At 44.4% G+C, this 64,726-nt stretch overlaps 3 protein-coding genes across 4 annotated transcripts; 1 reads left to right on the plus strand and 2 right to left on the minus strand.

The window, feature by feature from the left end:
• The first annotated feature begins 4,673 nt into the window (after positions 1 to 4,673).
• On the plus strand, positions 4,674 to 13,919 carry slc38a2 (solute carrier family 38 member 2). Its single transcript, XM_084039415.1, has 16 exons — positions 4,674 to 5,024; positions 6,198 to 6,323; positions 6,416 to 6,497; positions 6,585 to 6,700; positions 8,007 to 8,080; positions 8,161 to 8,253; positions 8,337 to 8,412; positions 9,303 to 9,385; positions 9,517 to 9,575; positions 9,911 to 10,078; positions 10,171 to 10,250; positions 10,338 to 10,438; positions 11,389 to 11,513; positions 11,600 to 11,744; positions 11,836 to 11,933; positions 12,138 to 13,919. The coding sequence occupies exons 2-16, from the start codon at positions 6,199 to 6,201 to the stop codon at positions 12,255 to 12,257; spliced, it is 1,545 nt and encodes a 514-aa protein (XP_083895541.1). The 5' UTR covers positions 4,674 to 5,024; position 6,198; the 3' UTR covers positions 12,258 to 13,919.
• Positions 13,920 to 15,181: 1,262 nt separating this feature from the next.
• On the minus strand, positions 15,182 to 26,172 carry scaf11 (SR-related CTD-associated factor 11). Of its 2 annotated transcripts, none has more exons than XM_084038351.1 (15): positions 25,998 to 26,172; positions 23,490 to 23,535; positions 23,187 to 23,332; positions 22,706 to 22,789; positions 22,350 to 22,429; positions 22,135 to 22,214; positions 22,015 to 22,052; positions 21,855 to 21,925; positions 21,050 to 21,175; positions 20,858 to 20,943; positions 18,273 to 20,693; positions 17,566 to 17,888; positions 17,326 to 17,490; positions 17,109 to 17,219; positions 15,182 to 16,880 (listed from the first exon to the last, which is right to left on the minus strand). In XM_084038351.1, exons 2-15 carry the CDS (start codon positions 23,506 to 23,508, stop codon positions 16,785 to 16,787), a joined length of 3,846 nt encoding a protein of 1,281 aa, XP_083894477.1. In that variant the 5' UTR covers positions 23,509 to 23,535; positions 25,998 to 26,172; the 3' UTR covers positions 15,182 to 16,784. The 2 variants fall into 2 exon arrangements, with proteins under 2 accessions (XP_083894477.1, XP_083894476.1); XM_084038350.1 differs by having other exon boundaries at positions 15,184 to 16,880; positions 17,109 to 17,228.
• Positions 26,173 to 28,193: 2,021 nt separating this feature from the next.
• On the minus strand, positions 28,194 to 59,076 carry arid2 (AT-rich interactive domain 2). Its single transcript, XM_084038577.1, has 21 exons — positions 58,576 to 59,076; positions 58,357 to 58,450; positions 57,190 to 57,287; positions 47,302 to 47,435; positions 42,913 to 43,131; positions 42,552 to 42,619; positions 41,956 to 42,025; positions 41,497 to 41,747; positions 39,810 to 39,906; positions 39,523 to 39,732; positions 39,153 to 39,317; positions 37,611 to 37,689; positions 37,360 to 37,494; positions 36,511 to 36,719; positions 33,780 to 36,151; positions 31,420 to 31,568; positions 31,195 to 31,333; positions 30,626 to 30,705; positions 30,374 to 30,497; positions 30,016 to 30,107; positions 28,194 to 29,878 (listed from the first exon to the last, which is right to left on the minus strand). Exons 1-21 carry the CDS (start codon positions 58,665 to 58,667, stop codon positions 29,767 to 29,769), a joined length of 4,989 nt encoding a protein of 1,662 aa, XP_083894703.1. The 5' UTR covers positions 58,668 to 59,076; the 3' UTR covers positions 28,194 to 29,766.
• Between the last annotated feature and the right edge of the window lie 5,650 nt (positions 59,077 to 64,726).

Below are 64,726 nucleotides of genomic sequence, written 5' to 3' on the forward strand. Positions count from 1 at the left end.
GGCTGATCATACTATAAACCTATATTTTTTAAGTGAATAATGAAGTAAATATGTTGTGGGGCAAGAGTTAGATAAGAAGGATGAAGCTTGAGACAGAAAACAATTATATAACTAAGCCAGACGTAGAAAAGAGGGAAAAAATATGTGCTCACATTCATGACAAGGCGCTAGATGACAAGATTGATACTCCTGTCATGTCTGTATGCTAAAAACGGAGCTATAGATCTGGCAGACTCTTAGCTGAGCACACATAGAAGCAGGGTGAAGGGCAGAAATACTCTACGGCAAAGGTGTCGCATTATAAACTCCAATTTACACTTCCTGTCTGCTAAGTGAGGGTGGTTCCCTCAGCCTTATGTTCCCTCAACCCTGTGTTCCCTCATTAACATTTCTCAGAACTTCATTTGCACACACAAATAAAGATAAAGTTCAGAATCTAGCTAGCTAGCTGTTTCCTGGTTGCAGTCTGCAAGGCTAAGCTAATTGTCTCCAATCCAACCAAAGTGGTTTCAATCTTCTCAGTTTATTCTCGCCAAGGAAGCAAATGAGCCTTCCTTAAAAAACAAAACAAAAGTCACAAGTAGCTCATTGTGCATTCAGAGTTGAGTAAATAAATCAATCTCGATCCACCTCTGACAGTTAGTTTCCCTTTCAAGCTCGACCTTTCAAGCATGAGGAACTACCGGCTCTCTTACAGCTCACCTGTCTCTTCACCATCACTCTTTTTGGTGCTTTGTTTTTGTTTCCTGGACTTTTTCACCTTTTTTCTTATTTGCCACAAAGTTAAAAACGTGCTGTAAACCAGCTCCTTTCACCTGATGCATCAGTCCTTGTTGACCTTTCTGACCACATCAGATTGAATGCTGTGTTACCTCTACCTGTCTACGGGGGTAACAGGGCACCTGGTGGTCAGACCAAGTCCCCTCACCGCACCCGCTTGGACCCCTGCTCCAGTTCCCTGATCCGTCTTAGATCTGCCGGGTCGAGCTAAAGCCCCAAACAAAGGCTCGCACACAGAGAGAGCCCCACGCCAACGTACTCGTGTGTGACCGCGGGCAGCAGAAAGCACAATGTGTGTGTGTGTGTGTGTGATGGAGATTATGAGGAAAAGCGAGTGAGAGAATCAACAGAAGTGTCCTTTCACTCGTGAATGTTTTGCCGTTTGAATTATTCATTTCTTCACGCTAAGTGTGTGTGCGTGTTTGTGTGTGTGTGTGTGATCTTGTACAGCTGTCTTTGTGAGGACTAGGAGAAATGGGCCTTCAGAGTGAGGACATTTTTTTGCGGTTCTCATTTTGAGACACTTTGTTGTTTGTTTGCATATGTGTGTGCATGTGTGTGTGTGTGTGTGTGTGTGTGTGTGTGTGTGTGTGTGTGTGGTGTGTGTGCATGTGTGTGTGTGCATGTATGTGTGTTTGTGTGTGTGTGTGTGTGTGTGTTGTGCTCGTCATCTCCTCTTCCCTTACCAGGTTACAGGTCATGTGAGTCAATAATACGTTCTGCGTTCGGAGAGTTTGTGAATGCAACGAGCTGCAGATGAGTTTTTATGAATAGCATTTACTTTTTTGGTCATGCTGAAACATTATTTCTTTTGACTGCATCTCATTGGTTGGTCTGAACACTAAACTAAAAGGCTTTTTATCTTATATTATATATATTTAAGTGACTGAAATCTTCTCTAATTAGAACAAACGTGTGCATCTCTGAAGAACAAAGAATCTCAATGATAATACTACATTAAAAAAATACACTTTATATTCTCCAACAATAATACAAACCAGCTTTTACTGAGTAACGATAGTAATGGTAATAAGATTACTATAAGTAAAGTAGAAGTAGCAGTATGATCATTAGAAGTATTCCATTAATAGAAGAACTACATGTAATTGTATTAAGACAGTGAGAGGAGTATAAGTAGCAGTATAATAGTAGTACAGGTAAGAAGAGTATAAGTAGCAGTATAATAGTAGTACAGGTGAGAAGAGTATAAGTAGCAGTATAATAGTAGTACAGGTAAGAAGAGTATAAGTAGTAGTATAATAGTAGTACAGGTAAGAAGAGTATAAGTAGTAGTATAATAGTAGTACAGGTAAGAAGAGTATAAGTAGTAGTATAATAGTAGTACAGGTAAGAAGAGTATAAGTAGCAGTATAATAGTAGTACAGGTGAGAGGAGTATAAGTAGTAGTATAATAGTAGTACAGGTAAGAAGAGTATAAGTAGTAGTATAATAGTAGTACAGGTAAGAAGAGTATAAGTAGCAGTATAATAGTAGTACAGGTAAGAAGAGTATAAGTAGTAGTATAATAGTAGTACAGGTAAGAAGAGTATAAGTAGTAGTATAATAGTAGTACAGGTGAGAAGAGTACAAGTAGTAGTATAATAGTTGTACAGGTGAGAAGAGTATAAGTAGTAGTATAATAGTAGTACAGGTAAGAAGAGTATAAGTAGTAGTATAATAGTAGTACAGGTGAGAGGAGTATAAGTAGCAGTATAATAGTAGTACAGGTAAGAAGAGTATAAGTAGTAGTATAATAGTAGTACAGGTAAGAAGAGTATAAGTAGTAGTATAATAGTAGTACAGGTGAGAAGAGTATAAGTAGTAGTATAATAATAGTACAGGTGAGAAGAGTATAAGTAGTAGTATAATAGTAGTACAGGTAAGAAGAGTATAAGTAGTAGTATAATAATAGTACAGGTAAGAAGAGTATAAGTAGTAGTATAATAGTAGTACAGGTGAGAAGAGTATAAGTAGTAGTATAATAGTAGTACATGTAAGAAGAGTATAAGTAGTAGTATAATAGTAGTACAGGTGAGAAGAGTATAAGTAGTAGTATAATAGTAGTACAGGTAAGAAGAGTACAAGTAGTAGTATAATAGTAGTACAGGTAAGAAGAGTATAAGTAGTAGTATAATAGTAGTACAGGTAAGAAGAGTATAAGTAGCAGTATAATAGTAGTACAGGTAAGAAGAGTATAAGTAGCAGTATAATAGTAGTACAGGTAAGAAGAGTATAAGTAGTAGTATAATAGTAGTACAGGTAAGAAGATATAAGTAGTAGTATAATAGTAGTACAGGTAAGAAGAGTATAAGTAGTAGTATAATAGTAGTACAGGCAAGAAGAGTATAAGTAGTAGTATAATAGTAGTACAGGTAAGAAGAGTATAAGTAGTAGTATAATAGTAGTACAGGTAAGAAGAGTATAAGTAGTAGTATAATAGTAGTACAGGTAAGAAGAGTATAAGTAGTAGTATAATAGTAGTACAGGTAAGAAGAGTATAAGTAGTAGTATAATAGTAGTACAGGTGAGAAGAGTATAAGTAGTAGTATAATAGTAGTACAGGTAAGAAGAGTACAAGTAGTAGTATAATAGTAGTACAGGTAAGAAGAGTATAAGTAGTAGTATAATAGTAGTACAGGTAAGAAGAGTATAAGTAGCAGTATAATAGTAGTACAGGTAAGAAGAGTATAAGTAGCAGTATAATAGTAGTACAGGTAAGAAGAGTATAAGTAGTAGTATAATAGTAGTACAGGTAAGAAGATATAAGTAGTAGTATAATAGTAGTACAGGTAAGAAGAGTATAAGTAGTAGTATAATAGTAGTACAGGCAAGAAGAGTATAAGTAGTAGTATAATAGTAGTACAGGTAAGAAGAGTATAAGTAGTAGTATAATAGTAGTACAGGTAAGAAGAGTATAAGTAGTAGTATAATAGTAGTACAGGTAAGAAGAGTATAAGTAGTAGTATAATAGTAGTACAGGTGAGAAGAGTATAAGTAGTAGTATAATAGTAGTACAGGTGAGAAGAGTACAAGTAGTAGTATAATAGTAGTACAGGTAAGAAGAGTATAAGTAGCAGTATAATAGTAGTACAGGTAAGAAGAGTATAAGTAGTACTAGGAGCTGCGTCAGAAGAAAGTGTGACTCATAACATTTATGAGGGGTCAAAGGTCACACTGATGGTTGACAGACTGTACAGTTGTTAGTCATCCTGGGCATTAATAGTAAACTGGACACCACACACACACACACACACACACACACACACACACACACACCTGAGCGTGGAGGAGATCCAGCGGAGGAGGAGGATCAGGTCACATGACTGCGTCCTGGGTTAATCTCCTCGGAACAGGGAGGTCTGCTTTGAAGCTGCCTTCAGGCCCGACAGCAGCGCTGATCCTCCACTGACCTGTGATCAGCAGAACGTCCAGGTTTTCAATAAAAAAACAGCTGAACCACGGCAACCGTCCAAACCACTCCCACTAGTTTTTAAGAATGACATAAGCTGCCCGGAAGTAAACACAGGGGCCGAGGAATGGATGGCCTATATATATATAATAACCTTGAATCATCATAATGTGACCCTTTGATGTCCAGTAATGATCATTTGAAGCACTCAAATGTAATTATGTCGTGTTTTTATGGTGGATGTGGAAATGTGCTGGAGGATTCCTGCGGTTCCTCCGGGGAGAGTCTCTGGGTCATTGCTCTGTTTGTATACAAACGCACGTCACTGGTGCGCGTAAAAAGTCTCCGCCTCCTCCATCGGAAAGGCCCCTCCTCCTCCTCCTCCTCCCCCCCCCCCCCCCACCCCCCCCCTCCTCCCCTCAGGTCCGGGCTGATGCAATGCTCATCTTTAAAAAGGGTGAGTCCCCACCCCTCCTCCAGCAGAACAGCCTTTTCTCTCCGAGCGCAACGCATCTCTGGGAATGTTGGTGTCATAATTGTTATTAGACGTTAAAACCGACATTTTTACGCGTCGCTTCTTCGAAGAGCGTCTTTTTTTGTATTATTATCTACTTGAAGTGTTTCGTGTTTTTTAATCCGCATCCTGTCTGTCATAGGCCTCTTATCATTTTGTTTTTAATTTATTCACACTCAACCTAAATACACTCAAAGGACCAGGCGGCTTTCTTTTCTTTCTCTTGTTTTTTTCTGGTGAAGAAATCGTCCGGACATTTGTTGTTGCTTTTGTTTTTCTACTGGAAGGATTTTACAGGCATCCGGCCACATCTTCATCAAGGTAAGCAGCATCATCATTTACCGACAGTCTGTCTGGCAGAACATGACGGAATGGAGATGGCACGGCTATGACAGAAACGCTTAGGTCACCCAGGTGTGACACTACGGTGTAAATACTCAATATACTGTTTGTATTTTGAATCCCATTCAATTGAACGTGGATCCGTTGCCAGCCCTATTTGGCTAATGGGTCATTTCATGTAATATTCTATTAATATTCCTATTATAAAACACCAGCAATGTTGTTTTCTGAGAGGCGTAAGATCCAAATGAATAAATAAATATATATATATATAAATATATAAAGCAGTGTGACATTGATGCTGCAGTGCTGGACTCGTGTCTGGAGGGGGCACAAGGGGAGGGGAGGGGGGGGGGGGGTGTCACTGCCCCACAGGTGATCAAACACAACCGGCAAAAGAAAATAATATAAAGCAGCTTCTGTGTGAAACATGCCAAAGCAATAACCATAAAAAAAACCTCTGGAGTCGCGAGCCTCTGCGCAAAATGGAGCGCCATGCCCATAAAGAGACAACACGTGCCATTGTTTCCATCAGGAACCAGCCGTGGATATAATGTCATTAAATGGACCTGACGTTGCGCCCTTTGCGCTCCGCGTGGACCCACGTGTGCGCAGAACTCCACCGAGACGCATATTAACACTGTAGGATAATAACATCGTGATTTAGAATATATCCCACACATGCTTTGATTCATTTTCATTCAAATGTTTCACACAGATCTGTGAGCGGGAACAAAAACACGCTTTCATTCCACTTTTCCGTTCATTCTTTCAGAGGAAAATGTGCGCAAAAGGTACTGCGTCTTTTTCCTTTCTTTCTTTTTTTTTTGTCATTCCGCGTCTACATCGGGCCGCGGCGATGTCGGGTGGACTCGGGATGCCGGTCTGGTATTTTTCCACTGCCGGTGCCCCCCTCCCCCTCCCCCTCGTCCCCCGCTCCCTCCTCCTCCCTCCAAAGAAAAGTCACGTGATTCATGAGGAGGGCTGCGGCGCGCGCCTGCTCACTATAATATTGATTATTCCAAAAAAAAAGGGAGGGGGGCGTGAATGCGCACAGCTAGAAATAATAATTATATATATAATAATATAAATGGAAATGATATAATGACATAAACATGAATATTCTAAATAAAATGCTCTTTTTCTGCTCAGCATGAAACAGCCCAGTTCCAGAACGGAGATGAGCCGGTTCAACATCTCTCCGGAGGAGGACAGCAGCAGCACCAACAGCAACGACTACACCTACCAGGACTGTCCCAAGAAGGTCCCGCTTGGCGGGTGAGACCGGCTTCTAAACTGAACATACAACCCTATCAGCAAAGTGTCATTATTTGTATTCTGAACTCATCTTTTTGTTCTCCCTTTAAAAGCCAATACTCTGACATCGAGGCCGAGAGCCAAAACTTCCTCCCTGAACACAACCTGGGCAAGAAGAAGTATGAGACGGAATATGTAAGAGCGTCCTCCGGTTCCTCCGGTTCCTCCAACCATCTCCTTTGTTGCTATTTAAGTTTCCTAACTGTGAACCTGTCATTGCAGCACCAGGGCAACGCCTCCTTCGGCATGTCCGTCTTCAACTTGGGCAACGCCATCATGGGCAGCGGCATCCTGGGTCTGTCCTACGCCATGGCCAACACCGGCATCGCCCTCTTCGTGTAAGTGGACACCCTAAACACCTTCCTTCACTGATGTAGATCTAAAAAAGAAAAAAGACAAAATTACTGCAAAGAACCTTCGAGGAATCAGAGAAAGGCAGGTTTCGATTTGTGTAATCTGGATCCAGCTGAGAGCAGGTGTGGTTAGATCTCGCCAAGGTTCAGGATGTACTGAACCGTGTGTGTGTGTGTGTGTGTGTGTGTGTGTGTTCGACCCTGAGCAGCAGATTGTTACACCGGGGGTCGAAAGTTTACAAATGCGTAGCTCTCATGTTTGCTGTAGATAAAAACTTTGGAGTTAATTTTGTGGTGGAGAAAAAAAAGGGAAGGTTCGAGTGCAGTTCGAGAGCTCCCCCTGCTGGTCGTCCAGAGCAATTTGAGATCCCGGCGTCGACGCTAGGTTTGCAGGAAGAATCTGTCTGCATGAGGAAAAACTGCTTTTTTCCTCAAATCACACATGAGAAGTACCTTCTAACGAGGTTTCTTAACGAGCCCCGATCAGCTTTCTGAGAGACACAAACCAGCCAATGAAAGACCAGCAGAGTCATAGCAGGTTTACCAGATTACCACCAAAGCTCAGTTTACAAACAGTGACAGGAGAAGCAGCTTAGCCGAAGCTAATCCCACTGCATTCTGGGCCGGGAGTTACATAAGCGGAGAGAGAGAGAGCTAACGACCAATCATGGCCTTGCGTCCGCGGGAAGTCGGGGGATTACCAAAGAACCCCTGGTTTGTCACCAGGAGGATGTCTGTTTGCATTTCGAAACGCCACCCGCTTCTCTTCTCAGCAGCGTTTACAGTTAAAGTGAAGTAACTCTGCAGAACAAACTCACGCCTCCACATTAAAGGTCGTCCAAAGCACATATTTGTAGAGTGGCGGCAGTTTTTGAAAAGAGCGATAGAGCACATGGAGCGTTGTGATGTCAGAGGCAGGCAGACAGACAGACAGGCAGGCGGACAGACAGGTGAGCCGGCCGGGCAGGTCCTTACACGGCCCGCAGATTAATTTTCACCTGGACTATTAATAAACACGTATGGCTGACTCGGCAGCTTCCCAAGGGTGTCAGGGCGACCCCGCACAGGGAAACCTGGCGCCCTCTGTTACCGTGGCGATGCTGCCGGTGACTCACACGACCTCTCCGATTGCTGACGCTTCATCTCAGGAGGAGATAGTTTGAAATAGTTCTTGAAATGAATAGAAGCAACATTCCATTCGTCATTGATTCGGCCTTTAAATCCACATCCTGAAGATCAGCACGTCTTTGTCAACATCCATTAACGATCCCTCCCTCCTTCCCGTTTGCAGGATTCTCCTCGTGGCCGTCGCCATCTTCTCCCTGTATTCTGTCCACTTGCTGCTGAAGACGGCCAACGAAGGAGGTGAGTGTCTCCAAACTTACTCCGGGTGTTTTCTCCATTCGCCACGTCTTCCCTCCTGACTTTGTGTTTCCTCCTAAAAGGTGCTCTGGTGTACGAGCAGCTGGGCTACAAAGCCTTCGGGATGCCGGGGAAACTCGCCGCCTCCATCTCCATCACCATGCAGAACATCGGAGGTGAGAATCATCCAACAAGCAAAATACACAGCGTCGCTATTCTTAGCAGGAAATGTACTGACTAAAGGTTTTTGTCCTCGCAGCCATGTCGAGCTACCTCTACATCGTCAAGTACGAGCTGCCAATCGTCATCCAAGCCTTTGTGGGGAAAAGCAACGGGTGAGTTTCCAGATAGTCCCTGCAGGTCTTCTTAAGGTGACGTGGGCTTTAAGAGGTGCCCTGTGGAGCTCCTCTGGGACACAAACAAAAGGTTTAGAAGACTCATAAAGAAATAGTGTCAAAAAGTCTCAATAACTTAAGGCTGGATAAGGTTTGTTTGAAAGTAAAAATCTTATATTGGTAACAAATTAAGTTTCACGACACTCAAATGGAGGTTTTGAAAACCATCATTTGATCAGATAGATTACATAACGATTCCAGCCGAATAGATTTTGGTCGTGAATCAGAGCTTTTTTTTGGCTGTGAACCAAAATGTCAACACAGACGACCCAACGTTTACAGAGTCAGGACTACAAATAATTGGTAATTTCTTTTCTTAAATGGAGGTGTAAAAGAGAGCGGGATCGCCCGGCCCAGGCCCTCGAGGTGAAGTGGTGCATCGAGCAAAATGGCTGCCGGTTGTTTTTGAAGTGCTGAGTGTCGTTTAAATAAAAAAAGAAAGGGGGGGGGGGGGGGGTGGAGAGGCCCTTCAAAGAGCCCTTTTTAAAGGAGATGCGTTCGGTGCCGCATGGAGACGGAGCGCGGCGATGAGCTCACCGCGACCTCGCTGCTGCGAGTCTGAAAAATTGATGCAGTCGGCTCCTCAGTGCTGCTTTGTTAAAAAGTCTATTTCTGTGATGCGATGCAGTTTTGATGCGAGGCGGCGGTGGCCGGCGGCGGTCCGTGTCAGCTGACAGGGGGAGGGGGGGGTTTGATCAGCGGAGATGTGAAGGAGAATCCAGAGATTAGTTTGCTTCAGCTCAGAGGAGTTGATTTAAATGTTGAGATGAATTGATGACGCGTTTCGACTACATGTGATGACATCATCACTCTCCCCTGTCTGGTTTCAGAGAGTGGTACGCTAACGGAGACTACCTGGTGCTGATGGTGACGGTGGCCATCATCCTGCCGCTCTCTCTGCTCAGGAACTTGGGTAAGCAGCAGTGTGTGTGTGTGTGTGTGTGTGTGTGTGTCATGACTCACACACATGTGCAAGTCTTAAAATGTGTAAAAGTGTTAAATTAGAAACAGTAGCTCATGCCCCCCCCCCCTTCCTCCCCCCAGGTTACCTTGGTTACACCAGTGGTCTGTCCCTGCTCTGCATGGTGTTCTTTCTGATTGTGGTGAGTAACACACACACACACACACACACACACACACACACACACACACACACACACACACACACACACACACACACACACACACACACACACACACACACACACGTTGCCAGATGAGTCTTAGTCAGTTTTTTCCAGTAAAGCGTTCCAGACAGTAGAAGGAGGATTTACTCATTTAGAGAAACAGCTGGAGTCGTAAAACAAAACAACACAATAAAAATAAAAACCGAAATGACGCTGCAACATTGTTGCCTTTTTACTCGGATTGATTCGCCTTTTCAAAGACAAAATATCTGCTAATTTCCACATTAAAATCTCTGTTTTTTGCCCTGCAGGTGATCATTAAGAAGTTCCAGCTCCCGTGTCCGCTCCCCGAGAACCTCGACGCGCTGAACGAAACGCTGAGCAAAGTCCTGAACGCCACCTTGTCGCAGCTCAACAACACGGCCGTGGACTACAGCGAGGACGTCTGCACGCCGAAATACTTCGTCTTCAACTCTCAGGTATGAAGCAGAGACGCCAATCATCTGGAATCTGCACTCAAAGATAAAAGATTCTCATGGAATATTAACATCTGCGTGGTTTCGTTCCCCAGACCGTCTACGCCGTTCCCATCCTGACCTTCGCCTTCGTGTGCCACCCGGCCATCCTGCCCATGTACGAGGAGCTCAAAGAGTGAGTACTTATCCTCGTCTTATCGCCACGTTTTTATTTTACGTTCACCACTTTTATCTCACCTTGACCTCTCCCGCCCTCAAACAGCCGCTCCCGCCAAAAGATGCAGGGCGTCGCCAACGTGTCCTTCCTGGCCATGTTCATCATGTACCTGCTGGCCGCCCTCTTTGGATATCTCACCTTCAACAGTGAGTATTTCATCTGTAAATACGAATATGTGTGATTAACATCCTTCATTTTGAGGAGGATGGGTTCACGGTTTACTAGCGGCCCTTGTCCTCGGGGATCGATCCCCCGGGGGTTACGGCACAAAGCGTACAGGTCCAACTTCAATAGCGGGCGTCGCTGCTGGAACAGAATACACAGGACTCAAGGCCTCTTATGTAAGACGGAAAACAAACAGCTGGTGCAGCCAAATGTTTCTGTGTGTTGTGGCAGAACATTCAGTTACACAAGAGAGACTTCCAAACCGGTGTGAGGTAGTAAAACCTGAATGTGGGCGCGGGTGCACAGCGGAGGTGGAGAAATCACCGTGACGTCTGTTCGTCGGGTTTACTCCAGGCCACGGAATCAAACTGTAACACGAGAACGCACGACAACAAAAAAGATGATGAGGCTCGAAAAGTCATTAATATGTTTCACATATGACTGAACTCAGGTTTTCACATATTTATTAGACAACATATTTTCTTTTTAATTACTTTTACGCTCTTTTTATGATAATTTATGTCTTTAAATCAATCAAAATATAAGCTTTGACAGCCAAGCTAGCATGTCTTGAAGCTTTGGGACAGCTGTGTGCGCTAAAGCCTTTGCATTCAAAGCAGGTTTGATTCACTATTTCCAATTTTATCAATTGACCGAACATTAAATCCGCCAGAATCTGGAGAGTCATGTGCTTTTAGCTTAACGCTAATGTTAGCGAGTAAGTCTGCTAAAAAACTTAAAAAGTACAGCTGAAACAAAGCAAAAAGGTTAAAAAATATATCATTTATCACAAGTCCGATAAATGCTTTGGATTCTGAGCAGTTTTTTTATGTCTTCATAATAACGTTATCAAATTCAGTATTTCCGACTTTGGCAACTGACCGAACGCGTGTTTTGCTGAATGTCTAAACGGTCTCCGTTGTCGTTGTAGTCCACGTGGAGCCCGAGTTGCTGCACACCTACTCGAAGATCTACAAGTCCGACGTGCTGCTGCTGATTGTCCGCCTCGCCGTGCTGACCGCCGTCACCCTCACCGTCCCCGTCGTGCTCTTCCCTGTAAGTATGAATGCTAACCTCGCTACTGCTAGGAGTAACGATATTAGCGGCTCACGTAGCGTAACCTCTCGGTTTTTATCATCTAGATCCGCACCTCCGTCAACCAGCTCCTCTGCGCCTCCAAGGACTTCAGCTGGATCCGCCACACCATCATCACCATGGTCCTGCTGGCCAGCACCAACGCCCTCGTCATCTTCGTCCCCACCATCAGGGACATCTTCGGCTTCATCGGTGGGTGAAAGTGTACGATTTAAAAACAAAACGAATAATAATCATCTCAAATACAAGATGTGACTAAAACGTCTTCCTCCTGATCACGCAGGCGCCTCCGCCGCTGCCATGCTCATCTTCATCCTGCCGTCGGCGTTCTACATCAAACTGGTGAAGAAGGAGTCCATGAAGTCCGTGCAGAAGATTGGGGTAAGGAGATACTTCTCACGTCTACGCCACCGCTAGCCATTCGTTAGCTTAGCTTAGCATGAAGGCTGAAAAGTTAGTGAACAAAACTGTCTTATGCTAAACTAAGCAAACCGTTTTATATCGGAAACAAGAAAGCGATAGAAATTACGTATATTCCAGGTTGTATTCATGTTAGCTAACATCCGAACTCTTGCTCCCCTCCAGGCCACCGCCTTCCTCCTGTGCGGCTTCGTGGTCATGATCGGCAGCATGAGCCTCATCATCCTGGACTGGATCCACAACGCCACGGCTAGCCCGGACGCACACGCCGACGGCGGACACTAAAGCTCCCATCTCAATGAAACCACGCAACCCAACAAAAAGATCGTAAAAACCTAATGTAAAAGAAGAAAAAAAACTACTTAATGCTCGGCTTTGACTTCCTGAGCGCTGAAACCCTGAACCCCCCCCTCCCCATGCCATTCCAAGAGAATGTATCGAACTCTGTACAGTATACCCTTATAGGCCACAAGATGGCGTTTTACTTGTTGATTCTCGTTTTATTGTAACGTTTTTTTCATTATTGTTGTTTTTTTAGTTATGGTACAAACCGAAAAACAAACATTTTGAAGGTGCCTCAAAAAGCAGAGATGAAGTCGTAAAGTAAAGAAAAAATGCAGCTCACGCTCCCGATACAGCGTTTTACGCGTGAGTACGACGGCGGCGGCTGTGACCTCAGAGTTCGGCAACAAGGACGATTAAGTTCCTTCATTTGTTGTTTGTTTTTTGTTTTTTTTACACTTTGCCAAAAACTGTATTTGTTCAGCATCTTTGTATATTGAAAAGCACTTAACTTGTTCAGCACACAAACAAATGTCGGGCCTCCTTAACGCCGCCTTCTCAGTATTCGTGACCTTAACTCACGGTGTCAGCTTTCCTTGTAAAAAAACACAAAAACTCATAAGTCGACAGAACCTGCCTTTTCTTCAAAAACGCCGACACTGGGACGAGGACTCGTTAAAAATAATAATTACTGTATTTACTCTTTATAACCTGCTGAAGATCTTGTTGGAAAAGCGCGTTTGGCGACGACACTACTGCTTTGAGGTGACTCCGCCTCCGGTTCCACCTCACCCATACAGGGGGGGGGGGGGACCGTATTATTACTGTTCTTTATGGGAGAATACTTTGAATCTGACCACAACGCCGTGGTTGTAATATACCTGTTAAACTTGCAACAACAAAACAACAACAAAACCCCGAAAAAAACAATCGACGATATTTTGAGTGTTTTTTTTTTTTTGCGCAGCTTTTCGAATTGTTCGAATTGAATTGTTTCACAACGAAAGAACTCGACTTTCGACGCGGACTCTTTTTTTTTAAAAAACCCGTCGTAAATCTGTCGGTTTGCACTGTGCTTCCAAAAACACTTAACTCACCAAAACTGTTATTGTCCAACATCTATTTATGGAAGACCGTGAAATCAATGTAATTTAATCTATTTTACTATATTTATATAATATTGTATGTATATATATATGTACATATATATATATCTCTATTGAATTCAACTGTATATAGACGCTTTGTTTTTGTTTTTTTGTTTTTTTTTCATTTTTACAACAATGCATTGGAGCTGTAAATCAAACACTAAAAAATTTGGTGAATTTCAATTCGATATTGAATCGGCTCCGACACACTGGAGACTCATCTCTGTAAAGACTGACTGAATTTTCCTACTTGATTGTTCTTGAAAAACTGTGTTACACGTGGAAGCAGTCTCTTTTTCTTTTTTTTTTTAAAGCCCCCCTCGAACACGAAACCCCCGGATCAGCAAAAATTGTTCTTCATGCACATCTTTGGTTGGAGAATATAAACGTCAGCCGTCTCTTGACATCAGGAGCGAAGAGGGCTTTGCCCGCCAGTGTTAGACTCTTGTTTCAATGAAACACTATGTATATCCTGTAAATAATGTCCAATTAAAAACAGATAGGGAAGATAAATCTACCGACGTGTCGGCTTCTTCTTTGTGTCGCCTTTCTTTACGGTTTGTGATTGTGATTTAAGACCTGGGAAGACTGATCCAGGTCCTGGTGGTGGACTAGTGGGGGAGTTCAGGTCAGGTGACCCATCCAACAGCTATTCACACCCATATGTTCACTTGAAACCTCTGGACCCACTGACCCCCCATCAAAGTGCTCAAGTTTCAGGGCCTACGAGGTTAAATACCTGAACCCCCCACTAGTCAGACCTGAAGAAGCCTCTCAGATGAGACTAGAAACATCTTCAAAAACCTAAACCAGGTGCAGTTCCTTACAATGAAGCTTTTAAAGGTCTGGTCAGAATGCTATCAACCACTAGGGGGCGTTTTGTGCACATTTTGAAGGTTAACACTCACTTTCCACCTGATCACACCATGAATCCTATTTAAAATTCATCCATAAACCTTTACATTTGTGTTAAAACATGTCTTTGGTGTTATTTTTTTTTATTTTGGACTCGCAGAATTTATGAATATTGTTTAAGAGGATGTTAAGGAGTTAAAAATCTGATCTGGAAGTCACTTTGAGCCAGAATCTCCAGCATGCATTTAACAGGGAATGAAATATCTCATCAGACGGTTTCTGAATTATGGTCCACCTCAGCAAGGCCACTAGGGGGCGCTGATAATTAACTATTTTTGAGGTGAAAAAGCTTTTTAAATGGAAAAAAATAACAAAAATCTGTCCTTTATCTTCACATGATGCTTTCATGTATTTCATCATTTTAGACTTTAAATAGATTTGTGCACTCTGTATTAAACAATTAGTTAAATACACTAAAGACAAACTATTATATATATATATATATATATATATATATAATTTTTTTCTCCATTACATTTTCTTATAATTAATAAAGTGCCTTCCACTGACAGAGAATCGTCATAAATGTGGGTTTGTGATTCATTTCCAAGTGCAGAATAAAAGAGAATCTCATCAGACGAGCACAAATTAAACTGTTAAATTAAAAATGAAGCATTTTCTCCTGGGATCACGTTTCTCTGGACGGCGCTGCCCCCTAGTGGCCAACAGTGGACCAACACGTCCGGAGTCTTTTTCTCTTTTTTATCTCACACAAATTAAATATTTATATTAAAGATTAAAGGTGATTTGAATGAGTGTACTTTAACATTAGTCATGCCAGGAAGATACACACTTTTAATCTCACGTACAACTTCTTACATTCAAGCCTGTAATTGTTTTTTGTTTTGTTTATTACAGTATTCCTGTAATCCATGTCAATTTTGCTCATTTAAAATTTAATGCCATTCATTTAATGTCATTAATTCAACCAAAGTCGAAAGATTTCAGGAAGAGAATTTAGTTTTTTTTACCTGTAGATGACTCAGCACTCAGACAGAAACACACAGGTGATTGTGATTGGCTGATTAATTATCAATCAGCTTCTGCTTCCGTCTCTGATTGGGCCATCGCTCTCAAGTTTTTATTTAACATTCAAATTTTGCTTCCAAAAGATGATTTATTTCACCATCAAGATTCAGCTTTCTGCCAGTTATTAATTCAGTTTCTCTTTTTAAGGAAAGCATCCCGGCTTGAAGACGTCTATATTTTTAGCATATGTCAGCATTCGCCCCCATTTTCTGCAGGAATTGCATTTTTTTAATGCTTCTCCTACTGCGACACGTCAAACCGTCTCCAGTTCAGAAACTTATTTATTCATAAACCCGGTGACGTCACTCCCAGGACGCTCTTCATCCAGTCAACCTGAGGGCTAATTAGCCAGATTAGTTGTTAACACCTCTGTCAACAGTCAGTCTGGGCACGAAGAAGCTTTAAAAACTGGAAGGGTTGCCACGGCAACTGGTGTCAGATTGTTGTGGCTGACCCGAAGCGACAATAACAGGTTTGTGTTATATATATATATATTGTTATACAGCCTACTGTTGATGTAATTCATGCAGGCGTTTTCACTCTAAGTCCGGTATCTCTCTCTCTGGGAGCCCATTGTGCTCACAAACATCACAACGCCACTCATTGTTTCACCAGAATCAACGTCACGTCTTTAAAGATCTAAAAGCGGAGCGTTTCCTTCCTCCGTGTGACGCCTCTAACAAACACACAGCAGATCAGGAAGCAGCTATTTTATTTCACTACTCTCTGGATACTTTGCACAGATCGTGTTCATCCATTGACATTTCATACAGGCCGCCTCCCCCTTTCCTCCCCTCCCTCCTCCTCCTCCTTACAATACAAACTCACTGCTGATTGGCCGTCCCCACGTTAGCGTCTCCTCAACCAATCAGGGCCCTGATTACAATCACACTCATCAGATTCCAGCCCTTAATTGAACCACTGAGATTAATAAAGGCAATGCACTGTTCTTTAAACTAGGCTTTCATCTGAAATATTATATAATATTTTTTTTTTTTTAAAAAGAACATTGACAATATTTAATTAATAAGCTATGCGATCAGGATGGCGTTCAGGAGGAATTCTTCGTACCAGCCGGCACCCTGGAAGAGGCTCGCTGCATGAGCTTATGTCATTCGCTGAGCGTTCAGTATCCACCCCCCCACCCTCTACCCTGCGCTCCTTACAGTAGTTCCCCCAAGTCACATGATCTATGCAAAATAAAGGGCTCTTGCATTACAATTTCTGATTGGGTCTTTTTTTTTTCTAACAAAATATGAAAATCTATAGAAAAAATCTTCATTCAATAAAAGGTAGAGATATCAAAAAAAAAAAAAAAAAATGTGGCTCTCCGTTGTATTTCAGTTTGGAGGCTAAATTCCAGCTAGGAGGAAATTGCACTTGAGCAGCTGAACGGGTCTGTGAGGGCGCCGCCGCGCCCGCAGCAGGGCGGCTTCTCTTATTTCTTGCGGGCGTGCTTGTATTTGTCCACGTAGGCCTTCACCAGGTTGGCCACCTTGCTGGAGTTCACCTCGCCACTCTTGCTGTGACACACCTGAGGGGAGCAAACGGTCATATTTACAGCAAATATTACCTTCGAGGCTTTATTTGGAGTGATATTCTGAGTCTTTTTAAACTTTATAATAGATAAAACACAAGGACTAAATTCAACGCTGTACTGCAGTAAAAGAACAACAATGTGTCTATTTTCAGGTGAAAGATGAAAGCCTGACAGGCATAGCAACTGTAACCAAGGGGGGCGGGGCTAACACAGAATTGTTACCTTCTCTACAGCTTTGCGGACAATCTCCTTGTACTCCTCCTTGGTGATTTCCTTCTTTTGGTAATAGGGTTTGATGGCTGTCTTCACTTCGTTGACGGCTTTCTCCTGGATCTGTTGTTTCTGAAGCAGAGGGGAGGAGAGAGGTTGACAGGAAACGCCGTCAGCCGTCACAAAGCACTTCCTGGAAAGGTTGATCTGTGACGGAGCGGTGCGTTACCTTTTCTTTTTTGGAGCTGTCCGCCTTGTGATGCTGGCCGTGCTGAGTCGTAGAGGATGGCAGCACGTGGCTGAGTACCGACAGGCCGTGGGTCGCCATGGTAACACCAGCTTTGGTTGAAGTGGGAAGATGGCCAGGTTTCCCATAACCCCCCATTGTATTCATCTAAGGTAAAACCAGAGAATTGTTATTTCTACTCCTTCACATCTTATTTATGTATATTAACGGATATCAGCACACCTGTGTCGTGTAGCCATCAGGCTGAGCCGCCGCCGTCTGGCTGCCTTGATGCATGGGTGGAGGCGGCGGGGGAGGTGGTGGCAGGCCCTGGGCTCCGACGGCGGGCATCTGAAGCAGTGGCACGCTGGAGTGGAGGTGCACGGGGACCTGAGGGGGCATGGCGTATGGCGCCGCCGGCTGCAGGCTGACCGGGAGGGCTCCTCGCGGGCCCTGCATGGGGTAGTGATGCTGCAGGACGTTCAGCTGAGGAGGGGCCGCGTTCATCACGGGCACGGGGGCGTTACCCGGGACCGCCTGGGCAGCAGGCTCGCCCTTAGGGGCATCTGAAGAAGAAGAGAAACTACATTAGGGGTTTGATTTAAAGTGCTGCATATTTATTAATGTAGAGATATTAAATTGATACATGACTCACACGATTAACGGTCAGACAAGTTGCCTTTTTCGCATTAATACATAATATGGGAGTAACACAACCGTGATCATTTAGAAGGAATAAATTAACAACTTCCTCTTTCCTCTCAGACGTCCAGAGGGTAAATTAACATATAAGCATCAAAGAGAACGTTAATGCCAAACACCACGACTACTGCTCCTATTTTAGAGGGACATTTAGCTGATTAATGACTTGCTGTTTGCTCCTCATTTCCTCTCACAGTGGTGATAAATACCTGAACAGCCTGCTTTTAGTTACCGAGGAGGGTTTTTACCTGCTGCTGCTGCCGTTGGCTCCTCCTCCTGCCGGTTCCAGCCTCCCGGTCCTCCTCGCTCCCTCTTAGAGTAATAATCCTGAACGTCTGCGGGTAGCGTCCTCCTGACGGCCCAGCTGGATGCCGATGACCAGCCCGACCGGTCCCGCATCGAGTCTCCCGAGTCAGACTCGTTCCTCCGGCCGCCGCCGCGGTTCTCGTTGAATCGGCTGTACGCGTCATTCCCTGAATTGTTTCCTGTACCTGAGAAGTTGTTTCTGGGCCAACGGCTGTCGCCCCGTCCTGCCCCCCGGCCCCGGTCGAACCCTCCACGCCCCCCACGGCCCCGTGACTCCCCTCTGGTCCCGCCACTGTTGCGGTCTTCCCAGCGTGAGCCGCCACCGAAGCCAGAGTCCCGGGTCTTGGCGTCCCCTTCGCGACTCTTTTCCGTCACCCAGTCGGGATTCTCCGACCAGGTCTGGCGTTCAGGGGAACTTTCTGCAGGCACACCGTTTTCAAAGCGCCCAGCGCCTCCTTGATGCCTCCGTCCCTCGGTCCCGGTCCCGGTCCCGGCCCCAGACCCAGATCCCTGCCCGGACCTCCAGCCGCCCCTACGCTCCTTTCTCTGGGGAGACTGCTCTCTGGAGGCTGGCCGTTCGGGGCTAGGCCCTCGTCTGTAGGACCTTGTCCTGGATCTGGATCTGGATCTTGATCTTGATCTAGACCGAGACCTGGACTTGGACCTAGAGCGACTCCTGGATCTCCTCCTCCTCCTCTCACGACTGCGTTCTCTCCGGGAATAGTCTCTGTCGCCGTCCCGGTCCCGGTCCTTTTCTCTGCTGCGAGCTCGGGACGAGCGGTTCGACGGCGGGCTGCCGTCTCGTTCTCGAGACCGCGAGCGCCGGGATTTCTCCTGCTTGGCTTCCCTCTTCGGTGACCAGGTCTCGGTCAGGGAGTGGAAGCGAGAGCGCCGCTGCCTGCCGTTCTTCCTCTCCTGACTCCTTTCTCTCTCCTGCTGCCCCTTGTCGCTCTCGACCTTGAAGACTTCGCTCGTGGAACCGGGCGGTTCTGCAGAAGCCGAGGCGGTGCTCTCCTTCGGTAGATCTAAGCTGGGACTGTTGCCATGGTCACTCGTGGGCGAGCTGCAGTCCATGGGGACGACTTCAGTGTCGTCTTTGGATGGACTGTCCTCATCCTTGGTGGCATCCCCGGCGCTGCCGACTACAGGATGCTCGAGTTCAGATGCAGACGTTTTTACATCCTCAGAAGCTTTTGATCTGGGGACGGCCGAATTTTCCTCCGACTCTCCGGCAGAGGGGGAAGCCGGCTGAGGGGAATTCTCACCGGAGTCAACAATCGCTTCCCTTGAAAAGGTTTCGTTGTTGGCTTCCTCGGTCCATGCACAGATGTCCTGCACGTCGCAGCGCGGAGACATCAGGTTGTCCAGCAGAGCAGAGTCAGACGGAGACGGGGAAGCTCTTTTTTCAGAGTCAAAGGGTGAAGGTGAAGCCCCCTTCTCAGAGTCAGACCGTGAAGGCGATGGTGATGGGGAAGCCCCTTTCTCAGAGTTATAGGGTGAAGGTGAAGCCCCCTTCTCAGAGTTATAGGGTGAAGGTGAAGCCCCCTTCTCAGAGTTATAGGGTGAAGGTGAAGCCTCTTTGTCAGAGTCAAAGGGTGAAGGTGAAGCCCCTTTCTCAGAGTCCTTTTCTACAGAGGAAACAGGGCTTGCTGGCTCTTCTTCCTCCTCGTCCCTCTTGGTCTGGTCTCCCAGAGAACATGAACCGGGGCTGTTAGGAGCCGAGTCCGAGGAGGGACAAGACGGGGCATCGTCTCCCTCCTCTCGTTTGGGTTCACGTTGGTTGGATTTTTCCTGAGTCTCATCGCTGTCCTGTCCCGCATCGTTACACAACGGTTCAACACCGCCGGGCTCATCAGCAGAGTTGAAACCGTCCTGGTCTTCGTTGAGGCTCCCTTCAGCATCCGACTGCTGCTGCTTTGAGTTGTTCAAATCCTGTTCCTGGTCAGTTTTGTCTTCTTCCTCCTCCTCCTTCTCCATGTTGTCACATCCGTCGCCCTCCTCCTCCTCCTCGCTCGCCGCCGGGCTGTCGACGACTTGGGGAGATTTTTTTTTTCTCGCCGTGGCTTTCCGTTTCCCGCCGGCCTTTCGGTTCGTTACCCGTTTGCCCTTCCTCTTGGCCGGCGCCTGAGGAGTCCTGCCCGGCTTGGCGGCCTGGCCGGTGGACGAGTCGGAGTCCGAGCTGGACTGCGGCGGCGATGATGGGTCGGAGGCGGGAGCCTCCTCCTGGGATTTGCTGTTGCGTCCGGATCGTCTGGATGGTACGGACTTGGCCTCTTTGGTGGGAGCTTTGGAGGTCGAAGCTCGACCGCCTCTCTTCTCTCCTCCTTTGGGACACGTGATGGCGCAGACGACGCCCTGAAACACTGTGGGAGAGAAAACCACATAAGCAAGGCCCCACAGTACACATACAATCAACCCTCAAACCTTTTAAATTAGGAAAAATACATTAAGAAATCTATCAAATTATCTTTTGTGAGTTAAATGGTTTGCTACTGCCATTTATACTACATAAAAAAAAGAGACTCACCAAAATGACCGGGGCCCAACACTGAACTGGAGGTGAAGGGAGATGGAAACGGACTATGGCTCCAACCAGTGGGATGGAAATCCTGCCTGTAAAATCCAAAATATATAAATATATATATATTAAAAAAAAAACACATTAACAACTTGGCTCAAAGTTCTGTTTTTAATGAGCTGGTCGTTGGGATTCGTCTACCTGGAGGCGCCGTTAGCGGGGATGGGAGCGGCGGGGGAAAGCCACGGACAGTCCTGCACCTGGGGTTTGCAGTGTTTGAAGGCGGTGTCGTACGGTATGTCCTCCGCCAGCCACACCGGCTCTGCACTGGAAGGAGATGAGAGATTTTAAATGAAGAGCTTCCAGATGTTAGTTTGGATACTTTGAAGCTGAAGTTTGTGCGTTATCGTGCAACTTAAGTGAATCCAAACTAACCCTCTAACACAAATGGAGGATCCCGTTTGATGGGAGGTAAAATCATTGTTTTTGTCAATGTAGTCTGGTGGCTTTAAGGAGATATTAGAGAATATGTGGGGGTATTGATTTTTAATCAGTGGACCATTTTTTAAAGATGACTGATAGGAGCGTTGCTGCTGCTCCTGTCCACAGCTGGCTTTGCTCTCTTGCAGGTAATATACTGAATATGGATATGAAACCATCCCATAACCCCCGAAACTCTAGCTACAAAATATATCCTAAATAGGATGCTGCTGATTTACTTTGGTTACTTAAATCGTGTCAATATTTGACACTGAAGGGAAAACTACACACTTGCTGGGAGGCCCAGGAGGAAAAATGAGACCAGTAGTCCAGCAGGGGGCTTTCTTAAAATACACTGCCCCCCTGACCCGTTGCCCTCTCTGTAAACGGGGCTACTGTAATCCTCTTTGGTGAGGTGAAAGGCTGGAAACTACCAAGCCGAGCAACTAGTGAGCATCTAATTTCCTTTTTTTTTCGTCACAATTAATTGTGATCCAGCGAGTCACCAGAGGGAAGAGTGACTTACATGTCCTGAGTCGATGTCGTTAATGAGATACAGGGAGACGGTGACAAAGTGCAGCACTCTGTTCCTCTCACCTGGAGGAACAAAACACATTCAACACGGATGAGACTCAATGCTGAGGAACGTTACACCAAAAACGCTTAAAAAGAAGTGAACACGGCACCTTTTTCCTGCTCAGTGAGGAGGGGTCGTCGTCGTTACCTGGAAGAAAGACAGTCACGTTGTTCACACAATGCGAGGAGGTCAAACACGAATATCTGGAGGCTGACGGGTGTTTACATACATTTCCTCACAAGACCTTTTGTTTTGGCGTCTGCCGTCCTCTCCACCTTTTGCCATCTCAATCTTCTCGCATGTTTACTTCTGAAAAGAAAACAACACCGTAAAGTTGATTGCCCCCAATCAATGATTCAGTAGATCTCAAGTATTTCCTCTAATCTCTGTAAAGACCTTTGAGTCAACTTTACGATCCCACAAATAAATAAAGCAGACACTCACTTGAGACAGACTTTTTGTTCGGGGTTTCTACAGTTGCAACTCTCAGCTTCAGGTGCAGTTGCTCGTTTCCTCACGGGAACCTTTTAAACAGCAAATGACACAAACAGATTTAAGTTTGGTGCCAAAAAACAGTTCCTGACAAAGAGGTCAGTCATGGTGACGCTGCTTAATTTAAATAAACGTTTGATATGCTGTTCCAGGATATCTGATTAAGTCACTCAGTTTTATTTTTGTATCCATCTGAGAGAACGACGCCATCCGCGATGGATTAACGAGTGGACTAGAGGCAACAGGACCCCGCCGGGAAACTGATCTCAGACCACATGAAGGGAAAATACGGGACAAAGCAGACTGACCTCCACACAGCTGAGATTCCCGTCCCATCTGTAAACACTGGTGAAAGGTCTTCTGTCCACCGGGCAGGAAGGAGACATCTGCAACTTTAAAAAGGAAATAAATGGCTTTAAAAAAACTGGCCTGAATGCTCCACTGGCTTTTTCCACTCAGGTATAAATTATAATCTGCAGGAAACACACTTAATTCTAACTTGAGCATTTAAAAAATATATCTTCAAATTTAATTTAATTATCTGGCACAGACAGGGCCAATAATCAGTAATAGGCTTAAAAAGTCATAAAACAACTAAGTAAGAAGAAATAATTAACAAAAGTGGTTGAATTTATTGCTTAAAAAATAGTTTATAAATTGTTTATAAGCTACATAGATGCGTTCCAACTATGCTGTGAATCCAGACGGACCCACCACTGCTTCACAACTTTATTATCATGATACATTCTGGGAAAAGGAAAAGGTAAATGTAGCAGCGGGGAGCATCACCTCTGCCCACGTGAGGAGACATCTGAGGCAGAAGACGTGGCAGCAGCTGTCGGGCATGGCGAGCTCGCCTCCGGCCAGGACGCCCAGGCAGATAGGACACCGCTCTGCCTCCTCGCCGTCCGTCCCATCCGGCGGGCCCTGGCCGCCTACACACACACACACACACACACATCCAGGTTTATAAATATTTAATGACTCAGATCTGATGAAAAATAAAGCTGCACTCAGATATGCATGGATACACTGCGACTGATGGGTGTTCATTCAACATGGTGTACATCATTGTGTTGTGTGACGTCTCACCACTTCCAGCTCCCGTCATGTCCGCCCTGAGCTCTCCTGATCACCACTACCACACAGACACGGAGAGAAGAAGGAAGTTGGCACCGTTAATGCATTTACGTACACCACGTCACACGACTACAATATCCTGAATAACGGCGAGACACAGGAGAAATTACTGCTGGATTGGCGTGTTTATATTTCCAATGCATTGGAATTGACAGAACATGTGTGGTGTGATATTTCAGATGAGCTGAGGTTGTAATGCAACAGTCTACCTGTTACACTACAGAGAAAACTAAATAGGAAAAGAAACATTTTTCCAATACTTCGCAAAAGCTGCAGCCACTGCAAGCCAGACGTGGATGAGGCAGCAGAAAACAGATGAATGGTATTGATAAATTGTCTCAGCTTTTAATCCTCCAGAGCAGAATTAACTTTCAGACGAATAGAGGCCAAATCACTCAAGCTCAGTTTTCATGAATAACCGGTCGAGCTTGAGACTGTAAAAATGTGTGCAGACAGAAATGTTCACCAGACTGACGACATGGGGATGATATGAAAATGTCATGTCATGATTATCCCGGCAGAAATAGTCAAAATATTCGCCAGATAATCATCAAAATATGCTTAAAACTCTTAAAAATGACACTTAAACACACTGGCATCACTTATAATAACGATATTGCTTCATAATTAAAAACAATCTTAAATTAGGCTAAATTTAGGCTCTATTTTTCACATCTCTCCCGTAACACTCTTCATAGTAGAGGTCAACCAACGGTGGATTTTAAAAGGCCTAGACCATAAAGATGGAAGAAATAGCACACTCGTCATTATAATACCGCTTGTCAGCTTGCTGGAAAACCACGATAGCGACAGCTTGTAAAACATCCTGCCTGACTCGTCGGCCAAACTTGTTAATCAATCAATCAATCGAAATAAGGATATGTATGAGAATAGCAGTAAGAAGTTGATCCCTGATGATCCGATGTGTGCTTACATCAGCAAGTACCAACCAATAACATCCATCAGTCAGTCAATCAATAAGGCTGCAGAGAGCTAGAGGAGGCCGTGAGCTCATCTTTTGAACGATCAAATACGTCAGCATACGGAAGTCAGATACTTCAAGAGAAATCAACTCAGTTTCAGTATCACATATCCAGCGGAGCTGATCTCTACTGCTAATGATAGTAGTTAGTGGTAAAACCATTAGTCCATCGACTGAAAATTAATAAAACATTTTAATCCTGCTGAGACAATCTGATCAAAACACATCACTGTTATTTTTACATAAACACATGAAACGTATTTAATAAAGAATATGAAGACCTTAATATCAATTAAGACCAAGAGCTGAACATTACAGCTGAAAGATAAACTTCCTAGTAAATATATTATGACGACAGTTTGTGAAATTAAACACGTTCACCGCTTGAGATTTTTATAAATCAAACTATTAACTGTTTACAAAGAAATCATCCATCAACAAATTCTACAATGGGTACAACAAAAATCATCTTTACTTGTCTGGATTATGAAATGTCTTTAAATTAGTTTTTCTATTATATGTTCTGACTCATTCTTTGTTCAGCAACAACGACAGACAAGTGGCCTTCAATCAATCAATATCTCAATCAATCAATCAATCAATCAATCAGCTACTGACGATTTGTGATCAAGTCATTTGTTGTTTTTAACTAACTTAATTGTTATATTTATATAAATTTGGAGCCATGGTAACCCCCCCTCCAAAGACCCAGCAGACCATAAGACTGTAGCTGTCCAGCAGTTGAGCAGGAAGTCTTGAGATTTAAACCTGGACGTTAGATCTGATCCGGAACCAGTCTCGGCCTTCACAACCACTTTCATTATGACGATCTTAAAACTTGTCTACAGTGACTCGGATCAGATCCTAAATTAAAAAAAACCCTCCTCACGTTTAATTCCTTACACACCTAAAATAAATCACGTCAACGCTTATTATGAACTGTCATCTAACTGCCGGCTAACTTAAGCCTCCACCGACAGTTAGCCTGCGATTAAGTGTTCGCGTTAAATTAGCTGATTCATGTGATTACATATCGATTCACCAGATGATTAATTGTGTGTATGAAAAAAAACCTGCTGCTGTGTTTTTGTTGTTGTTGTTGGCCTGGACCCCCGGAGACGCATACAAAAAATAGCAGCAACTTGTTCAACCAGTGCCAACACGACGATGACAACATGATTGTTGTTTGGTTAGCCGCACAGCTAACGCTAGCTTATAACACCGCTACCTAAGAGGAGGGCTAGCCTGGCTAGTTGTTAGCACGGACGGAAGCAAACACGGGCTAAATAGTTACACATATTTACACGACGGCTGCACTGAAGGTCACAAGTTAGCTAGCTAGCTAGCCAGTTAGCTCAGCTGGCTAGCAGCGAGCGAGCGTAGCTGAAAGCTATCTGAACAACAGCACCTGCTTACGTCGCTTCTAGCCCGCTAGCTTGTTAGCTCGTAGTAAGCTAGCGGCAAGTGTCGTTACTCACCTTTTAGCGCCGCAGCGGTTTGTTGCGCACCTAGTGAGTTGTTTAGGCGTCCAAAACTGCGGCTATGAAATGCCGACGAATCGCACTATCCGGGTGTTGTTTTTGGCTAATAACGGAGCGTAGCTTTCAGAAAGTCTCAGCCACATGTCTCGCGGTCTGGCTGAGAGTCGGTGCAGCTGGCGCCCCCTACCGGAACCACAGAGCATTACACACTTCGTTTAAGTTTAGTATTTGCCCAATAAGTTTTTAATGAATTAATAAAACAATATTGTGTTGTATATAAATACATTAAATTTCATTAATTAATAAAACTATATTATTTTAAATAAATATATATAAATATATTTTCTTATTAGAATGGCATTACAATGTTTTAATTAATTAATAAAACTATATTATTTTAAATAAATATATACATATCTTTTCATATAAGAATTGCATTAAATATTTTTAATTCTTTAATAAAACAATATAATTTTAAATATATATATATTCTTGCACATTGGAATTGTATGATTGATTGTATGTATTTTTATGAATGAATAAAACCTTTTAAATATATATATGCATATTAAAATTGCATTACATTTCCATTAATTAATAATACAATATTATTTTAAATATATATATATTTGCATATTAGAACATTTATTTATTTATTAATTGATTCATTTAAAAAAACATTTTCTTTTTACAATAATACCAGATATAATTTGGCACACATGACAAATCAAGTCTTCATTCTTTCATTTTTATGATTATTTAAATAAACATGTTCTGAGCACATTAGTCCAAAATCCCAGCCCCCATCAAAGACACCATGAGAGATCCACATCTAGGTCTGTCCAGTCCAAGACACCACTAAGATGTTTTCACTTCTTTTCATTTTACCTGAGGAAGAACACCTTCATCGGTTTAAATGCAGTTTTCATGGAAGAATTATTTTACTTGAGTGGGAAATGAACAGGTATGAATAATGAATTGAATGATGGCTGAATTCCATTTAGCTGCTTTGATTTCAGGGTCCTGGTACTGTGGATGCTGGCTCGCCATCACTCTCACTGGAGCACTTGAACGTAACAGAGACAGCGATTGTGTTATTATGAACGCCTGTGCTTTTCCTACAACAAATTAAAAAAAGAAAGAAGTGAGTCGATCTGATTTGATCGTTCTGTGCCGAGTAGAAGTTGCAGAATGATGGATGGATGTCATAATATTGGGTTATAATTGGTTGGTTCCAGCTGATGGAAGCGTGCATCATATTCTGTTTTCCAGGAAGAAAAAGATTGGATTTTTGTATGAAATAATATATGAAGAAATAGGTGCATAATAGGAAAGACTGTAGTCTTTTGATGAATCCAGAAAGTTCTCTGTAATGTCAGATTAAACACAAAATATGTTTAGGGAGCCGGGGGAAGCGGAGCGCTCAGTAAAGTCATTAAGAATTCAATTACGGTGGAAGGAACGAGCCAAAAGGAACGTGTCCAGCGGTGTCTGCAGAACAAAAGCTTCGCCAGCAAACGGAGCTTGTTAGGTTATAATCAGACACGAGGGCGGTTTGAAGTCCCGACTACCAACCGTGAAAACTGAGAGCTGAATATTAAAAACACTGGCATCCGTTCAGACGGCTCTTTCGGCAGCAGCGGGGAGCCCGGATCCAACAGGAAGAGGCTCCCCTGTCGTTTTGAATTTATTTAAAAACGTCTCTATGAAAGTGGTTATTGCTCCAATAATTAAATGATTGCAGGTGAGTTTGGTCAGGTCTGTATTCGAACGTCCAACAGGGACAAAGGCTGAATATTTCAACTGTGTATTCAACACATTTATCAAGTGTTTATCCAGAAATTTAAGCTCAAATATTAAAACCATTTATCTGTTAGGGGCATCTTCATACAAATGGTCAGTTCACCCATTCAAAACTATTTAAATTTGAGCCATTTCAACCATTTATCGTGACTTTTAGTGAAGTATTTTAATGCCAGTAGTTTTAGCAAACAGTAAACTGTTCAGATTCTCCTCTCACTTCCTCATTTTAATGCAATCACAGTTATTGAGCTACTCAACAACCTGCTGGAAGTTTGAATCACTGCTCTGCATCAGCTGCATGTGCTTTGATGGACAGGAAACGTGGGAGAAATGTGTTGTTTTTTGGGGGGGAAACACATAAAATAAAGAAACAAGCGTGAAAACCAAAAGCAAAATGTTCAGTGTTTTATTTAAAAACTATAAACAGTCACCAAAGTAAATAAAGCCAATCTCTAACAGACTGTTAGGTCTATGTATAGTCACACATCCTACTGACACCGCAGAAATGAGGATGGTTGGGTTCGCCCTGGTCAGATGCTAATACGACAGGCAGTCATAAATGTTACACAACACACGGTAGAGAGGACAGTCTGAGGACGTGAGCCGGAATGTGGCATGGTATTAAGAATGAAAAAATAGTACAATAAAACTCCACACTATATTAAGATAGAAAAAAGTAGTGAAGAAAATATCATACCTGCACGTAAAGCAAAGAACACAGGAGAAAACCTGTATAAAAACTCCATGTATTTAAACCAATTTACAAATACAAAAAAATTTGGGTACGCGCACTGTTGCACGTACCATGACAAAACGCTTACAGTGGATATATGTTACTTGTGTGTGTGTCTGTGTGTGTGTGTGTATGTGTGTGCGAGTTGAGGGAAGGACGTGTGAGGGGAAGAGGAAGGGAGGAGAATACCTTCAATATTTTTTTTCTTCTACAAAATGACATGAGATATATTATTCCATACTCTTTCAGCCAGCAAAATGAGTTCTACAAGGTATTATAATACAAAAAATGTCACAGTTCCACAAAAAACTGTTTTTACCCCCTCCCTAAGCTTTACAGCATCAGTACCTTTGCAGAATTATTTACAGGTTTTTAAGTACATTCATCCACTGCTGAGTATAGAATCACATTAGATACAAGTGACCAGGGATCATAGAAAAGCAAAAAAAAAAAAACAAACAAAAAAAACCAACGTACTACTTTAAATTCTACCAAAGTAATGCTTCTATTACTCCACAGAGCAAGTTCTCCAGTGGCTGCATCGGCATGAAAGAGGATCTTCTTTATATATATTCACAACATATTTACAAGATTCTTTTTCATTAATTGTAATGGTATTCATTTCAATAATAAATAAGTGAAAATATATTGACTCAAGTAAGAAAACCAAGCTACCAAGTTTCTAAAGAAAAAAAAAATGTATCTGCGCCAGTTGCCAGCTGAGTCCTCCTCCACCCGACCCTGTGGGACACCGACCACAGCCCCGCCCCCCCGTTGCCCAATCCGTACTCTCCTTCAGTCGACCGCCACTCACTCCAACGCACACATCAGTTCACGGGACGAAGAGGAATATTAAAATAACAAAAAAACTTAAAACAAAATGTGCTCATGTTTGGGGTATCGTAGTCGGTGGAGTCCCTCGGGGGAAGCAGTCTGAAAGAGCTCCCCCTGGTGGGCAGCTGGTGAAAGACCCCGTGGCAGTTTTTCTTTTCTTTTTTGTGTGTGTGTGTCTGTGTGTGTGTAGATGGGGAGGGCGGGGTTTGAACACAGGTCAGCGAGGAAGGAGGTGAGGGATAAGAGGGGGGGTCGGAGGGCACCAGGCGCGGCAGAAGGAGGGTCTTCATTCCGGTTCCCGCCCTTCGCTTCCCCCCCTGCAGACCCGCTACGGCTCACCGGTGGCTTCCTCCTCTCGTCACAGGAGGGGGGGTTGTAGAGGTTGTCCTTTTGGCGTTAAGCCTGGAGCGATCGCGTCAGTTCGTAAAGGCATTTGGCGAGCGTGGTGGAAACCTCCATGTTACTTAGCGCGAGCACAGAGAGGTGCGTCTCATGCCTCTTTACCAACCTGAGAGACGAGAAACACAACGTAAGACAAGTCTTATCCAAAACACCAGGAAGTGATCAAAATGACTGGTACACGTATTGGATTGCATTATTATTAAATTTGTCCATACTCTTTCTGGCATCAAAAGCCAAACTTACATGCGACCACAGTCCGAGTGCTTGGCGATGTTCTTTAACGTTAAGGCAGCAGTTAGTCGTATGTGTTTGGTCACTGGTCCCTCCTTCTCGTCCTGGGAGAGGAAACAACAAATACACTCCACTTTTAGAGAGCAAGTTCAGAGGGAGTGACAGTTGAAGACAAAGTCTTCTTGCGCACTTTTGTCCCCCCCAAAAAATGATGCATCACTTCCAAACAAGGATGGTTTACGGCAGCAAATGCTATAATTGTGGATTTAAAAAGCTTCCGAGCAGCTGACGTCCACCCATGAGCTTTTCATACGACAAGTCATGTGTGTGTGTGTGGGAGTTTTAAAGCGGCCGGCCTGGCTCTACTCACAGTGAAGTCCCTGAAGACCAGGTTTCGAGAGCCTCGTCGAAGGGCCATGAGAGCTGCGCTCGGGTGATTCACGATAGCTTTCGGTGCTCGCGGTGTCGGAGTACTGCCTGCCGCCGGCGCAGTCCTGAGTGACACAACGAGCACACACAACACATTAATGCTATTTCCTATATTTATAGGAGTTCAAGCACAATGAAGAATAACGTGTCAGTCATCAATCACACATGAAGATTAAGAGAAAGGCGTATTTACTGGGAAGAAGACGGAGTTTGCGCCTGCTGCTCCTCTAGTTTGAGTCCAGCCAGCAAAGCATCTCGAGAACAGTGCTTATCCTAGAAAAGACACAGTGGATACTGTTCAGATCAATCGTGTTCAATTATCGTTGGAATGTAACTGTAGAGAGCAATCACGAAACACTGAGCAAAAGGATAAATCCCCTGTAAAATATGTCACCATATACCGGCCAAAACAATGGCCATTAACAAAATATTATCCCGAGAATTTTAAACTCTTCAAAATATTAGTAAAAAATGGCAGGAAAACATACTGGAATAACTTTACATTTTGCTGAGAAACAAATTTTATTATTTCAACATCCTTTTTAGTGAAAAACAATCTAAAATACAGTAATCAAAAGTCATGAGGTCTCGCTCTGAACATCTTTTTATGACACGATACTTCCTGTATTTTTTAAAATCATGTTGTATTTAAACTTGTGTACCATGATCGTAAACTACACAGCTTTTTCAACTCAGTTGTGACGATATTCACGAGGATGTAAATGTTCCCGAGCTGCTCAGAGAAAGTGGGCGGAGCCTTACCTGTAGATGTGTGATGAAGGAGAGTCTCTGCCGGGGAAACGCTTCACACCCCTCCCATTGACAGTGGCCTGCATACACATCCTTCCCACCGTGTTGCGTTGCCGCGTGGTAAAACACCCGAGACGGCGTTTCGAACCACCTGGACGAGAGAGGAGAACAGATCATCAGCGGCGGCTCTACGGCGGCTCGGCTGAGGACGTGACCGGTCCGTTTCCGAACGCGTACCGTTTACAGGACTGCCACAGACACTTGAAGTTCTGCCCTGCTTTCCTGCTCTGCTCCGGCGGCGCCGCGGGGGTTTGCTGTGCTGCGAGGCGAGGGCTGTGGTTCCCTCCTGGAGCAGGCTGGGATAGCGGGGGCGGGGTAACTGTAGGCTGCGGGGAGAGTTAGAAAGAAATATGAATTGATAGAAAACATTAAAAAAGGAGGCATGTTCAATTAACCCAAAGAAAAACTGTTGGCTGAGAAGTAACCGAAGCCTGTCTATCGGCATGAGTTGCTCTCTCAGAAGCTTTGCTCTAGGAGGTGAGTATCGGTGAGAGCCACATGGTCTTAACTGGCTTCACCTTCTTTACCTCCAAACATCAGGCGTTGTTGCTGTAAAGCCCAGCACACAAAAACAACAATGGAAGGAGAACCGAGAGTTTCTTTTACGAGACTCTTCAAGCTTTTAACTCGTTTTCGCAAGACAAATTATTAATTTAAAACAAATTTTACAGACCATCTTCAGTGTAAACAGAGCTGCCAGCCAAACGGTCATCTACTTAATTATGTCCAGCCGGAAACTTAATTATATTCATTTTGGATTCTGATAAAAGGATCAAGTATCAACAAGTTCTCATGCCTGTCTGTTTACATCATCCCTGCACACACACAACACACACACTCTCTATATGAATGTGTGCAGTCAGCTGAGATGTGATCCTCTTCTTTGTTTGACAAATATTAACAATTTCATGACAAAACACATTAAGAATTGCATTGATTGCACAGGCAGGATGATGACATCCTCATTAAATGAGCTACTTGAGAAACCGCTGGTGCAGCAGCTCCAGTATTGTATAGGAGAAGCACTAAAAGTCTACTGGAAACGTGAATATTCCCTCGACGACACAGACAGTTCATGTCAAAAGCCAAACGTACAGAAAGATGATTCATTCATTGATAAACCTTGCAGCGAAGGTGTCAACACCAAAATAAATCAGTCAGGATGTGTGGTTTTAAATATGCATAACTACTAAGAGGTTAAAATCCATAGGAAGCCCAGTTCTGCTTTAATTATTCAGTACGTTAACAATCGTAGACAAACCCATTAAAATATGCATGAATACAGATCAGTGCGTGTGATGGAATGGAGCCATTAGAATGTGCCAGAAGCTGCCAAATTTGGGCTTTTACTGGCCAAACTCATTCTCCTCCGGACCCCCGTGTCTGGCTGCTCCACATCCTCGTGGAAAGCCAACAGTCGACACACTTCTGTTATTTGAGTCAGTCTGATGACTTCCACACAGCCGGCATCATCACATTACTTTCTACTGTGGCGTACCAGAGCATACTTAAATCAAAGAAGTGGCCATATATGGTATCGCAAATCATTATTCTAGTCGACCTGCAGTAAACACACAAACGTGGCAGCGTCTCAATCAGCCCTAAATCACACACACCACCTTCCATCTCCTACACGGACTGTCGTTTGAGTGCTAACCAGATATCAGAGCTGCAGAAATGAGAAACGCGTTGTACCAGCAGGTACACGACAACACACAGCATGGCTAGGAAAGCATGGAGCGCCGTGGGGAATACATGTTACCCATTTTACTGTGGAATCCCGCTAAAACCTGAAGAATTGGCACAACACCAAACAAAAATAAATGTCCGTATAATCTTCTCTCAGTGCTCAACTGCCAAAGGAGAACTAATGGCCGTTCCAGGCTTCCCTCGCTGTATTCTCAACAGTCTCTCTGCAGGTTTTACTTCTCTGTCTTCCACAGCCAAAGACATTAGCAACTCATTAAGACGGAGGGGAGGCACTGAATGGAGGAACCAAGCAGCAGTTTCTGCTCTCATAGTACGGGGAAAAAAATACTTCTTGAATTAAGTTACAACGTGCCCTACATAAAACTGGGTGCCAAATAATTGTCAACTGAGACCACAGAGCAAGAGCACCAAATACATCTCCCAGCTGTTAGATTTGGTGTAAAATGTTTGAGTGGATTAAAACATGCATTTTTTTCCAACACATTACGGCTGCGTTGTGTGTGTGTGTACATATCTTTGGCTTGGCTGGCTATCTGGAAACATTCAACTCCAGAAGAGGCATAATACAAACTGGATCCCCCAAACCAGGGTACAATAAGCTGCTCAAATATGCAGGTGACTAGTAGCTTTGAATCACTCAACAGACACAACAAACCGTGGTAATCTATTGAGCCGACGTGAACATTTTGATATTCACAGTGGAGAAAAAAACATCTACATAGTACCCACAGTAATCCTCACTAAAGTGCATCCGTCACAGACATAAAAGGCACGTTTTGTGACAGACCTACCATGGAGTAACACCACCATAAATGCAGCTTACTCACCGTGGAGCCAGCTGCCAGTGTGGGCGAGCAGTTCCTCTGCTGAGTGGCGTTCTCTATTGCTACTTTGGCTACTGTGCTTGGGTCCGTTCCTGCTGGCACCGCCACCATGGTGGCGCTGCTGCCGGCGTTGTTGGGGTCACTGATGGTGATGATCCGCACTCCCACCTTGTTGGGGATCCCCGAGGAGACCGCCGCCGCGCCGCGGTCCTCGCTCTCGGCTGGTCTCTTGAGGCCTCGAGCCTCGGACGCCACTCCGTTTGCGGGAGAGGCAGCGAGACTCTGGGAGGTAACAGTAACGGTGGGGGGGAAGGTGGAGTTGGGGAGCAGTTGCTGTCTTAGCACAGGCACACTGTGGCTCGGCCCCAAAGGTCCATTGGTTAATTCCGAGGGAGGCCTGTTGCCCGCCGCCTGGGGTCCGTTAGCCAGGCGATCAGCCTGCTGGGCTTTGGCAGAATCCTGCTGGGGGGGAGGAGGACTAGGAAGAGGGGGGTCTGACCCGTGACTCTTCTCAGAAGGGCCCACCTCCCCGTTCCCCAAGTACTGTTTGGAAGCAATGTGATTTGGAATGTTTTTGTTTAAGTTGCCACCACTGTCAACCCGATCAAAGTCACACACCCCGTTGACCAGAGTCTTTTTGGGGTCGGGGTTTCCCTCCAGGGGGGTGTTCAGGCTGGGGGAGAGGGCCTGCTTCCCATTAGCAGGGTGACCCTCTGTAGCAGGGCCGTTGAGCGCCCCCTGGCTGTTCCCTGAGTGGTATGGAGGTAGATTAGACTCCATGCACTTCCGACCGTTTAGCAGCTTGGCACCTGCCGCAACATCGCCATTACTGGTTTTGCCGTTGGAGTCTCCTTCAGTCAACGATGAGTTCTCCATCACCTCTATCTTTCGCTCGTGGATGTGCAGCCCCGTGGCGTCCTTGGCCTCCTCCTCCTTTTGACAAATGATCTTGTCTCCTCTGAGGGGAGCTGGCAGTGGTGGTGGTGGTGGAGCTGCTGGGGCATGGTGGGGCACTGCTGCAGTAGCGAATGGAGGAGGGGGAACTCCCGGGGTCACAGCACTCTGGCTGACAGCGGTGACAGCAGCGGCCGAGGTGGTGAAGCCAGTGTTGGGGACCACGGTGAATGTGACTTGTCCAGCTGTCGTGGGGCCCTGGATGATGGTAGCTGCACCCGGGCTGCTTGTGGAAATGAGCTGACCTGGCAAGAGCTGGACCGTCTGGAGGGCTGGGGCTCCTGCAGCAGGGAGCTGACCAGGAACCAGCTGGACATTGAGCTGCTGAGGCTGAGGAGAGGGATTCTGGGTGCTGTAGCTGGTCTGGTAGATGACCTGTGGACTGGGGCCTATCGTGCTGTTTGGAGGGGGCACCTGTGGGGCGGGAAGGATGAGCTTTCCCCCCGGGGTAGAAGGCCCTCGCTTTGGAAGCAGTAGCTGTTTGATCAAGCTGGACTCGGTGGAGGTAGGCTGAGAGGGAGGATTTGGGGATATAATTTGGAGCTGTGGCTGCTGTTGATGCCGTTTCATGGACAGTGTGTGGCTGACAGTTTGATTGGGCTGGAGCTGGGTGTTCGAGTGGGAAGCAGGAGGCGGGCAGGGACTGGAAGCAGCTCCGGGCTGCCCTGCTATCTGGATAGTCTGGGCACCGGGAATGGCGGAGGGGTTGGCAAGAACGATCTGGTGTATGGCAGGGGCGTAGGCTGGGCTCTGCTGGGGGTTGGGACTGACTATGACGACGCTCTGCTGCTGAGGCTGCTGGTTGGCCATCGTGACTGCTGGTCCACCTGACTGGTTTGGCGCTGGTTTGGGGGCGATGTTCTGAAATGTGACACGTGACCCCTGCAAATTAGTCACCATCGCGTTGCCCCCCACCTGGATGGAAGAAGAGGGTGTCGACACCACAGCAACACACTGCTCCACCTGGGGAGCGCCACCTTGAGGCCCAGACAGGGGAGGGGTTTGAGGAAGGCCCGGGTGCTGGGTGATTGGAGGGCACACGCCTTGTACCCTGGCGGTGAGGATGTGGCCCTGTGGTACCTGCTGAAATAGCGTTACAGGCGTCCCGGTGGGGAGCATGGGGGAGTGTTGCTGAGCTGCAGAGTTCTGGGGGCTGTGGTTCAGGGTGGGCGCCGCCGACGTCGGAATCTGGACCGCTAGACCGGGTCGGATCTGTTGCTGCTGCACCGCTGCCAGAGGATTTGGTGGTAACTGCGGAGACACCTGCGGGTGCCCCGGGTGACGGGGAACAGTCGGGTGGCTCGCGTGAGGAGGGTCCTGTGAAGCCAAGGCCATGGATGGGGCGCCACCAGTGGTGCTGAGGCTGGGGCCCAATACCCGGACAAACTGAGGTCCAAGACCGGGAGGCCCGAGAGGTAAGCCTGGTCACACATAACACACAAACACAGAACTAAGTAAGTACGAAGAATTACACGAAGAAAGAGAAATATTTCCATTTTATCGTCTGCTGTGTTTCGTTTCCTGTAAAACAGCTTAGTAGCTTTCCTCTCAATTTCCTAAAGTAAGCTGCTCCAAGTAACTTCTTCTCCTGAAAACATTTCCCAGCATGCCTTTGTAGTTAGTTCGGCTGTCTCCACAGGACTCAGCTCTCTCTACAAGACTGCCAGGATCATTCTGCACCCTCTTTTCTCTGTTCTATTCAGAATCTCAGCTGACTGCATTTGACTTTCTAACTTATCTGAATGAAAGTATGTAAACGTCATAATTGTACTAGTTCTACCTTGAGGTGGGGCCTGAGGATCTCCAGCTTCGTGTCGTGCTGCTGGAGGCGTTGGAGCTGCTGCCGGATTCTGCTGCTGAGGCTGCTGGTAGTACAGCTGGATGGGCAGGGGGATCGACCTGCGCCTCAGCCCGACCAGGAGGATCTGGACCTGACTGCCGGCCTTGGGCTCCTCTTGCCGCCGCATTGTGTGGTTGGGGAAAACAGTCCTGTGGAGGGCAAGTAGAGACACGAGTTCACTACATAAAAGGGAGGAGGATCTTTATCACTGTAGCGCTGCAGGGATGACACATGTTTGTGGGTCAACCTGGAAGTTAGCACAGCACTGCGTCCCTCCAGAAGCTAACGGGATTCTGGGTTATTGCAGAAAATAAGCTTTGTGGCAAACAAATAATTGTGATACTTCAACCATTTGTTCAGCAAAATAATCACAAATGAACACTTCTTCTTTTATGATTTAGGCGAGTAACAAACTACACCAGAGTCACATGACTTCACCACCGAGCGCCAGACTGGTGTGTGTCATGAGTGAGGTTTTTTACAGACGTATTTTATGTTGTAGAATAAAAGCTTTAATCTCTTTAAATTGTGTGAATCTCAGCCCTAACTTCAGGCATCCAACTAAAAAGTAATTCTAAAAACCCATCGACTTCCAGACGAGGGAAGTAGTGTAAAAGTGCCAACTCATTTCTCAGTTTTAGGACCAATAATTCCTGCAGCACTGTGCTACAACTCAAAAACAGCCATGTGTTATTATTAGGTAAAGAGAAGTAACTACTCCGATCTCAGTCGGGGTCAAAGACATCCGTGATCTGGGCTCTAAAAGGCGAGGGAGGAAGCAAGACTGACCGCAGACACTTGAGGAAGCCGGTGGAGTTCAAGATGTTGCTCCGTCCCATTTTACTACACGTGGCCAGGTACTCGGAGTACATTTCTGATCGGGACACAGAACCCTCAGCGTTCGTCTCAAAGTGTGCGTTTAGCCTGTTGGGAGAAACAAACAGAGTGGTTACTACACTGGCAAACAGACGTGGGGGCGGATGGAGTTTTCTTCAGCTAAAAATATCCTAAATTCACAGCTACGGGTGAATTCGTCTTACCACTGCAGTGTAAATTTTTCCCCATCTAGTTCAACGATACCAGGTGGTGGTTGGGTGGATTGAGCCGCGACCCTCGTTACTGGAAAGACAAAAAAAACAGTCACGATTTAAAAATCATTGATTTAAGGCTGAAAGCAAGAGAATATGGTGAATGTGTCCACTGATTCAGTCAACTGCAAGTTTGTAGTTGTCCCCTGGGTGTCCACTAGATGTCAGCAGACTAATAACTCTGCAGCCCACTGATGGCACAGGAATGACACCTCCAAGGTTAGGTGGGTTTAGCTCCTACACCTGTTCATTCACTCATTCATGTTCATCTCACTTTAAAGAAATCTAGTTAACCGCCTTAAAAAAAAGGTCAGCAAATATCACTATTGATCTTCAGTCATGTTGATTTGTTTTAGTTACTTAATGGCTAATAAACCTGTTCTTTTAAGTGCAGAAAGAAGAGTGAAAAATGCTGCTTTTACAGCTTTTGATTCCTTTGTCCGTCTATTCACAGAGATCCAAAACTAAATAGGTGTTGATAATTCTCCAGGTGGTTTTCAGCTCCTACACGTGCTTAAATATTCAATGTTAATATAATCATCTTTACTTTGTACGTGAAACGATGTATTTTTAACAGTTAGAAAATGGTTTCATCACAGTGAAATTCAAATATGGGATAATTACCGGACAAGAATTAAGAAAAGGTTTCACTCTTAGAAAAAAAGGTCCAAGCGACTTATTCAAAGTGCCAAAGAAAAATATATTAATGACCAGCTGGTATGCAGCACATTGTCCAGTGGCTCAGGAGCAACAGGTCAGACAGCAGTTTAATAGTTTATGTTTAGGAATTCACTGCATTTGTTGAAAGTGATCTGAGTTGACTGACCAGCAGACTTTAATGTGATTTTGTAGTTTATGAAGTATTTTTAGTTCAGACATTTAAAACCTGTGACATAAGAGTTTATGGCAGTGGGATCCCTCTGTTGCCTTCACACTCTGTAAACCAGCAGCAGCCTCACATGAATGTGTTGTTGCCTTGTGGTGATGTGTAATATTTACATGGACTTTTCAATTTTGTTTGACCCCTCCTACAATCCTGGCATCTGGGCCAAGTGAGGATAAACAACGTTTTTTTTAAAGTAACATATGAAATTGAAAATCATTAACTAGGGTTAGCATTTCGATGCTACGCTAGTTAATGAAAGTATACTGTACAACTTTTTTATGAATGGAACAGTGAATAAGGACTTAGGAAGATCGTAGGGTGATGGTGGTGGTTCACTTTTACACTCATCTGTAGCTTTAGCTCTCTTTTTCACTTCTGAATCAGTTTGACATCCTGGATACATCTTTCAAATGCGTATCGACTACCCTTCTGTCTGCCTCTTTATGAAATAGCATTTCCCATGAATAATATATTTATTCAGGGAGTGCAGTTTGTGACAGTGTGGACTCCTCGGTAGCTCTGGCAGCTTGATGAAGTCCTGAAGAAAATAATACTTCAATGAATGAAACGGATCCTAATGGTTTGATGATGCCCGCTCAGACACTCACCGGGCGCCGCTGCTCCCTGCACCGCTGCAGGAACCTGCTCTACCAGCTGTGGTCGGACCTCGGCTGGCTGGTCAGCGCTGGCCTGATGCTCGATCAACCGCACCGCTGTCAGAGCGTCAGGTCCAAACGTGTGGAGGTCAACCGATACTAACCGCACTAACAGGTCTGACCGGGGAGGAGAGAGAAGAAGAAAAAAAACACACGAGGATCAGGACTCGGTCAAAACAGGATGTCACATCTCCTCCGTTTCAAATCAAAGGAATCTTTCATTCTAGTCGTGAGAAACCAGATCCTCGGAGATTTCATGGGTAGAAGGAAAGAATTTAGCCACGTAAGCTGGTGTAACGTTTAAAAACAATAGGATCCATACCTATGCTGTGGTCGACGGAGGCGATTTTGCTGCAGGGAATCTCTCCGAGCTGGGCCAGCAGGTACAGCACCTCCAAAGAGGCCATGAGGAGCATGAGGTCAGGCAGGGTGAGGAGCATTATTACCTCCCTGTACGAGTCCTGGTCCACATACTCACAGATAAGCACGCCATTGTCATCTGCCTTGCTGAGGTTGCCCAGGATTTCCATGGCTAAGAGAAACACACAGTTAGCTTCATCCAGTCTATCGACACGAGGAAGTCGCCGTCACGGCCACCAGAAAACTCACCCCTCATTTTGAGAAACCTGTCCCTGGACATCAAACATTTGGTGATGGTGTGAAAGATCAGATGAGTCGTCCGAAAGTCAACAGGATCCAGCTGGAGCTATAAAAAGATCACACAAGATTTATTTAACTGCCATCCAGCCAGTCAGCTGGCAACAACTTCCAACATTTATGACACATATTAGAACCTCCGACGCCTAAGGTTATTCAGCAGAGACAATGTACTGCTAAAAGGCTGGTTTCTACCCAGAGTTCCTGGGCGGAGCCTGAACCACACTTAACCAAACAAAAGCATGTTGTGTTACTAAATTTAAAATCTGGTCAAAAGCCAAACCACATTAATTCCCTCATCATACTGTTGATTTGTGTTCTTGGTTACGACTTACAAGCGACAAAAACAGGGTGCACTTGTAGTTTTTTTATATTATTATATTACAAGGCTTTGCAGTATAATATCTGAAGAATGTGTTAACAGACATAAACCCAACCATCCAATTAATGGTGTCGACGGCTTAACTGATCGTATCGGGGACCCTATGGACACCGTTTCTAAAAATAGATGTGAGCTCATCTACATGCATCGTACGCCCACAAATATGATATTTAAAATTCAAGCGAGCCCATGTGATGAACTAAATCACTGTGACTAAGCTGGCGGCCATTATTTCATTCTCAACGTTGGCCATTTCTACATCTAAGACTTTTGTTCTCTGCGGCACCAGAAGGTTCGTCTGTAGCTACGAAATCAACTAATTATGTCAAACTTATTGTGAAGAAGAACACGAACACGAACACGAACACGAACACGAACACGAACACACACGAACACACACACACACACACACACACACACACACACACACACACACACACACACACACACACACACACACACACACACACACACACACACACACACACACACACACACACACACACACACACACACACACACACACACACACACACACACACACACACACACACACACACACACACACACACACACACACACACACACACACACACACACACACACACACACACACACACACTCCTCAGAAAGTCACAGCCGATTGTGTTTTCAAACACATTGATGTCTTATATTCCGTCTAATATATCAAATTACTTATTAATGGTAACTTTGTAATGTAATAAGCTACTATTTAAGGAGATGTTTGATCGTTAGTTCATCAGTGTTTGGAAGAGAATAAGACGACCTCGTCAGTCAACTAACAGCTGTGTTTGTTCAGAAAATCAGTGTCAAAGCATCTGATCTGCACAAGTTTAAATCCAACGTTTACACTTTTGTTCGTTTGGTTTAGAAAAGCCTGAAAGAAGAAAAGATTCTCCCATGACTTCAAATATCGAGCACCACTTTCACTGAACACCACTTCAACACGTGGAGAAATTCAAAGTGGTGTTTAGTTACTGTTACAATGCTACGACTGGACAATCGCTGCATGGAGGAGGTCAAACCTGGTCAGACCACTGAATAGTGTAATACACAGTTTACAAGGTTCTCTTCTTTTGAAATGTAGGAACTGAACATCATCAAGGAGCAGAAAGGACGGCTAGGAGGAGAGTTTGTGGTGTCACAGTAACGTTTTTGAGGAAAGAAATACTTTTCCAAGTCACCCAGGTCATATTTGGCATGAAGTTCTGACTTTAGAGCCTCAAACAGACCAACCTCGGCAGCCACGTTGCCCAACGTGTCCAGTCCAAGCTGTCGGAGTGAGATGAGGTTACAGTGGGCACAGAGCAAAAGGAAGCGCAGGCACGTTCGGTTGGCCGCCAGCAGCTTGACATTGGCCTCCTCGAAGGAGAGGTTCCGCAGGATGACGGCGATCTGCAGCACCCGCTGGGCCTCCATGTCGCTGATACCCGGTTTCCGCGGCGGGTGGAAGAGGCTCTGCCAGCGCTCCTCACACGACGTACCGTCTGCAAAGAGGACAGCAGCCATCTTTCACTTATTGTTTGAAAACCTTCCGAAACTGGAATGTGAAACACTAAGCATGGGAGGAGTTTGAAAAACACAACTGCACACTTCACACTTGTAGGTATGACGCAAGAAGAACTGAAAAGGGAAGTCGGCGTAAACAAATCACAAGTGGTGCGTATCACAGCGTTTTAACACCAAGTGGTTTACCTTGTGCTGGACTGTTCTTGTCCCAGATCAGCTCCCTGACTTCAACGTCCTCCACCACCTCTTTCCAGAACTGCAGGAGGACAAGCAGCTGTTAGCGTAGAACGAGTTGCCAAAATTCACCAAGAGTAAGTTAATTAGTCAATTAATTATCTACACACAAACACACAGACGAAACCCTTTTGAATGAAGTGCCACTGAGAACGATAGTGACTCTTCTTAAGGACATGAGAAACACACACACGACTGGGAATAAATTAATAATAATAACTTGCATTATTTCTGAGTTATGTCTGTACTTTCATGCATGCCGCTTTAAATTGAGTGAGATCCCAGCGAGTTGACCTCCATCTTGATGTAAAGATCTCTCGGAGAAAAAACATCTCTGAGGTTCCTCTGTTCAGACTAACCACTAGATTTCCTGACAATCTTCACGCTTAAAAGAGTGAAACAGATGCTCTGTGGCCCCTTAGTGAAAGCACCATTTAATATCTATATTTATAAATCACCAAACCGAGAGACATTATTAGCAAGTCGAGTCGCAGAGGATGCAAAAAGGTCACAGAAATAGAGACTTTTTATTCTACTTATCTACTCACCCTGACAAAGTCCCGGGAGGTTTTCTCCTTCCATTCCGTCCCGAACACCCCGGAGAAGCTGCCTAGCGCTATGGAAGGAACAGAGGGAGGGTTAGAGTCTCAGCTCCATATTATTGCTGCTCCCTTGTTCTTCAATTCCCCCTTAAAAAATGACGATAACACGGGACCTTTGATCCGAGAACAAAGCGGTGAAAAAGGATGCAAATTGGTGTAAGTATAAACTCAAAACTAGCATTTTCAACAAATATTCTCCAGACTAATTAAATTATATGTATATTACAAAGCTTCTTTGTTGTCTGGAGCTCTAGTGTGTGGATCTTAATAACATCTGAACTAAAAAGAGCACAATCTGACTACGTACAGTCATCGAAGACGCCGGCGTGGGCCAGCAGCAACGTGACCAGTTTGGGGTCCTTGTCCAGCTGCATGGCGTGCTTGCTCTCGTTGGAGAGCAGAGTGCAAACGTTAACAGCAAAGTCCACTTCGTTGGGGAGGCCCGAGAGGAGAGACAGCACCAGTTTGTTGTAGTCGCACGGCGGGAGGAAGTCTGAAGAGAGTCCATAGCTTTGGCGGAGATAGTCTGGGAGAGAAGAGACAAAACGTATCTCTGGGTTACTAATCTGGCATTTAAATGTCAGTGAGCTGAGAGAAACGTCAGGTTCCTACATTATAACAATCACACCATCCGTTCCAGCAGCACAGGAGCTAATTAACTACTAATATAGCATTTTTTAAACTACATATGACATAAAACATGGTATATCATTCTCCAACATGCAGCTCTCTCACTGTTGCAGTCAATAAATGAAGTACTGTTGTATTTAAAGTAGAGCCGAAGCGACATGTCAAGAGTATCTATCTTAGGTGCTGAAACGTATTTCAAAGTGAAAGATGACAGACAGGTGGGACGTAACGTTGGGAGGAGTTTGATTTGATGGTTGAGAAGAAGATAAGCTCACGACCTTCTCCAGCTCTGAGCCGCTCAAAAGTTGCAGATTGATGGACGGATGGATGGATGTCATGATATTACTAGCTGATGTAAGTAGGTGCAATAGTTCGTCTTCCAGGAAGAAAAAGACATTGCAGTGAATCTTTGCAGCATATACGTTGTTGAATAGGTGCAGATTCTGACGGGGATGTGGTCTAATTTTTTATTTCAGCTTGCTCGATGTTAAGCCTCAGATATCGTTGCATGTTCTCCCTGGAAAACAAGCATCCACTTTGTTATCTTCTCCTCTGCAAAGCAGCTCAAGGTCCATATGCCACCAAGAGGACTGTAGGATGAAACTGGAGCATGCAGCATGCTTGCTATTTTTGCTTATTGCGGGTGGGAGTTTACCCTAACTGACGTGGGTGAATGACAACATTCCACACATTGACCTCTGGGGGTCAGGCAAACCCCTAAAGTATGAGTTGGCCTTAACAGTACTGCCCACCAAAGCAACGGTAAACAAAGACGGCATTAATGCATACAGTGTAATGTTAATGATGCGAGATATAAACCTCCGCCACGGCGTTTGACCTTAAGACGCTCGTCTCTGGAGGAGATGGAGAAGAAACGGAGCAGGCAACGCTCTCTCACAGTGGAGGGATTTTAAATGAATCATTGCACCATGTAAATACAGCAAAGCAGCTGCAGAATAAAAGCCTTCCACTGCCCTTGTTTGTTCTCTCCCTGTAGTACTTCTGCTTCCAGTCTACGCACCTTCAGCCGCTTTAACTGCGATTTATTTTTCCTTTAGCGGAGTTAAAGCAAACCAAATGGGGCATTAAGTTGCTCGGTGAAAGCCATCTTCAGTTCAAATTAGTTTGATGAGCCGCGTCTTGTGTGACTGAAGAACGTTGAATGTTCTCCAACTTTTAATTGTGTTCGTCTTTGACTCAGTCAACCTCCGTGATGGGCTTTTCTAATTAAAACACTTCTAATCCTAAAACAGCGAGAGATCTCTGAATCTCTGTGAACGTTTTACCAGCAGCTGAATGACAGATGATCCACTCTGTGAACGTGAAAACATTCTCTTCCCTTCCGATCCGTCGATTTTCTGCCACCAATCATTTATGTGCAAAGGTGTCATTTTTCCATACAGTGGATATTTCAATTTGGTGCAGGATCTTTGGAGACCGCCGCCTCTGGAAACCAATCATAAAGCAGCGAGGAGTCCTGCTGAGTGAATTTGATTTCCATGCTGAAAAGGTTTGTGCAGGGAAATGTGATTCAGCCGTTTGCCATTATAGCAGCGGCGGCGTTCAAAACCTTCTTGCGCCGCAACACCCCCAGCAAGTCGGCACTGAGTGGATTGAACAACGGCGCAGGCCGATCACGGAGGTGCTAGTAGACGACACGGAAGACCGAAGCTTCACGGACCGACTGTCAGACAGCGAACCATCAGCGAGCCGCCAAGCACACGCAGCACAATCCCAGCCCGCCTGTCCAACCACGTTACAGTGACAGTCAGACTCACAGCCTGCAGGTACAGACGGAGGTAACCGAGACCGTCCAATAAAGTCAGCCAGGCGGATATATATATATATATATCAGCCAATATTATCTTACTGCAGGTTAGGGGCCGTCACGATTTTCATTCTGAATGGAAAATCAATCGGAATGAGCGTTCGATTTTTTTTTACTCATGGATCGTCTTTTAGAAGATTACTTAATTGACTGTTCAAATCGTTATTGTTATTACATACTGAATACATTATTTAAATATGACCCTACGGCCATAGCTTGGTACATTCCAAAAAGATGTATAATAATACCGTGTAGCCTTTTATACAGTAGTCATTTAAAAATGCAAGTTGACAGTTATGGTCAGGGTATAAAACCTAATGATCTGTTGGTCTTCAAAGTCAACTCATGGATCAATTAACATTTGATAGGAAACAGTCCAATTAGAGCAACACAACAATTAGTGAATTCATCAATACGTTGACAAACGGTAAATTAATCAACAACTATTCTGATAATTGATTCAAAGTTGGTCCATTTCTCCACTTCCAGCTTCTCAATGTGAGGATTTGATTGCTTTTTTAAAAATGTAATTTAAAAGTAACCTGAATATCTGGGCATAAGCATGTTTATTAAATAAAACAAGCAAGTTCACGAGGCCATTTAAGACTTCATAGACAAAATGAATACTATGTATGCAGACTAATAATATTCATTACAGCTGCTTTCATTTTTGCATTACTCAGTTGTCCTGAAGTAATGATTCTGTGTGCGGTCACCTGGGCTTCCTGCCGGCAAATCATTAGTGAAGCATCACCACTCGCAGCCTGAAACCTCCAACAACACGCCTTCGTAAAGAGTTGCAAAGTCAACCGCGGGGGGTTGGGAGGAGGAGGGAGGGGGTTTCCTTTGTGCTCTTTAATATCCGACACAGTTCACCACCGTGGGTCGTGTGTCTTCTCTCATCCCCGGACAGGAAGGAGGAAAGAAGCTGCGACTAAAAGGCTGGAGGCTCTAATCTACGCCGAGGTGGAGGGGAAAGCCAACAGGTGCTTCCTCCTTCCCTTCATCAATAACTGCTGTAAGGACAGTCAATTCCCCATCAGAGAGCGGCTCAGCTGTCATAACGCTGCAGCGCCGAGGCTAACGGACAGCTCCCACTCACCGCACGTGCATCGGACTCATTAAAAGCTTGGACCTTGGAAAGTTGCACAAAAACATAACGTGGGTACTCAGAGGAGCTTCTTTTTTTTATCATGAAAGGTGCTGCGTGTTTGGGTTTAAACAAAAAGAAAGTAGATAAATATTGGTAGTCAATACTTCGGTGTGCGTAGGCAACTTCCGAGGGAGGCACGCTTAGCACAACCTTGATTCAAAACACAGCAGCGCTTAGCGAGGTGAGAACTGAATTAAATGAGTCACTGTGTAATAAATGTGAAGTACGGGAGTACAAAAGGCTTAAAGCTCAGCCACGGTCCTCAGTTGGGTTTGGAAAAGTAAAAAAAAACAAAACAGAACGAACAATACAGATATTTCTTCCAGCTTTGATGAGGCGATTGGGATGTTTGTCATGAATAAAGATCACCATGGATATTCTGTGCCAAGAACACCGGGAACTAACAGCTACGGACTTTTAGCTTCATCAGATTAGAAAGAAACCGTCCAACAAAAACGTTAAACATAGACGCAAGACCTCACATAAAATCTCATAAAATTGCACAATTGTGAGAGTTATTTATACATGTTTGAACTGTATGAATTATAGGATCATTTGGCTTTAACTGTTCAAAGAACAGTCTGACATTCAACAACAAATCAATCAAATTTGATTATAAAAACTGTTTTCTCTATTGGCATCTGTGTTTCCCTGATTAACACACTACAGGGGATTTTCAAATAAAAGGGAACAATTTGTCCCCGCCAAACTCTGCATCATACAACGCCACAGCCACCCGAACCCTCATGCAATCAACATAATTTACTTCCTCATCATGTTCTTCAGAAATACATTCGACCCACAAGAAAATGCTGGAAAAACAAAACAGCTTTTGTTGTGGCACATTCCTGTGCATATGCTTGACCCCCATCAAATCACGGCTCTGATGAAGGGAGGCTTCGCTGTGTGTTGGAGTCGACGGAGGAAAACGGGACGAGCTTCAGAGAGGAAAACAAGAAAGGAACGCAAACGGAAACTGAATCCATGCACCCGATACAGACGTGACCCAGACGGACACAAAGGGGGGAGGAGGAGGAGGAGACAAAGAAGACGAAGAGGAGTCTGCAGCGTCCGAGTCTCCCTACCTGATACAACGTGTTGCTGGTAGTTGTAAGAGCTGGGAATTGCACCGATTGGAAGAGAGACTTTGGGATTCCCCGGCTGCACTTCTTCGTCATCCTCGCCGAAGTGGTGGACTTTTTCATACTTCTCCAAGTATCTGCAGAGGAAAGAAAACATAAATTATTGCCGTGAATTTATGCCTTTACTGTTCCAAGACTTTTGAATCAGGCAGAAACATTCTCTATGAGCACCGCGGCTTTGAAGTTGTTCCTGCGATACGGAGAACAAACTCCCAAGAAGCCGATGACAGTCAGTCGTTAGTACGTTTCAGAAATCTAAGTGACAAATGCTTTCATCGACTAAGAATTAGAGAAGCCAGAGCCAAACCAGCTGGTTGGCAGCTGATCGGCTCTCGACTGGTGATCAGTCTCACACGTTTGCCTTTGAGGCCTCATCCGTCGCCTAGCAACCAGCTGCGGTTGACAGGAAAGCATAGCAGAAATAACTAACATCGTATGATTAAAATAGAGCCGGAGGTCTTATTTTGTTCTTCTAATATAGTCAATATGCATTAGTATGCCAAACTACATTTCATTTTAAAATCATTTCTTGAGAATAAAACAGGCAAATAGGTTTAATTGTGTTTGTGCAAGATTAAACTAGTTGGACTTAAATTTTAAAAACAACAATAAATAGTGCAGCCTTTATTAAGGCAACATACTGAGGGCAATCAACATGTATTTTAACAGACTTCCTCACTCCAATTTATGAGCTACAGCAAAGATATCATAGAAAACATGACATGTTCAGTGCAGGTTTGGTCGTTGATGCCAGACAGAGAAGAAGTGTTGCAGCTTTCAGATATTTACAAAAAGGGAGAAGAGAATCACCGTTTCTATAGAAAGTTCTACACAAAAGACCCAGACGCACTATCAAGGAGAAGATTTGCTGAAATAGCAAAACCCATTCTTCATGCAAATGAAAACACCACAATGGCCGTTCATTCATGTGAATTTATAGAGCAGGCTGATGTACTAGGACACTCGATGTGACCCCGGCAAGTCAACAATCCTCCCTTTGCTGCTTATGATTCAATAAAAGAACATGTATGGATTCTTTGGAACAACAAGTCACTGTTTAAACCAAACGGGCTTATCAGCTGCAGGAATTTAACTGATTCCACTGTAACCCAGCAGTGGTGTGGAAATGTTTCAGTTAGAAAGATTTATCCGACTACTTATATTAATTGTTGCAAAAGCATCCGTGTGCAGCAGAAAAAATGAGCTTGTGGTAAATCTAGAAGCACCGAGAATCGTAACGGCCAGTAATAACTCACACCTCTATAACTCATACAACAAGTGTGTCTGTAGCATGAGCGGTATAAACAACCCGGTGAGACACATGCAGACAGCAAGACCTCGACAGAATTGGAGGGAAGAGACTTCACAGCAGCTCCAATACAGTCCGCCCGCTCTGAGATTTACAACCCGGCAACAACTCGGACGGAGATTTTCAAAAGAAGTTCTGTGCAGAGTGCACTTTTAAGTCAAGATAAAACATGAATCTCCTTGGAAACTATGTGCACACAAGAGTTTCCTGCTCCGCACATTCAGCGCAAATTACACAGTTCAAAAGGTTCATTGTAAAAAAAATAAAAATGCTATTTGATATCTTCCGCGGCGAGCTTTCGTTTCGCTTTACTAGTTTTAGGAGATTTTAAGCTTGATGGAGCCCATAGAAAAATCCCTTATTCCCAGCCCGTGGTGCTTTCAAAGGCTCAAAGGTGTTTCAAAGGCTCAAAGGTGTTAAGTGACGCGTGATCCGAGCGTAGCACAACGCGAGATACGGAGGTCTTCGTATGATGCAGGGCCGACGAGTGACGCTGCAGCGTGGAGCGACATGAGTCAGCAGACAGACAATCATTACTATACTACTTATTCTTTCCAACAACAACACATCTCAGAGGAGGAACTGACCACAAACTTTAAAAGCAAAGCAGGAAATCTCAGATCAAAACAACTCTTTCAGTTCGGCTCGTCGGGGAGGTTATAGTGTTAGTTTAACCTACTTTGAATACAAATATGTAAATAGTGTTATTTGAATAACACAACTTGTCATGCGAACGCTGCAACAGCCGGTGGTAGAAGCTAAGAACAGCTGTGAGCCGACATCGAGCAAACCGACTCATCTTTAGTCTGAAATCATTCTAACGTTCTTGAGAAGTTTGCACTTAATTTGGGAGAAAAGAGATTCTCCTCGAGCATGCAGCTAGCGCTCCAGGCTTCCCTGGATTTGATAAACACCCCATAATAAATCGGAGAAATCTGCCAGACAAACAAAAAACACACACACACACGCACACACGCACGCCTCGCAGTGAAATACCTCAGCAGTGATAGTGTGGTGAACGCTGCCTGTGTGGCCGTGAGTCAGAGCGAGCGCCCGTTACTGAATGATGCCTGGCTTGTTCATCGTGGCCAAGGTAATCCCCCGTACGCTGGCTGCCGGGTGACAAGCTGGACTATAAATACACTCAGCCTTCATTTGTGGAGAGAGATTGAGTGAGTGAGTGAGGAGTGCAAGAGAGCGGGAGAGGGAGAGAGAGAGAGACCCTAGTCCCGACTGCAGCGTCATCAACCGCTGTCTGGGCACAAGCAAGAACTAAAAGGCTACGGGTGAAGACGGGTGGGGGCGAGGGAGGGAGTTTGATTGCAGCTGCTCATGTCTCCACTTCCTCTTTTTCATACATGCATGATAAGAGGAACAACCCCCCCCCCCCCCCCTAGAGTAGCATGCAACTAACAGAAAACACCAGGCTTTCATCATTCTCCTTGAACCATCGCTGCTAATGTGGCGGCACGATTTTCCCTCCAAAAATAACATAACCTGCAACGGGTGGGAAGACGACGACTCGGCGTGAGAAGTGATGAACAGACGCCCCCCCCCCCCCCCCCCCCCACACACACACAGCCACCATCATCCAGTGTTATGTTATTTACGGTCATCTGGTTCACACCGGTGCAGACGATCCTGGCTTCAATTACCCCCCTTAGGCTGCCCAAATGCCCTCACTGTGTGTGTGTCAGTGTGTGGGAGTCCATTGCCCCCTGCTGGATGTGGACGGGGCCATGCAAAACACACACACACACACACACACACAACACTGCCAATATCTGGTCAGAAACGTTTGCTGGGATTTTTAATGGAAGCGGCTGACCGAAGGTGGCTCGCTCTGTCAATAATCACCGTTTCCCGAAGGTGGAGCCAATTGAGGGGAAATACTGTAAAAAGCTGGATCGGTTATAGAATGGAAAGCGTCGCACTCGAGCGTAGTACAAATCAATTATTTTACACTTCATTGCAACACTGACACCGTGCTCGTTCCTGTGCAAAGTCAGTTTCACCAATGTGGTCGCTGCATGTACGCTAATGGAAAAGGTCGGTGTAAGAAAAATAAATAGGCTACACCAACACAACCCGAACCTTGTGTAAGAGTGAGCACTTCCATTTCACTTATCAGCCGTGTCAATCTTGATGGCACGGTAGCTCCGCGGTTAGCAGCTTTTCCTGGGTTCAAACTAGCGCTTTTCTGCAGAGGAAGACTTCGTCCCTCCAGAACGGGTCAGACACTATTTTTTTTTAGATTATGCAATTGTGGAAAAGAGCTCCAGTTTTTTTTTTTTTTGGCAGCGAGCCCACCTTCCTCTCACAAATATAAATCCCCGTCCCCCTCGGTGCCCATTTGAAATGACTGTGTGGTCAGGTGACGTTTTCGGCTGATCCTTTCTACCCGCAGCTGCTGTTTATTTTTGTGGATTTCATCATTTCCCTTATTCTGTCATTGATAGTTACCAGTCTGCTGCGAGGCGCTATAAATACACTAGGTTAGCGCTGGGCGATGTGTCACATTAATTCAATTCATCAGGATTTTTGTTGCATGATGTGTAAAACGCCGCTGCCTACATCGGATTGTCTTGAGACGGACTACAGCCTGTGAACTGTGACCAGAGTAGTTATAGGAACGTCACGACTTCAGCTGGGGAGCTAGCTCCCGCCTATTATAGTCCTAATGACAGCATTTTATTAATCTGGTTTTCATTTTCCTGCATTCTGAATTAAAACAAATTAAAATAGTAATTTTTGTCCCCTCCCCCCAGGCTTTACAAGAAATTTGATTATGCATATCAAACAGTCCTACACTGGGGTTTTCTAAATATTGTTTAATGACATTTTGCCAGTGTAGCTAACGGGGGATTGTTTTACATAGCGTATAAAACACACCACACAAAAATGTTTAGAAAATATTATGGTTGGGCAATTGTTCTTTTCCCAACTGGCCACCCTCGGCTATGAACTGGTGATTGCCGATACATTCCCATCAGTGTGTGTGTCAGCACATTGCCAATTCTCAGTGAATGCATCATGAAGGAGCTTGTTGCAAAAAATACACAATCTTGGGACTATTTTGGGTAATAAAAACTTTGATATGAAAACGTTTACTGAAACTATAGCCTACTACACCCCAGCTGCCACCCCATGTTTGTATTGAATGCAATTCAAATATATATGAATAGTGGTGTGTAAAGTTGCTAACTTCCATGAGTAGAAACACAGCAGCGACCGATGGACAGTGCTGGGTCTAGTAGTGCATTTTGCTGAGTGGGGCTAATAATAACTGGAGTTTGATTATGCGAGGAAGCATTAAATCTGACTAAACCCAAATATTCACCGGTGCTCCGAGTGTCTCCTTTGCCCGGAGCTACCAACATTCTCTGAAACTGCTCATTCTGCAGAAAAACATCCACATTTTGGATCAGTCGCCAGTGCAACATACACACCAAGCAACCATTAAAAACAAAAATAAAAGAAGTCCCTTGCTTGCAGGCCAAAACAAAACACCACACAAGTCAGGAATGCAGTGAGGGTTCATTCATATATTAATACCCGAGTGTGACACATTAAAATGTACACATTTAATAATATAATAATGATATGTTCAATGAAAAATGTGTACACAATAGTGTATCCTTTAGAACTTTGCCCAAACAAATAAGATATGCTGCCCTCTTGCCACATTTCTCTAGACCTGCTACCGGGCTACTCCTCCTGATTAAACATAATAAAGGACCGTGGAGATCTTTGCTGAGCGATACGCTGTCGGGATGAACAGCCTGACAGACGGCATCAGATGAAGAACCGCCTGCTGCCTCCAAACGAAGAAACAGGTGGGGGACACAACATAACGATGCCATTAAATGATAAATCAGGGTGCACATCTGCACACACTATTTTCTTCTTTGTGCACTTCTCAAATATGATTTATTTTTTAAATTGCTGTTGCTCATCAGCACCAACTGATCGGAGAGCAACCACTAAAGAAGGCTAAACAGACAACGACGGTCTCAGCCAATCACAACGCTAGGAGACGTACTCCTGCTTGTGACCAGACACACACTCCCACTACTGATGCACTGAACAAACTCCAGTTATGTGTAAAATGCAATGAAGCGATTCTACTTCTATTAAAGAGCTTAAGAGTTTATCCTCCTATCTAATGAAATGGTAAAGCCAGATCCCAGGTCCACCTGCTACTTAACCAGGAAACTGAGGAGTAGATTAGACTATCAGTGGAGGGCAGGTCAAATTACAGACAAAAGAAAAAAACACAAAGTCTCCAGAGCCTTCGAGGTTTGCTTTTCTTATTTTGTTAAAAAATGTCTATTATTATGCTCAAGTCTGACGTCTGAGCAGCAGCTCGGCTGGAGCGTGAGGAAGACAAACATGCGCTAATGCAAGCCAGATCAAATGCCACTTCATCCAGAAGTTTCATCCAGATGTTTCAGGTGAGCGGGAGAGTCTACCGAAATCCACAGGAAGCAGAGAAGAACTGACAAGAATGGTTGCTCCCCAGAATAATCTCATAACCAGGTGTGAAAGTTAACACCCGCCAAGCAGAAGAAGGGTAGTGAGACGTGTACACGGCAATACCACAATGTTTTGTTTTCCGTTTGAAGTAGAATCGGTGAGATCACATGTCGTCTTTGACCAGCTGTCTATAATATACATAGTCTGAAAACTTGTGAAATTCCACCTGCACCTCAGCGCTTTAGCTCCATCAACATCAAGTACTTCTTCATCACATAAATAGACGATTACTACACCGTGACCTCAAAGTCATTTCCACTAGCTGTAATAGATTTCCAGCGATTGCCTGATCCAAGCTTTGTGTCTCTATACAATCTAAGCAGATGAAAGGCATACCCGCCGTTCGTCGGTTTCCTCTACAGCCCACGTGTCATTGTGTGATGTGCAACCGGGGTCACAGCAGATCTTTAAGATTGATAGAATTATATTAAGAAGTTTAAAATATTGTGACTTATAATCCACCAGCAGCTGGCAGGAAAAAATATAAAGTTAAAAGGCATGCCATGCTCAAATTCACACGACAGCTAAAATACCGTCTAATTGCTGGGGCCGTGAGAATCTGGGGACCTAAAAAAGTGGGGTCACAAGCTAGAAGCGGTTTAGAAACGCACGGGCAGCTAGTCGGGCTTTAAAAGTGGAATATCGAGTGAAATGAGTAAGAAAGTGATGCGTCTGCTTCTCCACACGTTAACCACAGTTAAGGCGACAGATTTTGGTGTGGTGTAATCGCTTTCCTGTATAGTAAGAAGCCTGATCAACTCTGAAAAGAAAAGAAAGACTTTACTCGGTGGTGGTTGATTGAGTAGAAAGAGGGAGAGTTAAGAAGTGGTTTCTTATTCTGTAAATCACCGTAAAAACTGTCAGGGACAGCAGAGCTAAAAAAGAAAAAGTCCAACCTGCTCACATTACAGCAAAGGGGTTAAAAAAGGAAACCTGATATGCACTTGAATGCTGCATGTGTGCATCAAATTTTTCCAGTTTAAAACTGGATTAATGCAATTCCTCATGACAGGATATCACAAAGCAACACTCCCCCCATTTAAATTGTTCAACAAGGCCGAGTAAATGTTCTAAACATCTCCAGCCATGTGTACAAATCTCATAGAGACAATTTGAACATTTAGAGAGCTAACAGAATTACGAATTAAGTCGGCAGTTTCTGGAGGTCGGTGCCTCCTGGGCCTGATTCCCTCCCAAAACGCAGCAGAGAGGGCAAGTAAAGGTTGAGCCTGGGTATCCGTCACCTGACTTGGCTTCTGGGTTCAGTTTGCTGCAGTTTTCTGATCAAATACCGTAGCAACACCAGAGGCCTTATTTTTAAAAAACACACCTTTCATTTACTCTCAAATTACAGTGTGTGCGCCTGGAAGAACTGGATGGCGTTTTACTGAACAAGAAAGAAAAAAAAAAAAAAATCAGGACTCCGATATCCCACGAGGGTTGAGAGCTTAGTGCACACCACTCCCTAATCATATAAAAGTCCTAATGGAAGAGGAAAACCATGGAGATGTGAAATAGTATTGACTGAGAATCATCCAAATCAGTGTGTAACTGCAGGAAAACTGGAAGCAGACACTGGTAACTCTAACTCCAACCCAAGTACACAGATGTGGAGATGAAAATGTATGTCAAATTATGGAAATGGTTCTCTGGAGTCGCAGGAATAGATCTGGGGGGGGGAAACGGGTCAGTCCCTGAACATTACAAAGACTAGCGTGGGCTCTACATAGAACATACTTGCCCCTTTACAACAGCAATACCCCCCCACACACACCTGATGTTTGGTTGCATCTTTTGCTTAAATCTTGCTAATGAAATGAGCCAAAATAAGAAGAGCTGCATTTCAACCATGCCCCGAGTGCAACTGTGTGATTCGATGCCAGCGCTTTGATCCAGAGTGTGAATCCATCCTCTTTGGATGTAAAAAAATAAAATAAAAAATCAGCTCCATTTGTAGGACCGATGTCCAAAAGAGGAGCTTTCAACAAGTTGAATAAAAAAGGAGATGGAATTTTTTTTTTTTTTGGCAAGTGTTACTTATTACTGAGTAACATTCAGATATCAAATAGACTGCAGCAGGAGCTGGCATGGAGGTTATTACCCTGCACTGAGTGGGAAGTGCTGATCTGAGGGAGACACATCATGATCACTCAGTTCAATCAGACGGGGCAAACCTGGTCAACAGGCAGACCGTCCTGCATCACAACCCTTCACTCTTACCTGCTGTCTCACTATAAAAACAGCAGGAATAGGCACTAGAGTTTAACTTAAAGTTAAAAAAAGGCCAGAGAGCAAAAAGCTCAAATTACAATCCCATCACACTGCTTTTCCAAGAGTAAATCATCACCGTCCTACAAAACACATATCCAGGAATTAAGAGTTCAGTTGTCAGTTGCAAATTCTTAAAAATGCACTCACAGCTAAAAAAAAGCCTGGTTACAGATGGTCATTCAACTGGATAATCAAGATTAACGCATGATATTAGCGAACATCCACCCAGCTCAAGTGTTGTTGAGCGACACACACCGACTCTGGACCAGCTCCTCTGAGCACATATACGCCTTGTAACTGGCTGTGACCTCTGACCTCCCTGGCTGAGGGCAAAATGAAAATACCCCCCAACAATGACCACATAATTACCTTGTTTATGTACAGAAATAATGGAGGAAGAAAAAGAAAACCTGCCTATTTTCTCTATCATACTCGGCAGCAGAGGGAGGCGAGGATATTTATCAGCACCAGTTGAGGCAAGACAAGTCAAGCTGCCGGCTGCTGCTGACATCCACTACACTGAACCGCCTCAGATAAACTCCACACAGAGGCCGCCTTCAGCACGTTGTCGGGCCTCTTTTGCTCATCCACTGTCTGAAAATATTGGTGCATGTAATAAATACAGTGTTCTGGGTCACGCAGGAGAAAAATGCATGATGTTAACGGTCACACTTTCTGCTTCGTCTTGTCATCTGCAGAACATGTGTGTATATAAAAAACACTTTTTTGATATAAGATAACAGATCAAATAGAAACTCGATGCTTTGAACAAAAGCTGCTTAATGCCCTAAATGTAAATGTCAAAGCCTTTGCACTGCAGCTAAACAACCATCTGAGCCGCGAGCCGACTATTATATGATCTCCTGCTTGAGACAATATACTTTATAAAGTATTCCATCCTCAACACTAAATGTGTGGCAGATTAAAAAGTGGTGCACTCAGAAAGACCTCGACCAACTTCAGCATGAATACATGTCCTCCGAGTAGTTCAGCCCCTGCAGCCAAACACCATGAACGTTTGAGGAGCAACGAGAACCCGGTTGCTAATCAATTCAGTTGCTAAGACTCACAAACAGCTCGCACCAAGAGCCAACTTAGTAAAAAATAAAATGATTGGCCTGCTACTTGTGACCTCCAGTCGCCTGTAACACATCTGTGAGAGGCTGCAACTGCTCTGCTATAGAAGTGTGATCCGCTGCAGGCAGGTGCTGATGGGAACAATCGTTGCATGATGTAGAAAAAAAAGGGAGAAGGGGGGAGAAAAGGAGCACAGAGAAAAAGAAGCAAAACCACAAACGCCAGCTGTTGAGGTGAGACACAGTTCCACCAGACTCCCATCGCTGGCAACCGTTGAGACTTGGAGGCCGATTGCTCTACAAGTTAGAGCCGCTCAATCATAGGTGCTGTATCAAAACACAAGCGCCAGGAATAACCAGCCATTAAGTGTGTGTGTGGTTTAGGGTCATCGCAGTCAAGACGCCTCTAAAAGAGCATTCTTCCAAGACAAAGAGTTACATCCACCGGGTCGTGACAGATGTACACAACGCAGAGCTTGCTTTACATTTCCAAAATATTGCACTAGTGCTGCTTCCTGGCAAGAAGTGGGGGGAGAAGAGAGAGGCTAGATTCTGCTGACTGCATCTTCCACATTTGTAAACACGTCCCACATGCTACCTGAGGAGGAGGGGAGAGAGGGAGCAGCACATGCTACTTACCGAAGGTAGTACTGTTTTAAAGCAAACGCCGCGTTGGAACAACTCCTCGGAAAGTTAAACTCTTCTCCAAGTTCAATCCATTGGTTTTTGTCAGAGACCTTGAGGAGGAAGGAAACAGAGTTGGGTTAGCAGATAATAAAAAAAACACTTGCCGCAGCAACAACACACAAAAAGAGCGGTTACATTGCAACCATCTGGTCTGCTACAGGTCCCCCCCTCCACCACCCAATGAGGCCATATCAGAATCATTAATCAATAACTTTCTCAAACTGCTGCAAATACCACAAAAGGGTTAACTTATCCAGCAGCTACATTTACCCGTTTTAGCGTTTAAATTAGCTACTTATATCACGTTTGTCACATAACTACAACTAGCTGACACCCCTTTTGAGATAGTATCGTTACAGTTCAAGCTAGTTAGCTCCGAAGCTAACAAGCTAACTTTTTTTTGTATTGTTATTTTTTTGCCGTTAAAAAACACAACGACGCTAAACTCCGCCCATTAAAAAAACAACCGCTCGAGCTCGCGCCGAACGGTTTGATTCCGTGAGTCGGTTTCGGTGCCGTTGTTGTGTGTGTGTGTGTGTGTGTGTGTGTGTGTGTGTGTTTCACTTACACGGGGCCTTGTTGAGGCCTACACGTTTTGTGTTCAGCCATGAAGCCGAAGAAAGATGGCTAATGGCGAGGAAAGGGGAAAATCAAGCTTGCCTGTCTTCCTTCCTTCCCCCACTTTACTCGTTTCGGGTGAAAACCAGCCGGTAAAAAAAAACCCGGGGCGAAGCGCCGTTGTCCCTCCGCGGTGCACCCCCCCACCCCCACCCCCGAGGCCGAGGCTCCGTTGCCGATAATCGATGTTAAACGTGCCCGCTAATTTCGAGTCGCTCTGACTGCACTCTGAGTCGGCGAGCGGGGTTTTCTTTTGGAGAGGGCACTCTCGATTCAAAACCGCACAACAACACAAGCCACCACATTGCATAGAGATACATGGGGGGGCAAAACTAGCACAAGGCCGACCCCGGACTAGACGCTTCCGTGGGAAGGGGGCTACACTTGTCCCGGGGTGCCCCGCACGGGAGTTGTGTTGGGAGTCCGCCACCGAAGGGAGTCCACGGCGTGTGGAGAGAAATCCCACTTTTTTTTTTTTTTTTTTTTTAGTTCCCCACTCACCTTAGCAAATCCACCTAACGAGACGACTCTGATGTAGAGAGCATTCAGGTCCAGCTCTTTCCCACCCACGATAGGAATCTTCCTAAAAGGCGACCTGGGGGGGACAACACAAGAAATTAAACACATGTACGTTTAAACGACAGCCTCGGCTAACTCGCGGTCAAACGCGACGGAGATTTAAAGTTGCATTTCTGGGGGATAAAGACGCCCCAATCTCACCCTCTGCTTAGGTGAAATTGCCGCAGCTCGTCCAGGAAAGCCTGTCCTTTCCTCCGCTGATCTAGTAGATTTTTCCCCGTCGAATTTGCCATTGTTTTTGCATGCAAAAACGGTTAAACCCCACTTCAGACGCTTCCTAAGACACCAAGGATCCCATACTCCGCCGGCGCTCAGTCATTCGCGAGGCTGAGTGTTTAAAAAAGTTAAAGAAATAGCTGATAGCAAGAAGAGCGGCAGCTCGCTAATAAAGACTGATGCACACAGAAAAGCAAGCCCGATTCACAACCCCGGACTAAGTTCCGACGAACAGTCGGAAATGCGACCGATTTACCGGCAGATTGGAAACGCCATGGCCGAACGTGTAGAATTAATGCTTTTGGTCGCGGTTGTATTCGTTTGGAGTGGTTTGACAGTGTGTTACGGACGCGGCTCCGAGGCTATCGCACACACTGTAGAGCGGCAGAGGGATCCAGTTCTCAGACAAAAAGATGTGAAGGCCGCGGAGCCCCGGCCTGCCATGCGCGCAGCGCCCTCTGCGGCCACCGGCGGCACTGCGCCATCCTAGTGAGCGGGCGCTGGAACAATAGACTGTTTTCTTTTTTAGGGACCGTCTGACAACTCGTTGCTCTGTTTGGAAAAACGGGTCAGGAGGTACTTGGAAATGTCCCGTGGGGGGAGGGGATAACACTAATTAACATAGCTCCCTTGTTATCCCAAACCAGGCGTGTAATAGAGGGCAACCTTACATTGTTTTATCTGTGAAATACTACTTTTTTCCAAGGCTTGTATGGCATCAGTACCACTGGCTTCAAAATGAGTATCTTTCCTCACCAACAGCGGTTCAGTGAAACGGGATATTTCCACAAGTAACGGAACATATCACACAAGTCAAACTTATTATTAATGCACAGACACAACATAATAAAAATAAATTGTGTAAGAAGAGCTACCTAAGAAGACGTGAGCGGCAGACACATAACAAAATATTTTAAAATAGCATTTAGTCACTTAAATCCAACCCTGCAGGAAATGTGTCTTTATTTCCCCTGCAAAATAATCCCTTTCTATATTAGGGGAAACTGTAAATCTATAATACATTAATAATTATTGTTAAAATGATTATGTATGTCTGAAGGCCAATTTACTATTTACTAACACCACCAACTATTTTCTGAAAATTAATTCAAACTTGTGTATTTAGTAGGCTAAACAACTTATATATATATTTGATACATTCATATTGAACCGCAAATCAGTACAACTGCGGTGTGAACTCTCAATTGAAACCAATCTATATGATGGTATTATATTTTTTAGGCTTGATTTGGGCTCATTAATCTTGTTGATTTGGTGTCTTCTGGAAAAAAATAAAGTCTATATTATGATCAAAATTAAAATCGTGTACTTCCACTACACACTGTGATCATGTGTTCAGGAATTTATAGTAACATTCTTGGTGTTTATTTTGTTTTTTTGTTTTTTACACATTTTTATTTTATTTATTTTCTCATGGTGTAATTTGTTTTGCCGGAGACGCCGCCGTGTTAACGTCGCGGTTAAGCTGCTCACTATCCCTTGCTGACCACTTCAAAAACGGACTTTTATCTCACGGGATGGTTGGAAATTACCCCTGATCCCTTCTCCCGGTAACTGCCAAGCGGATATCTTCTTGATGGGGTTACATTCAACCATTACACGTACCCCTTTGCTCAATGAAAAACCTGTCACAAAATGGCGGAGACGTACGTTTAGCAGACCCCATTTTGAAGAATTGACACTAGACAGCGGAAAAAAGTGCGTGTCCTTGCGTGTGTGTGTTTTTTTTGCAAACGATGCTTCATTTTTTGAGGGTGGTGGCGGGGTGGGGGTTCGTTTGCAAACAGAACTGTGGCACACCTCGAGTTCACCTCTCGCCTGTTCGGCCATCCGTCAACCGAACTGTGGGCCAACGGCTCGGTCTCGCGCTAGCTAGCTAGCTTAGCGCGCTAGCTAGCTGGTTATCTTAGCAAACGACAGCTAACTTAGCTACATGCCTTGGGTTTGTTTTGTGTTAATCCAATTATCCGTGCGGCTAACAAATAACGCATCGTGTGTTATTGTGTTATCGATATTTAATACAGCTGTAGGAAGGGAAGTCTAGCTAGGTGGATCGTTTTTTGATGGGGGCGCTAGCTCACATTAGCATGTCATTAACACTGATGGCGCTAACGTTGCTTTAGTAGGCTACCTCCGGATGCTAGCGGCTTACCTAGAAGCTAACGGGGTAAATAGAATGTCGCACAACTGTCACCATTTTAGCTCAGCGTAGATGCACGTTTCACCACAAGATAGGATCCGTGAAATGTGTTTTAACGCTGGGTAGCGGTTAAACTCGTTTAAAAGGCACGATGGATGGCTAGTTAGCTAACGGGCGGTTAGCCACCGTACGTGCGTGACTTATCGTCGCTTTGCATCGCTTTTTATTTTATAGGATTTCATATAAACAGTCCACGCTGTTAGCGGTGATGTGACTTCTTCATCGTCAGTAAAACGGCTTATTTTCTCCGCATTGTTGGTGTTTTATCTATGCTACATCTCTATCTGTGTTGCTATGGCATGTACACCACATAGGCAGGGCAATGACGTGCAAAATATCAATAACACATATTACAGTATTGTCAATACGGTTTCATGTCGATTCACTTGGGCTTTATAATTCTGTGAACGTCGTAGCTTCTTAATTACCACTCTGACTACTTTACATATTAACACCTACACTGCTATACTGGGGGGCTTTAATGGCATTCTTGTTTGAACAGCATACATACATTGAATTCATGTTAAGTTAAAGTCACAAAGGAAAACACTGCTGCCATTTTATGGCCTATATTCTGATGCATAAAGGCATTTCCATGACCAGGCATAAGGTGCAGCTGGGTGATGCTGCTATTCAGCTATGCATCAAATACCTGTTAGTGCATGCCTTAATGATAAGGATTTATGTCTATTTTAAGTATTATGATATATAGCATGTTTAAAATGTGCATCTCACATGGGGAGATTTCAAGTGTTTTAAATTCAGGGCGGTCCATTCATACTGAGCTAAACTGTGGAAAATACTCCCAAATCAATACCCGTGGTAGAGTAGGGAGTTGTGAATGAACAGGGGTCTTAACTGACTTTGACTCATTAATTTTTCAATGCACTCATCCTTAAAAGATGATGAACGTTAAATTAATTTGACAGCCATAGATCTAATACAGTGGAGGCACACATTCAGGGAGGTGTACAGTAACCAGTTCCAAGCTTGACATCATTCAAACTGCTTCTTTTTTTTTTAAGTGTGTGCAGCGACTGTGAGTTTGTGCACTTGAAAAGCTGCACGGTCAGTTATGCCATCACACCGAGGTCCTCATCTGATGTGACAGCAAGGCCTCTCAGCGGCATATGGTGCCAACGGGGCCCAGTAAAGCCCAAGCTGCCCCCCAGCACCCAGACAAAAGATCCCAGTGGGACGTTAAGTGCGTGTAACGTCCTTACACCTCCCTGCCTCCTGCAGCTCCTCTGGCCCCGAGGTCCACGTCTCTTGACGTCCAGTCATTTGCTGGGAAAGGTCGCCACCTTCTGGCAGCCGGGCGTCACTGCTAAACGATGGGGGACGGATTCACCTCATTGCGTTAGGAACATGTTGTACTTGGAGGGGATCAGTTGAGAGATTTTAAACTGGATACAGTCACAGTCGAAGCGAGATGCATGCTGGGAGGTTGAAGGGAGGGTGCAGTGGGTGGTGGTGAGTGATCCGAATACAGCCGGAAGTTATGCATTTTGTGATATTACTTTAACAGCTCTGTTTATTGGAACCTTTTTTTTTTTAGTATTTGTAAATCAGCATAATATTGTTGTGAATAAATAATAAAATCAATGAAATACATTTTGCTGCACATGAATATTTATTCATATTTACTTTTGCATAGACAAGTGGACCAATGTCACATACCACAGAATATATAACCTTTAATTTTCAATGCCTGTCCTTTACACAAATCCTACAAAACAGCAGAAAAGCAAGAATAAAATAATAATTCAATGAGAAACACCACATCATTCATGATGTTGCATTTTGTTCTCTATAAATCTACTAAAATTGTTTTTTCTACTGTTTTTTTATTTAGTTTAATTACTTAATGTAATCCGATTTACTTCAAGATGTAGCCATTATTGATTTTCTTATTGAAAACGATTATTTAAACTCGATCTGTGTGTTTTCCATTTTCACCACTAGGTGGCAGTTGTGTTTAGACGTTGGGAGCCAGAGGTATTACTGGCTTTGATTCTGGCACTGTTTCTTCCATTTTCCCACAGAGTGAGTCAGCTTATAAACACATCATAAACACTCCTGCTGTTCGACACACTGATTGTGTAATTTTAATGTTTCCTAAAGTAAAGTCAATTATACAAAGTATGTTTTGTTCCATAGGGAATGATACAAGACACGTCTCCAAATGATGTCAATTTAATCCGCAAGCTTTAATATGTTAATGCCGATTTCAGTCCACTGCACTCGAGTGATTTTACTTCCAACTTTAATGGTGCTACAGTTGTTAAGCACACAGTTATCTGATGTGGAAGCGAGTGTGAAGAGTAAACACAGCTGGAGCTTAAACTCCTCACTTATCAGCTGCAGCTCTGCTCTCCACACTTGCCTACAAACCCCTCTATGGCAACCATTTATTAAAGCGTTTCGATGCAGAACTACAGCATGTTTTTTTTGGCAACTTCCCGGTGCAGCTGGAGGACAACAGCTGTGAAGGTAATAAGGAGGAAAGAAGGACTCCGAGCCGATCCTGAGCCTGTCTGTCATTCCAGCCTCCATCAGGCTGCTGCACCCATCTGCAGGAAGCACACACACATTTTAACACTTTAATTCTGCACATTATGTTTGTGTTGCCAATGTCAGAAGTATAATCAAGTGCCTATTGTGTTAACAGGACGTAATAGAGTGAAATATTAACTAATTTCAAGGTTTAGGACTCATTCCTGATTCTGTTTCGGGACATTTGACAGTCGATGATCGATGGCTGGATTCCATTTAGGTGCTCCAGTTTCAGGGTGCTTCGACAAGTCGTATTGTCTGCAATGAAAAAGGAAAGTAGTTTGTTGTATTAATATTCCTGGTTATTTGCACATATGCAACCTATATTTAGATATAGAAGAATGCAGGCTTCATTAGTTTTATTCAAATATAAACTGAGCTTGTCTCTAGTGTACTGATGTTGGAAGAAAGTGGACTCTTACTGTTTTCATACACTTGTCAGTGTTTGGATTGCCACCTGCACTTCCTGTTTGTGTTTTTAATCAATAATCCAACGATGTTGTTGAGGTCGTGGAGGTCGAACACTGTGGTTAGAAGGACTCCTGCAGGTCAGTGAGCTCAGGCAAATGTTTAATCTGCACACCGACATCGTCAATTATTCACAAAGAAAGTTTCTGATGGCATTGTGTGTGTGTGTGTGTCTGTGTGTGTGTGTGTGTGTGTGTGTGTGTGTGTGTCGACAGCGGATCCCGTTTCAGGGTTTCAGCTGGCAGGGAGTCAGAGCAGCTGGAAGACTGGCTGTTTCCTGCAGTATTTATAACAAAACAAGGTTGGAGCGGAGGCTGCCATGGTTTCCCTCCACAATGACAAGGGTGCGGCCGAAACCCAACACGAAGCCCGAAGAGATAGAAGGCCAGTGTGTCTCTAAACGACGGCATCAGTACAATTCTGTCAATCACTATTTTCAGGGGTCGCCAGGCAACAAGGGGCCTCTATGACAGTTGAGCATGTTGACATACTAAAGCTTTCCTTTTATAACCTTCAATAACAGAAATCCAAAAGGATCCAGACTTATTTCAGGATTTTGGAGGCATAAAAAAGTACTGTCAACACATGAGAATGTATTGTTATTGATAATGTTTTACAGCTGGGGGCTCTGAGATGGCAAACACAAGAAGTCACGTCATTTTCAGTGCAGTGGGATGCAAACTGTCATCAACAATCATGTTCACAACAGTTCCCTGAGCTGATAAAACAAGGTCATTGAGGTTTTTTGGGTATATAATTGCATTTTTATTGCACACAAACCTTAAAGAATGATTAACATTAGGCTATAATGGATTACAAACTAACACAGGT

Source organism: Eutrigla gurnardus, assembly GCF_963514095.1.
Source record: "Eutrigla gurnardus genome assembly, chromosome: 21".
Taxonomy (NCBI): Eukaryota; Metazoa; Chordata; class Actinopteri; order Perciformes; family Triglidae; genus Eutrigla; species Eutrigla gurnardus.

What these genes read in the sequence shown, in the direction of transcription:
- slc38a2 (XM_084039415.1), top strand. Translation starts at nt 6,199, where the DNA reads ATGAAACAGCCCAGTTCCAGAACGGAGATGAGCCGGTTCAACATCTCT. An exon ending in AGAAGTATGAGACGGAATAT is followed by an intron (nt 6,498 to 6,584) that starts GTAAGAGCGTCC and finishes CTGTCATTGCAG; the next exon opens with CACCAGGGCAACGCCTCCTT. An exon ending in GGACATCTTCGGCTTCATCG is followed by an intron (nt 11,745 to 11,835) that starts GTGGGTGAAAGT and finishes CTGATCACGCAG; the next exon opens with GCGCCTCCGCCGCTGCCATG.
- scaf11 (XM_084038350.1), bottom strand. An exon ending in GTCTCCTCACGTGGGCAGAG is followed by an intron (nt 22,790 to 23,186) that starts GTGATGCTCCCC and finishes TCCTTTTTAAAG; the next exon opens with TTGCAGATGTCTCCTTCCTG. An exon ending in ACGACATCGACTCAGGACAT is followed by an intron (nt 21,176 to 21,854) that starts GTAAGTCACTCT and finishes ATCTCCTTCCAG; the next exon opens with TGCAGAGCCGGTGTGGCTGG.
- arid2 (XM_084038577.1), bottom strand. Translation starts at nt 58,667, where the DNA reads ATGGCAAATTCGACGGGGAAAAATCTACTAGATCAGCGGAGGAAAGGA. An exon ending in CAATTTCACCTAAGCAGAGG is followed by an intron (nt 58,451 to 58,575) that starts GTGAGATTGGGG and finishes TGTCCCCCCCAG; the next exon opens with GTCGCCTTTTAGGAAGATTC. An exon ending in TCCTCAGGCCCCACCTCAAG is followed by an intron (nt 36,152 to 36,510) that starts GTAGAACTAGTA and finishes ATGTGTGACCAG; the next exon opens with GCTTACCTCTCGGGCCTCCC.